General features: G+C 39.9%; 1 protein-coding gene across 1 annotated transcript; it reads right to left on the bottom strand.

The window, feature by feature from the left end:
• Positions 1-17,131: 17,131 nt before the first annotated feature.
• Positions 17,132-69,939, bottom strand: TPPP (tubulin polymerization promoting protein; the record flags this gene model as incomplete). Its single annotated transcript, XM_082328224.1, has 3 exons — positions 17,132-17,399; positions 36,237-36,390; positions 69,629-69,939. 3 exons carry the CDS (start codon positions 69,937-69,939, stop codon positions 17,205-17,207), a joined length of 660 nt encoding a protein of 219 aa, XP_082184350.1. The 3' UTR covers positions 17,132-17,204.
• Between the last annotated feature and the right edge of the window lie 2,150 nt (positions 69,940-72,089).

Genomic DNA, 72,089 nt, shown 5'->3' with positions numbered 1-72,089 from the left:
ATAAACTGTAACTTATCTTATATTCTAGCTTAGACAAGACTTTGACTTTTTTGGAAAAAAAAGGTGTGCAATAAGTTAGCATCCTCACATCTAGATGCAAATGTGATGTGATATAGTACTCTTTGTGTATGTGATCTATGGTGTGCATATTGTTCTGGTCAAGCCTGTGCCTCCAAATCATAAGACAGTTTATGAAACTGATTGATTAAAAGCAATCGTATAGATTTCAGTCCATACAGCCTTGAAACATTTTACAAACTAAGCAAAATAGTTTTCAGATGCATCACTTCATTAATGACAAGATTTTCAGTAAATGGCAGCTGTCCATTCTAACAACATCATAGCTGCAATAAGTAGACAGCTTTAAAATAGAAAGTGAATTTGATTGACAATGAATACTGCCAGGAGAAGACTGAAGATAAAAGTACATTTAACTGTATTGGAATTTAATTAAAATACCCTATAGCTATATAGTTACATAGGTGTGGAAGATGAAGAAGTATTTGGTTATGGTCAAGAAAACCATTACGGAATATTTTGGCATGAAATTCCAAGAATTTCTTTAGGATTCATCCAGAAAATGGATGTTTGAATGCTGTAGGAAATAATTTAGTTTTTTTTAGAACTGCAAAATCATCAATAGGTAACAAATGAAAATATTAGCTTGAAGGAATGGCTTCAACACTGTGATAAACTTGAGGAGCATTTAAAAATATGGCAGTCACAGGTACACTTTAAGTCCTAAGCATAAATGAAACAGTCAAATAAGAAGAATATTTTTTCTTCTCAGCAGTCATGTTTGACTGAAAAATTTAAGTTTGTCCAGTATTGTGACATGGTGGTGACTTGCTTTGTCCTCCAATTCTGTTCAGTACTATGAAGCTGTGTGTCACTCTGCCTCTCTCAGTATCACCTTGCTGTAAGACCCTGCAGTGTCAGAAGACTAGGGGACAAAAGGCGTACTTGTTTGCTCTGGCTAAAGATGTACCTAATGTTGTGAAAACCAATTTATTCTCTCTCTCAGTAAGTAGGTAGGTGGTAGAATGATTAGAGACAGCCAGGGATTTCATATGAAAAGTTGGAAATATTGAGGTGAGAGAGTGGGGCAAAGAGGCTGTGGGGAGGAAGAAGACAGACTTTTAGCAAAGGAGAAGCTGTTAACTTTAGAAAGTACAACAATGCACAATCTGTGTTCAGAAAGATGTGCTATCAGTGTTGTTACCAATATTTTTCTCTGCTTTATTCCTTAAATAAGTGATAACATGCAAGGAAGCACTGGGGGGATTCTGGGGAAGAGTAGTCTGCCCCAGAAGCTGGCGCTGGGCCTGGGGCAGGCATTTAAGCATGCCAGCTGTTAGAAGGGGGCAGCAGACCGTTTGCGTTTTGGGACTGTGGCTGGAGACCCAGAGCTGGACCAGCACTCAGCATCTTTTCAGAGGTTGTAAAAATAAGGATATCCAACAGGTGATTTCATCAGTCAGATTTCCCAAAGTGTCGGCTTTGAAACAGAAAGTTTACTTCCTCCATGTCTTTCTTACAACCCTGCCACAACTTGGGTTGCTGAGGTCACTGAGGCTTTTCTTGGCTAGCTGGGATCTTACTCCGCATCTGTCTCTGCAGGTGTTCTGCTGTCAGTTTGCCCATGGTGAAACTGTCCTCTGCTTGGGTAGGTCGGATAAGACGAGGGGACGGGGGGCAGAAACTTCCTGTTCTGCTTCATGGCCTCTGCCTTAGGCCAGAAGGCTGGAATATAATAAGCTGTCACAATCAGAGGAGACAACAGCCTTGTTTACTGTAGCATTGTTTCTAGATTTAAACCTGTGTAAAGTCAGTATTTTAAGGCCAAGTGTAATTCCTGTAGTTCTGGGATAAATCAAATCTAAATAAATGTTGTTTTGTTTTTTTTTTTTCCATGGAAGGTAGGTACTTCTAAACTCATGTGAAGTGATACTTGGAGGGTTTTCCTAATAGAGACTTCTGTCAAGGAGATTGTAGATCAAGCGTTCTACAAAATAAACAAGCACAAATTCATGCTGTGTTTTATATTTCTGCTGGAAATAGGTTCTCCTTTTTTATCCCTCTGGTGATGGTTAAACAGGCCAAATGAAACTGTGCTGTGTGCTGCAACAGTATAGCTGATCAGGTGCTATGTATGCCTGTCAGCAACGTGAAATTTATGTCCTCATTGAGGTGTGCATGATCCAGACATGCATTTATTTTGAAAGCAGTGTTTAGATGGGATAGTATTGTACTGCTCAGTAGAAATACATCCTGCAGTAGAGGCAACCTGTGCATGTGCATAAACCTCTCCACCTCTGCTGCCTTCCCCCATATTTTTGTTCAGAAGTAGCAGCTGAGGATGTTGGGGCTGCCGCTGCCGGCAGAGGCTGGGTCCTGCAGCAGGGACAGAGGCCAGGCCAGGCGAGCGGGTGGGCTGCCATCCTCTGGACAGGAGGTGTCTGATGCTGCTGACAGGCTTGTTGGAGTTGTGAAGGAGTACAAATGTACTCCAAAATACTCAAATAAGTATAAAGTCAGTTTTTCTGCTGTTAAAAGAAAGGTGGTTTAATCAAAGCAAAATCTTTTAAGTACTCTGATTACCTACATAAAAGGTAGTGATAACCTGGCACTGTGTGTATGGAAAGCTTCCACTGACATTTTGTAACAGCTGTCACAGAACCGAGCAGCTCATTTGGTAAAGTGAATACCATTTTGCCAGGTGCCAGCACATCTGCCCTTGTGATTTAAAAAAAACAAACCCCTTCACTCTCTACTTGTTTACACATTTCCTTTTTCACTGATGCATTCAACAGTAGTTGGAAATTAGCCAATTCTTGTGTTGCAGGAATTCTGTCTTTTCAGAAAAACTGGTGTTTTGTATGTTATAGACAAGCTCTTAAGCCTCTCAAGGCTTTCTAGCCTTTGAGCAACTTTATGCTGATTCAAACCAGTAACAGACACTTTGTAACAAGTTTGTAACTTCTTATTGAAAGGTCTCACCTTAGTCCATCAAAGGGTTAACTTCAGGCATGTACAGGTGGTCTTTCCATTAAATGCACAGTCCTCAGGCTGCTTCTTGTGTGCCTTCTCTAACTTCACTGTGACCAGCTTTCTCTGCTCCCCTTTTCTCTGAAGTTTCCACTACTTTGCCTATTTTTATTTCGGTTGTTGTCCTCCTACCCCTTAATTACTCCATTCAAACTAATCTCAACTTTCTATAAGTGTATTATATTTACCAATCCGGGAGTAAAGCACAATAGGAGTATAGCATTTAGCTTTTGGCATCTGCCTCAATCTCACCAGGAGCAAAAATATGATGATTGAATGAGTGGCCCATTGAAGTCAATAAAGATCACAGCTTTACATTGTAATAGCTTTGGATGAGGCTTCTTTAGCGAAGCTCCAGAGAATGCATCTAACCTTCTCTCTCGCTGATGGTAATTAGACAGAATCTACTTTAAGCCAGGTCAATACTTGCTTCTGGGGTAAAAAAAACCCAAAAAAACAAACAACAACAACAACAAAAAAACCCCAAAACAAAACAAAAACCAACAAACAAAACCAGAGGAAGTATTTATCTTGTAGGACCAGATCTAGATCATAAGAATAATAAAAAGGAGGACTCTTTTGAGGACTAAATCTAATCCCTTAGTTCTCCAGGCCTACACACCATAAATGGATCAGGTAATGTAAGATAACATCATTCTTTGTGCTACGAGTCAATTTAGCTTTGACTTACTTTTTCGTTCTTATGTTCCTGAGTAATGTTGTAGTAGCCTACAGTGTTGAAGGCAACAAATTACCTATAGATTGGATTGGGAACTACATGTATGCTGCTGTTTTTGTCCAGACCAGATGAAAAGTTAATATCCTAATAAATATCCTTTGGGGATTGAAGTTAACACGATGATGTGGGGTTTTGGGGGTGGTGGGTGGTGTGAGGTGTTGGTTTTGTTTGGGTTTGGTTTCATTTGTTTGGTTGTTCTTTTTAATTTGTGAGTGCAAATAAACTTTCACATTATGTTGCTAATATATATATATGTAAAGTAAACATTTCCTTCTAGTACAGAATTTTTCACGGAGTGTTTGACCAAAGTAATCTGTTAGATGTGACCAAAGTAATCTGTTAAATGCTGGGCTTTGGGGTTTTTTTTGGTTTTGCTGTAGTAAGTTGCCACCTTTTAGGTGGAGCCAGGTATACATGAATCCAAACAAACTGCATCTAGCCAAACACCTTTGCATCTATGATTAAGACTCAAGTTCTTTTTCATGAACCAGGAAATTTGACTGATGAACGAGCAATTTATAAAAGTGGTGATAGTTTAAGCCAGTTTAGTGGGAAGAGGGCGGTGGGGAAGGCAGAGAGAAGTGGATGTACTGTCGGCTACATCTCATTTGCTGGGCAGGCTTAAGGTGAACTCTGTTGTTTGAGATCATGTTAACATAGCTGTATGTTAAAAGAGATGAGCTTGGGCCTGTTTGTTTTAGGAGCTTGTCTGCTTTCTGTTCATTTATAATTTATGGCATTCTAGTTTGTGTAAAATATCTGCGGAAAAATAGCTACTTATTCAGTAATTAAAATAAGAGTTGTTATATGGTCTGCCTTCTAGTGGATCTGCAGAGGAGTAAAAATTTGGGCTAAAATGAAATTTTAAAAGACAGTCTCATATTACTTCTAAAAAGAATTAGAAACACCACTTGGTCTAAAATTATCTCAGTAATGTTTAAATGAGATCAAGCTATGGCCCAAGAGGAGATGGACAAGAAACTGAGAAGAGCAGAATGAGGCAGAGCTCAGCATAAAAGTCATTGTCGAGTGCTGTTCATGAGGTTGATGAGTTAATGAGAAGGTGATAACGAGCACAGATTGTTCATGGAACAAAATGCTGTGGTGCTGCCTTAAGGCAGGCAAGTTTTACTTGACAGAACAAACGATAGAGTTGCTGGACAACAACTGGCTGCAGTCACAGACAGCATGAAACCTGATCATTACTTAATTTGAAACCTTGGAAACTGCCCTTCTTTTTCCTGGCAGTACTGACCCTACTTCTAAATGGTGAATGAAAAAGAGGACGATTTTCTTTCTCAGTTTACTGTTACTGTAGCTAACAGCTCTTTCTTCCAATACCACCTTTAAAAACTGACAATTACAGCTACCAGAACAACCCTGCCTGCACTTGGGTGTTTTCAGTGTTCAAGTGCCGTCCAATAGGTAATCCATTTCAGTGGCAACTGAAGTGAAGCTTCTATACTATATTATGTATGTTTCAAATTCAAGTTGAGGCCATCTTACAATAGACAAAAAATGGGCAAAAAAAATGTGGGTAAAAAAGAAGTATTTATAAAATGTTGACCAGAACACTACTCCTAATTTTTGAGTGCTCTTCTCATTTTGTTTTCCGTCCTCAGATTTCTTAGTCTGAGAAAAATAAAGCAGAGACAGAAGGAAACAAAATTAACAGGATGACTAAAATAAACAATTAAAAGGCATAGTGCAGAGGTTACTTCAAATAACAAAGAATGCATTTACTGAATTTTCTTCCGTTCCCCTACCTGCCCAACCCTATTATCAGCAGAAAAAAACCCGATCCAATTTGTCTTCAGGAGTGGAGGAATGGTTAAGGGCATGAATCCATCTCAAGCCAGTGAACTTATAGACCTTAGCTAAATTATTGCTGCAACAGTAGAAGTAGCAGTTCAAACAGATTTGAGGCTGAATTATTTTCTAAATCCTGCTTGTTTAAAAACAGCTGTAGTATCTGAAGTTTAACAGTTCATTTTTAAATTGAGAGATTTTATTTAAGTGTCAAGTAGATGGTCTATTTGTTTATCTTTTGTTTAAAAAAAATCACAATAATAAAAGATAAGGGTAATGCATGAAATTTCACTGACAGCTCTGTGTGGAACTATAGAAATACTACAACCACTAAGCTGCTTTCAAATGATCCCAAACAAATACACCAGCATAATATACCGCATGTAGTTTGTCTTGAATGGATGAGTTCAAAATACCCACAAGCTCTAATAAAGGCACTACTTTGCTGAATTAGCTTTCAGGTTCAACACATGGCATTTTCTTAATAAGGGACTCACTGTTCAAATATATATTGGCATCAAATGGTCTTTTGTTTAAAAATAAATGTCAGTCTGGGTATCTGGAGTTTATTAATGTTCTGCCACATCGTGTGTAGAATCCCTGGCCCCCGCCTTTTTGTTTGTTTGTTTGTTTTGTCATTTAATAATGGCAATAATGGCAAATTCTTATTTTTCTGCGTGACCCTCAGTTAGACCCTCAGTTCCTCAACTGGAATTTTTTCTTGGGTACAAACAAAACTGCCTTGGATTAAGAGTGTAGTCTTATCCACCACTATAAAAGCACTTACTTAATTAGATGAGCCCAGGTACAGAAGCTATTTAGCTGGTTGACTCAGAGAAGAAATTCCATGCTAGCCAATTTCTGTTCCACAGACAAAATTCTCCTGGTATTACAGTGTTCACAGAACTCAAGTAAAAATGGGATTAAAACCTGTATTTTATTTTCTATACTATCATCTAGTATCAGGGATTGTTACAGAAAAAATTGGCTTGTTGCCACAGTGATGATATAACAGATGGTAACGGTTTTTTGTTATCGTTCCAATGAGGGTGTAAAACTGATGCTCCAGTTGACTAGCTTACCTGCCTCAAAGACAGAAGACAGTCTTGCGCTCGCTGGAAGCAAGATCTATATGATTCATTCCAGCTGGCTATTCTTTCCTACTATCCCTGCCACTCCTTATATTCCTGCATTCATTCCTGAAAACCCCTGCAGCCCTTGAACCCTTAAGTGACCCATGGATGGTTGTGTAATCTCTTGACTTTGCAGTTTTGGGAATAAAGTGATGTAGACCTGGAATGAACCGCTGCTTGGAATGCAAACCAGAGCAGTAAATTTCAATGAGCCTGGGTTAGTTTACATCATTATTAATGAAGCAGTGCAGTGAGTTAAATAGGAAGCTGAGGAAATGAAAAAAGGCTAACTAGAAGATGAGGTTTTATGAGTTCCCTGAAGACTCAGATTTGGCAGAGGTAGCATTTTTTTGGCCTTCCCCCCTGCCCCCGCCTTTCTCCATGCAGTCCTGGCTGTGGTAGAACACCTGGTAGAACCAGGAGAGATCAGCCTGCATTTGGCATAGGGACATGAGAGCAGGAGACCTAACTGATGCTGATGTGAGTGGTCAGTTCTGAAATCTTGGAAGAGAAAGCCAGCAAGGGTTAGGTGGCACTCTGTCAGTCCCATCTCAATTGGACTATCTCTAAATGTACAATCTATGTGTAGTTATCGCAACAGCAGCTGGACATAGAGAAAAGCTAGCCCAAGTAATTGTATTCCTGGAGTAAAGCGAACACATCCTGGCAGATTTTTTTTTTTTTTTTTTTTTTAAATTTTAAAGTCATGATGCATAAGTGGCTTGGGGGGTTGAGTGGGCATTTCTAAAGGCTTTACAGGAAAATAATAAAAAATCATCAACTCTCTTGAAAATACAGATCTTAGTGTCTTACATTTTCATAGGGCAGAAGGGCACTGTCTCCCTTTCCTTAAGGGCTTTTTGAATGGGAAAAAATCTTGGTTTTTCCTTTAGTAATCCCTAAAGGTTCTGCTTCATTAGGTTTTTTACAGCTTCAGTAACCATAGATGCTCAGAGATAAAAGGGAGCTTTATCTGGCAGTCATACTACAAACAGTATATGGTCTCTACGCAGGAAGAAAATCTACCTCAGGACACAACTGCATTAGATTTCACTTAAAAGGCATTTCTAAAGAAGGTTGTCTAGTGTGCGAGCACAGAAATCACCACTTCCAGTTCAAGAACAACTGGAGAAGAGACAGTGTAGCTGTAAGCTGTTTAGTTATGTTTCCTTGTAGTTGCTAATCCAGTACCTCTACATTTCTAGAGCAGTGCTGTGCCTGGGTTATTGTCACATTATTCATTATGTTATTACAATGTTCTGAGTTCAATTAAATAACTTCAGTTTTCTGTTTCTTGAAAAATCATGGTATTACTGCTACGGGGAAGCTGAAGAATATTGCTATTTATGAATAAAAGGTCCATATTTGCTTTTGAATGTAACATCCTTAAAACAATGTTCCATGTAGCAAATGACTTTCCTTGCAAGTAAAACATTTTCAACACCACTCAGAGAAGGTTAGAGAAGTAACTCAGGCTCTTGAGACTGAGGATCAATCTATGTTAAGTAGCTAGTTAAGAAGAATTTGATTTATCCCTGACAGATCGCATTCGGTGGATCACTATCATCATGGCTATTCAAGGATCATACTAGAGTTCTCAAAATGTGAATGGTCAGCTTTACTCATTATTAAAACTAGGAAAATAAATGGTAAGGAAGAAATATATTCCGCTCAGAACCAGAGACCTGGTTGTTCAGAGAGTATTTTGATGTAATTTATACATTCATAAGCAATTTGCTTAACATCTAAACTGTAAAGTAACTGTTGGTAACAATGTGTATCAGCAAAGACCATTTACTTCAAGAAATCCAGGAACTGATGTAGTAACACATTTATTGATCACTTTACCAATTAAAGATACAATTTTATACAGTCAGTCAACAGCAGTAACATACTTTATGAGAAGCTATGCTTTAAAAAATGGTGTTTACAATATGAATTTCACTACAACTTTTCAAGCCAAGCTTTTACAGTGCTAATCAAACAACTGCTGTACTTGAACTTTTTCCCTAAAACATCAACAATAATGTTGTAGACAAAGTAGCTTTTCCGTTGTTAATGTGGGTTTAGAATTTAACAAGACAACTTTAAAAGGTTTAAAACATCCATAACATTGTCATTACTTTAACATTCACACTGATAAAGTGATACATTTAATACTTTCTAGCATTAATAAACAGTGTAAAAATATATTGCATATATATATATAAATTTGTTTCCTTTTCCTGAAAAAACCTAGTACAAACTAGTAGTATATGATCCCCCTTCAAGTTTCTTTTACTTATTTTAAAGATTGAATAGTAGTAGTTTTAAATTAACAGAAACAAAGATACAGAGCATCACTGTTGTGCTCCCCCATAACCTCTTGTCATGGTTACTAAGCATATTAACCCCTTGGTAATGGTGGTTCCATTTTTGCTAACACCAGTTAGAATTTTGGCACTGACTGCAGTGGGGATAAGATTTTGCCCAGTGTGCTTTTGCACTGGATGGTGCCAGGCCCCCTTCATCAAGTGGTTAAAAGTCTTTGCTTAGGATACGTCTATCTATTATAGTTAAGATTAAGAAATGCTATGCTCAAGCTGTTCATTTGCAATAATGAAAAAAAAAAAAGGTTCAGCGTTAAATTAGTGAGAAAAAAAGTAAACTTGTAAGGTTAAATGATCATGTAAAAGTTTTACCATGTTGAAAATTTCACAGTGAACACAGTAGGCTAGTACAGCTGAATGTTAATGTTTGCAATGCCTGCAATCATAAATATTGCAGGTAATTATTAGCACACAGCAGCTTCCTGGTTTTCTGGACCAAGATGAAAGATAAAAGAAAATAAGAACAAGAAATAGTAAGATTCACTGAAGGTTTTTGTCATGCTGTACAGTGCTCCAAGGAAGACTATGTCAAGACCTATCCAACTATTTAACGATTAAATTTTCATTAGTGCTCTAGGTAATCAAAGACAAAACAGTTTTGCCTCTACATTTTATGATCAGGTCCTGACAACGTGCACATCCAAATTTGTGCAAATAAAGAATCAAAACGTCTAAACCAAATTAGAAATGAATGTTGGAACAGCATGGACAGATAAATAAGCTAGCAAAGGAAAAAAGCATAATGTGGATAAATAAATGGTTCATGACTGAAGAAAACCAACCTCAACATTCAAAAATTATACTTCTGTATAAATATATATTTCTCCTGTAATATTTATATCTGTGAAACATAAAACCTTGCTAAGAATAAACTTAAATTTACTTATCCAACATTGACCATTTCTCTGCTTTACAGAATGTAAAGACAAATTACTTTGTATTACAAGCATTATACAAAACATTTTCCGTGCTGCAATAGTTTGCCAAAACTGATATATTCTAAACCCAGCAAAAAGATAAACACAAACACACTTTTGTTGCATCCTATAACCTGTTTTTGTCTACGACCTTGCCATTTCATACACTACAGTGCTAACAAAAGTAGTTTGCCAACAGGATTTTATATGGGACATCAGAGTTTGTAGGTGAACTGACCTTACACAAAGCCTTTGTAAGGAGCTAGTATGTATTTAGCATATTACAGACGTACAGCATTTCAGTTGCATTAATATAACCCTATTTAACAAAGCCCAAGCTGCATAATTTCACATTATTTAATTCCTTTGTTTAAAAATAGCATTTGAGCAAATGCAAGCATACAGAAGCTCATCTGATGTAAACTGGAGGTTAAAATAATACAGATGGCCATCTTTTTTTCTTATGATGTTGTTGATCATCCATAATATAGCTCCTGATCAAAACGCAAAGATGGATGAAGTATGAGTGTATTTTTAGGGCTTCATTTTTAATTAACTCGAATGTAGCTTTAGTCATGTTTGTTTGTGATCTGTTCTGAAAAATGTGCAAAGTAATAGAAAAACCTTGAATAAAGATAACTGAAGGTAAGGGCAAATTATCATGAGCGTTCTCTCTAAGACCTTTACAAATGCTTACAACAAAACTCACTTCATACAGTGCCATAAGCTTGACAGTAACTCACAAAAAGAGATGCTGTATAACTATATTTGAAAATTAATTCATACCTGCAATGGAATATGGTAGGTGCTTAACGTTTTTCCAAATCAGGCTAGTCAGCTGGGCATTTCAATGTCAACTTCCTAATGTAAGGTATTAAAAAAAACCCAAAACTCCCTTCTGTAGTCTTGCCACTCATGAATATAGACATGCCCCAAAGTAGTGCATGTGTGCATGCACATGTACATGATTATGAAAGAGAATTTATTTTTAAAAAAATCACTTCAGACTACCAGTATTGCAAATGTCTGCAAAGAATGCCCAGCAAATAGGCTATGACTTTTTTTCCCTTTTATTTATGATCAGGCTTGCTCTTGCCAAAGTCTGCCTAGAGTGGACAATCAATTAGTTTGAATGAAAAAAGCCAATTCAAACATTTTCTGACAACAAAATAAAGAGTTATATCTTAAACTTGTTTTGAAATCCACCTTCTCCATATGGATTTTGAAGTAATATAGCCAAGGTAATATACTGGAAAACATGAAAAAATACCAAATATATTTGTTAGATTATTTCTCCCTGCAAAAACAAATTACTTCGACAATTAAGATGTGGAGGTTCTATCTGCAATATTCTTTAGATTCCTGAAGCACCATTCTTAGCTGGAACATCTTTCAAAGCATTGGTTTTGAGTTTAATGACCAAATGTGAATGCAACTAAATGTCTCTCACTAGTTTCAGGATTCTGAAGACTTAAAAAGAACATCCCAGTCCATCATTTCCAGCTTATATTAGGTAAGCCAAATGGGCGTTTGGGTGCACAAAGCGAGTGACTGAATGTCTGAATGCTATTTTATGGGCGAACACTCCAAATACAAGAGGTACACGTGTATCAAGTTGAGGCACTCCAGATTGATAATTTCACACAAGTTTGAGATCTGCCATTATGCTTCAGGTATTCAATTTTTTAAAGGTCTATGCAAGACTCAAGTCCATAGGCACTGTACGACAGTCCTGTTTCCTGTTCCCACCTCAATATACCATGACTTTGTACTTATTAACTGATGACGAACAACTGAGTGTATACACAGTGAGTGTCAACTTGCTTCACAAAGTTGGGGCAAAGGAAAATACAGGGCCATGCAGGGCATTATTTTAAATGGTCTCTTGAGAGCACTCAGAGGAAATCTTGCTTTCACCCTGACTCTTTCTCTCCTACTTCCTCACCACAGAGAAACTCTTCTTGTCACACCAAGCCTATGTTAGAATCACTGAAGAGTAATTTCCCCCCAGAAACAGGGCAGACATAAAAGCCTCCTTAGGTATTTACCTTTATGCTATGGAGGGAGAATGGCAGTGTCACCAACTGGCCAAGCTGAACAGCATTGGCTGCAGGACTAGAGTTTGGCCCTAATAAGATTTAAGGTTTGGATCAACATCTATATGGTTTAATTACTTAGCTGGATCGAAAGAGTATGCACACACACATACAAACCTGTACAAGTCTTATGTATTACATTACTTATGGTTTAATTACTTAGCTGCGTTGAAAGAGTATGCGTACGCACATACAAACCTGTACAAGCCTTATGTATTACATTACTTATTACCAACTAACAGATGAGCCAAGAACATAATATTCACACTACAATGTACACAAAGGTGTAGTTATTTTGGCACACAGGCAAGGCTAACAGTCAGTTAAGAGGACACATACTAGTGCAACACATTACATTTGCTCTATCATGAAGGTAAAAGGTTCACTTCTTGGCCAGTGTAAACAGAGAATTTTCATTCACGAATGATAGGCACATGCCCCCAGAATACATGCATCGCTGAAAGGCAGGGTTATGTTTTGAATATCATACATGCAGGCACAAAGAATTAAAAGTTATTTTATAACTATGACAAGCCTTAATGAAAAAAAACTATCAATCAATTACAACTTTAAAGTTTTGATTTTGGAAAAAGATATACGAGGATTTTTCTCTACAGATGGTTACAGGTGGCTGGGATACCGATTACTTGCAAGCCAAACCCATAGCAGTCATTTGCTTTTTAGTTCTGGCTAATTCCAGCTACCATAAAAAATATTAATTGAGCCAACAGAGGGAAAATATGTGTGACTGAAATGCTAATTCATGAACAAAGCTTTCTATAATGCCAAAAAGTTGTCAGAGGAATTTTTAACTTAGGTAAGGTCAGTAAAATACGTGGAAAATATCATACTTCAATCCAAAAGATCTTTGAAGGACAATTTCTGTGCTGATGAAAAACACAAGTTGTCACATGTGAGTAGTTTTGAAATCTCCCTTTCCCTTCCCCAAAGTGAAAAAGAGATAAGAAATATTGTAGGTTTAACAAAAAAAAAAAATAAGTGGCTAGATCTTGGCCACTGTCCAATGCTCAACATTTCCTTTGGGATTCCAAATATTTCATTACAATTAATGACAACTGTTCACATAGGACTGTTGAAACAATGTATGTTTTTTAATGTCTGCTTCTCAGTAACACTGTGATAGCTTTGATAGCCACAAAAAGCAGGACAATAACTTTTGTTTCTGATATTTCCATATTGATAAGGTTGTTGCAAAACTCTCAACAAATAACTAAAGCACATGGAGTGACTAGAGGGAATTAGTAAGCAAGCACTAACAAGAAAACCCATTTGACTTCTGCATATTTCATTTAAAAACTAGGTTATATTTAGAAAATTATTTGTAAGGACTATTTTTTTGCATCAGTGAGGATTTTTATTTCTTGTCCTCAATCTTGCAAAGGCTTTGATGGTCACGTTAAGCCTCAGTGGAGATACAGGTAAGATTGTGTACTGCCATAGTATTTAAGGGTTTAATTTTAAATGAACAGTATAATTTGAGTTTGTTCTTTATGGCAGTTATTGCTAAAAGCTACCTTTTGGTAGCATGTTCAGCAGTAATGAAAGCAAAGATAATTAGGAACAACAGGGTTTTATAGAAGGTGTCACATAGAAGAGTGCTGCATAGTATAAGATGCTGAAAATCAGACTGGAAAGTTAGATGGAATGAGTTGAGAAGCCCAAAAAAGGAGATGAGTGTAAACTTTATTAGGTACCCATGTCCTTACTTCAGACATGACATTTACAGTTTGGACTATGGTGCACAGGAAAAGCATATGCTCTACAACACTTCAAGGGTTGAAAATGGGTCACCTCCTAAGCTACCCCTTTCCCTCATCTCTGAGGTACCAGCTATATACTTGCTGTCCTGAGAGCTGAGGGAATGGCAGATGAACAAGAAAATGTACTTTGCCTCATTCCTAAGCAGGCCTGGAACTTATGGCTAACATTCAAGCTAGCATTTAGGCTTTTACATTTCCACTATTATCTGTAGGAAATTAAGAGCTTAAGTAGGTGGCTGAACCCCTAATACACAGCTGCATATGCTGCTTTTATTCATAGGCCTTATCTTCCACACCAAGTGTACTAAAAGGGAAAAATCTTTCCAGAGTACTATCTTTGCAGCCACAACTTGCCTTCATCACTGTCACATCAGAATGAGTTCTTTTCATGCACCTGTTTGATTGAGTTTTAAAACTATCCAACTGTAGAAACAAAGAAGAAACAAAGTTGTCTGTTCCTCGAAATAAAATACTGCTATCTGAAGCATCTTCTCAGGTCCCAATCCAAAGCTTACTACGCCACTGAAAGTATTTCAAAGAACTTTGCATCAGGTCCGTACAAAGTGCTTTGGTTCTGCTCTGGCAGAACCCCAGCTAGTTCCATCAGCCTCTTCTAAGCAAACAGAGTAGCTCAATTTCTAGTCAGTGTCATCTTGGATCTGTCTGCATTCTCAATTCCTTTGCATGCCTTCTATCTTATGAGTGTGCTGGTGTCTCTCACACTGTGAACTAGCAACTTAAAACCTAATTATACCTTAAAACCTTCCTAACCAAATCACTCCTCCTGTGTAGCAACAGCCTGGCATTACTGACACTCAGTATTTGGGTACTTGAGAAAGTCTGTCACTTGTGCACCTCAAATTAAGTGTCACCTGATATGCCAGAGAAGGCAGCTAGCTAGCAACAAACAGCCAGATGAATAGTGTGCTGAAAGGGCTCTGCAGTAGACTGGACTTCAGCCTTCATTCGGGTTGGGTCCAGATCTTTTCAGTTACCAGTGAGTTATGAGTCAAGTCTTAAAGTCAATGGGAAGAACAGGGACATTGGTTTTGCCTGTAACTTAGCTGAAGGATTTACCAAAGGTTAGAGGCTTAGCCTTTTTATTCATAAAAACCAGGACTATCCTGGAGCCTTCTTCAGGTGCACAGGCACATGGACATAAAAGAATGTTCTCTACATTTAGACAGTTCACTACCATGCTGGAATAATTCAGCCATTGTTGGTATCACAGTATGCTATTTTCTGCCTCAGAGTGTGACAGGTCACCAGTGCAACACAGGAGTGGATAATCCTTCATTCCACGGAAATTTTTCTTCAAGAACAATGGGTAACTCTTCAAAAGGCTTCACAAAGCTGGATGCTTCTCATCCTGAGCATTCCTACATACATCAAAAATCTTCCCAGGTAACCACAGCCAACCATGGGAAAAGCCATTTAATCTTTACAAGATCATGTGCTGAGTTTTGACAAACTTCCCTCCCTCTTCAAAACAAAACCCCAAATAAATTATAAACAAACAAAAAAATTCTCCAAGTCCACAAGGAAGTCCTTGCCTTTGTTTGCTATTGTTGTTTTGGTTTGAGGCTGATATATGAGCTCAAAGAGTCATTGGAGGCAAAGTGACAAGAAAGGCTACCATTCAATATCAGAAAAACAAAATACGGACAGTTTAAGGGCTAAAAACCAATGCCCTGTTTCCGGACATTGGCCAAATCCAGACTGTTGACATGCATGGCACATGACAGCACATACTGCTCACTAAATTTTATGTACTCCAAGTAGGATGCTGAGAGGTGTGGGGGTAGAGCAATAAATTTATTAACCTTTATTCAGAGTCAAACCTGAAAATCAGTGCATGAGTTCTTTTTGAAAGAAAGCAAAGCAGAACTGCTAGCAGCTGGTTTTGAATACTGAAAATCTTATCTTTCACAATTTTAGAGAAGCAGAGTAATACATTAGGGTACTTATTCAGCTCTTGCAGAAAATTGGACCAGCCTTTTCTCTCCTTTTTAACCAATATAAAAAATGAGTTATTTTTATTCCTATTAAGCTGTTTTGGCATGGTGGGCCCCAGGCAGGTCACACTCAGCTGCCTATCCCTTAAGGTGGTATAGGTACTGTGGAACTGGTTTTCCTTCTGTAGCAGTGGAAAGCCATTCCCATCAAAACTATTACTCCCAAGTTAGGCAGCAAAAGAGAACAGAGAATCAAATCCCTCGGCTTCAAACAAATCTAACATAAAATGTAGCCCAGTTATAATAGTATATTTCTGTAGGCAAATTGCACCTAATTACATGGATATTAATTGTAAGTGTCCTTATTCCAAAGGGCCATAAACTTCCCTTACACGTGTTATAGCTTAAAGGGAATATTATGTATGTGCATAATAACATTCACTTAATAGCAATCTGATTGGCAGTGTTGAGTCATAATCAATATTTTAAAGCATTATTAGCCTAATGCCCCCTTCAGTTCAAATGTGAGGCAGTGCAAACTTGAAAACAGACTGCAAAAAGCTTTAATAGACTTTCTTAGTAATGTTTTGTTCCTCGCTTCTCAGGTTAGTACAATAGCTCCATCCAAATCCAGCCAGTCAGAACCATGCTACAGTACACACAGTAACAAGCACAAAGTATAGGCAGAAGGAAAGTAAGGGCTGGTATTTTCCACCTCTTTCTGTTGATGTAAAATACTTTAGAACCTATATTGTCCTAGAAATAGCTTTTTTTCAGTTTTTCATGAGTGGTGTATGACATTTACAGGCTAGCACCTTGTATATTACAACCACTTACTCCACAATAGTATATTGTTGAATGTTTTAAGGAAAGTGCCAGATCCCCTATAAGACATTTTAAAAAAAGCCCCAAAACAGTAGTCTAATCAAACTGCATAAATAATGGGATAGTCTTCAGAAAGACTGCTATGAAAGACCCTCTTTTCAAGAGGTTTTCTTCGACATCCTCAGGGCAACTGGACATTTAGGAATGTTTGAGATCTTTTGCTTGAATTGACAAAGTGTGGTATAACTGCTCTTCACTTTTTTTTTTGTCTAAAGCTCAACAAAATGATGTATTTTTTGTACCGATACATTTATTTTTGCCAATATACGCATGAGGAATGTAATGAAGTGGCGTTGTGCTGCAAGTAGCTCAGCAGATGTTGAAATCATTTCCAGTTCCTGAAAACAACTTCTTGACAACATAGTCTTAGCATTCACAATATTCAAAACATGTGGGATTCATCTACATCATTCTTACAAATATATTCTCTTTCCCCCCTCTCTTTCTCCCTCTCTGTTGTAAAACCTCAGCCTTACTTGCTTCCTTGTACTTTATGATCATATGTGCCTGCATGCTTATAGCCAGATACATATCCTGAAGCATCCACCAGATCTTCTCGGCCAGCTTTGCCTTTTCCTTTCCCACTGGGATCAAACCTCTCTTTGTGAGAACCTGTGAATTTTGATGTATCTGTAAGGCGTGATACAGTTGGAGATGAAATGGCTTTCTATTGGAAGAAAGAAAAGAAACAAAAAAACCACATCAGAAATGAATTATTCTTAATACAGATATTTGTACATGCTACCGACATTTAAGTCTTTGCTAATAATGGAGACTATGTAAATATCTACTCACTTCCAGCAAAACGATACAGAAAACGTTTGTTTCTTGCCATTACATACAATGACAATAAACATATAGCCAAGAACAAAGTAGTGCAAGTTATGTCAAAAACTTTTGGAAGAGACTTCCGATATGAGATACTTCTGATTAATAATTGAGTTCTAAGCACCAAAGATATAAAGAAGTCATAGGGAACAGCCATGTTCAAAATCCATTATGTCAATATCCAAGCATAAAAGCCTGGCTCCACCAATATAGGAAAAGCAAACAATACAGCTACAATTCATTGCTTCAAGAGACAAATTTATTCTAAACTCTAGGATTCATAAGAGGGGTAACAAACTAGAAGGACTGAAGGTTATTTTCAATGTTAGCAAATTAGCAGTCTATGAAATGGCACTGAGCAAAGACTTTCCTCGACATTGCTTCCACTGAGTCATATCGGGCCACTTAAAAATCAAAGTCTTGCTGTCATTGAGACAAAGAAAATTTGACTACACAAGCAGAAAGAAAAAGATATTTCACAGAACAATACAGGAGCATGCTAACCTGTGTGCTTGGACTGGGAGCAGTCTCTGTGATCCTTAAGTCTACATTTTAAAATCAGAAGAGAAAGGGCACTAAAGGAGAAGGGAAAACACAAAATATTTTTGCATGGTAGTGGAAATGGAGCTAAGATGAACAAAGACTGATAAAATCTGGGTATCTGTCTTAGGTGCGCCACCCTGTAGGGTGCATTTTAGAGACAAATGTGGCATGGGCTTCATTGCAGTGAAGTAAATGCTCTGGGAAACTTATCTTTCATCAAAAACCTCATTCCCCCTCTACCCATCCTCAGCCCAAATAAATGCTCATTAACAAGACCTAACAAACAGGCTTTTGAAGTAACACATAGCTCTTCCATAGGACAACATACACCATGTCGAGTATCTTTTAATGCTAAAGATCACAGAGTTGGAAAAGATTCTTGAATCTTTGCCAAGAGGAACAGGATACTTGGATTCAGACAGACTGGGAACGAATGCTATAACTTGTACACTATGGAAGCCACACATCCTCCACACCATTTAAATAAGAGCTGTTTTGAGGGAATTTTCCCACATACACAAGTACTTAATGAGAATCTCAGGTTGTAATCTTCTGCTTTTCTCCCTCCAAACATACCCAACATGTGACACATACAATACTGCACTGCTCTGCAGCGTTACTTTTGCATAAGGCCCTGAGGGAAAGGTGGTGTGGAGGTGTGAGTATCTTTCACTATCTGAAAGAAAATGACCACTGGAACATTCACTTATCAAAACAGCATTGCTGAATGACCTTTAGGGATATTTGCCTTGCAGTCTCAGAGTACTATTTGCAGAAGTGGTTATTTTTCTATGATGAAAAACAGAAACGAAGACAATGCTTAGGAAGAGGTATTGCTTCTTAATACATACAGTTTTCTTGTCCACATTGTCCTGCTAGCACCTTATAACCAGGAAACCTGTATTCACAGTAGAGCTAATTAAAAAAAATACACCCTGTGATCAGTAATTGTGTTAGCAGCCCAGCTAGATAACATGAAATGCAATAAAAATGTATAAGCCGAGACATCAAAAGAAGCAAAGTAAAAACTCCCGGCCTGGTGACCAGCTAAGAATTTATTCGTTCTGTTCCTCAGGGTATTAGTAAATTGAACAGGTTGTACACACAGTGACACAACAGAACCAAAGGACGGTCTGGCCACTGGAAATCACTCTGACAACTCAGGGAAAACAAAGACACACACTTCTGTAAGAGTGCATAACCTGTTAGCTTCCCCCTGGGCACAGGCACTAGGAATTCTGTGCTATTTTAAGTCGTACTCATGAATACCTGTTTTGTTTGGTAAGTAAAGGGAAACATGGGGGCTTGTACCTTAAACAAAAATTCTGGCACAAACCAGTAGGAATAAGCTTTTATATGGTGCAATGTTTCCCGTTATGCAGTGTGCATGAGCAAGAACCCAGCCACTACTTGAAGACAAACTGTCAGACTGCTTGACCGAACAAAGTCTTCCATCAACCACCATTCTGAACCATGAAACATCTATAGTAGTGGGCAGTACATGCGTCTCACCTAACTCATACAAATACACGGGGTCCCCATTTAATTTTCATTTTAAACCTCCCACAGATCATAACGGCTGCAGGAGCACACTAATAAAGGCTGACTGTTGGATGGAATACATGTGGGGAAGTTTCTTATGCTTGTTTAAGTTACTACTAGACCGTTCTCCCTCTAGAAGAACATATGATGCTTCTTACTAAAGGCATTTTCTTAAGTATTAGCACACTTCTTGTGTGTTCTTAAGAAACTTACTAAGGAAATGAAGATCCCATCCGTGACTCTCCCCATATAAGCCAGCAAGGAAAAAGCTAGGGGACGATACTTGCCAAAGTATCTTTCATCGTCCCTAACACCAGAAAAAGCTGCTATAGGAGATGCAAGAAAGCTTATATAATCAAAGGACTAAACTGTGCCCTTGAGGCTGCACCTCGAGTGCTGTGTTCAGTTTTGGGCCCCTCACTACAAGAAGGACATGGAGGTGCTGGAGCTTGTCCAAAGAAGGGCAACGAAGCTGGTGAAGGGTCTGGAGCACAAGTCTTATGAGGAGTGGCTGAGGGAGCCGGGGTTGTTTAGTCTGGAGAAGAGGAGACTGAGGGGAGACCTTATGGCTCTCTCCAACTACCTGAAAGGAGGCTGTAGCGAGGTGGGGGTTGGTCTCTTCTCCCAAGTAACAAGCAATAGGATGAGAGGAAACAGCCTCAAGCTGCGCCAGGGGAGGTTTAGGTTAGACATTAGGAAAAACTTCTTCACCGAGAGGGTGGTCAAGCATTGGAACAGGCTGCCCAGGGAAGTGGTTGAGTCTCCATCCCTGGAGGTATTTAAAGAACGGATAGATGTGGTGCTCGAGGACATGGTATAGATGGACTTGGCAGTGTTAGGTTAACAGTTGGACTCGATGATCTTAAGGGTCTTTTCCAACCTTAATGATTCTATGGTTCTATGTTACTTATATAACACTACTGCTAAAAGCCACAGGATGCTACCAGTGACCAAAGCTGTTTGTACTGTAAACATGGAAATACTCCAAATGCTTTCATTTGGGGCAATATTTAGTATAATGTTAATTAAACTTAACACATATTTACCTTCCTTGCATTTCATCACCACTACTTTACAGAAAATCAGTTCTCTTTAAATGTGCATACACTCTGCATTCTCACATGCAGAGAGAAGTCTCAGAAACTCTAGTTGACTGCCCTTCCCTTTACTAAATTCATTCTCAGGACAGACCGCTATTCTGAGAATTGGTAATGGTAAGTTTAATCACTATTTGGAAAAAGAAGGACTACAGCTGCTGCTCCTCTGTTTCAAAGGGGTGGCATGATCACTACAGACATACTAAGACTTGTATGAGTACAATATGAAAGGAAATGCATGTATGTTAACACGCAAGAAGAAATAGTAAAACAAGGATTAATAGAACAGCCTGTGTCAATAACGAAGGACGTTCCCAGGAAACTACTCCCAGGACATCATTCCCAGAGGAATGTGTTGTTTATATCAAGACAGTCTGCACTCTGATAAGACCACAACACAGATGACTTATCAGAAAAAAAAGCTGCATCCTAACAACAACATGATAGCAACTAGGCTGCAGCGTGTCACATGAGCCTTTCCTTTTCCTGTTAGTCTACTGGGAAAACAGCAACGCATTTCAAACCAACAAGGAAAACAGAAGATGGGCAACAGCTTGGCCTACAATTTACGGAGGCTGAACCAAGATCCTGAAACAAAGGACCAATCTGTAACAACTATTCACTCTTAAAGGTCATGAAACATCTATCCAAAAACTAGTTTGTCATTGTCAATCATGAAGAACCCAGGAGACATAGTGATGTCTCAGTAGTGAGCATCCCTTGTCCTGTATGTCCCACACACAGAGGGGATGCAATGTGTGTGCCAAAATGTGACCAACTTGGCACACATATCTTCATGCTTCACTGTGAGAGTGTGAGTGAATGAAATCTATTGGAAAATAGATACATGCGAATGAGAATCAGCTTACTAGAGACTTGTAAATAAATTTTACCTTCACCTTCTGTAGGACCTTGCACTGAGTGGGGTTTTTGGGGTTTGTTTATTTGTTTGTTTTCCCCCACTAATTTCCCTTGATACTTCGTCATTTGGAATTTACCAGTCATCTGTCTACAGATTTCACATCCACTACTTCCTCCTGGTGTCTCTTTCATAACACTGCTACGTCCTCTGGTGAAGACTTGTGCTAGGACTAACATGAAAAACATTCTTTTATAACTCATCCTTCATCCGCTAGAGCCAAGTGTGTTCCCAGTGCAACAGCAATACAGCAAATGGTTGAAATACAAAAAAATAGCTCTATGGTTTAGCACCCCTTTGACATATCTCAAAAAAAAAAATCACTTATTTAGCAGACAACTTGGGACAATGGTTCAGATCTTTGGCTTGCATATCTTTGGCTTTCATATCTATTAATTGAAAGTTGATACGTGTATGTGCAGGAAGAAACAAACATCAACATTCTAAGTAAAGGCAAATTAACACCACATATAACAAAAAATACAATCTTTTTGTCCTGAAAAACAGTTAAACAAAACCTAATGCCCCAGCACAATGAACATCACAAATCCAGAGCAAGAACAACAGCGATCCCACATCCTGCGTCCTTTCAGCCCAGGATGGATCAGAAGGCTTCCTGCATCACAGGAGTCACAATACGTGAAATGAACATAAAGGCAGTAGCTGCAAGGCAAACATTCTTTCTCCAAATTGCTTTTAACTGAGTAAGAACCACAGCCTTTTCCTAAGTTGCATGTGAAGTCACTGGTGCATCCCTTCCCACATGTGACAGAATATTACAATTGAAAGATGGCAATCCCTGTTGGTTTCCTGCTGGCACAATTTCTATGAAATGGGAGGCTCACTTTGTTTCCAACAGTACAAAATTCAAGCAATTTTAATTCCTGTACAATACGCTCTCACTCCCTGAACTGATCCATCCATGTAAAAAGATCAGAGATAATGAGATGCCACCATAAGGCTATGCAGAACACCCCATTTCTCCTTTTACCTTTCTTACGATGAATGCGTATCCATTAAAAAGAAAATACTACTTCCTCTTTAAGGTCGTGTAAACATTACACAGCAGGGCCAGGTGCAATCTAAGCACCCTGCTAAGGTGCTTTCTTTCAAAAAAGCCGTTATAAGTACAGAGTAGAATACACAAGGACTTCACGTCTGTCTTGGACTCCTCAACCAGAAGCAGCTAGCGGTACTATCTATCACAAAATCATAGAAGGGCTGAGGTTGGAAGAGACCTCTGGAGGTCATCTGCTCCAAGCCCCCACCCCCTCACCTACAGCCAGTTGCCCAGGATCATGTCCAGATGGCTTTTGAATATCTCCAAGGATGGAGACACCACCACCTCCCTAGGCAACCTGTGACAGTGCTTGCTCACCCTCACAGTGAAAAAGTGTTTCTGGATGTTCAGACGGAACCTCTCATGTTTCAGTTTGTGCCCACTGCCTTTTGTCCTATCACTGGACATTACTGAAAAGAGCTTGTCTCCATCTTCTTTGCACCCTCCCTTCAGGTATATATACATATATATACATATATACGTATATATATATACACATGGATGAGATTCCCTCTTGAGCCTTCTCTTCTCCAGGTTAAACAGTCCCATCTCTCTCAGCCTTTCCTCATAGAAGAGATGCTCCAGTTCCTTAATGATCTTCATGGTTCTTCACTGGACTCTTTCCAGTAACTCCGTATCAGTCTTCTACTGGGGAGCCCAGAGCTGAATGCAGGACTCCAGATGTGACCTCACCAGTGCTGAGTAGAGGGGAAGGAGCACCTCCCTCAGTCCACCTGGCAATACTTTGCCTAATGCGGCCCAGGATACCAGTAGCCTTCCATGCGGCAAGGGCACATCGCTGGCTCATGTTCAACTTGGTGTCCACCAGGACCCCCAGGTCCTTTTCTGCCAAGCTGCTTTCCAGCTGGATGGCCCCCAGCATGTACTCGTGCATGGGGTTGTTCCTCACCAGGAGCAGGACTTTGCACTGCTCCTTGCCAAACTTCCCAAGGTTCCTGTCAGCCCATTTCTCCAGCCTGTCGAGGTCCCTCTGGATGGCAGCACGCCCCTCTGGCCTATCAGCCACTCCTCCCAACTTTGTATCCTCAGAAAACTTGCTGAGAGTACACTCTGCCCCATCATGCAGATCACTAATGAAGTTAAACAGGACTGGACTGAGTATGCCCCCTCCGAGGTACACTGCTAGTTACTGGCCTCCAACTAGACTTTGTGCCACTGATCGCCACCCTCAGGGCCCAGCCATTCAGCCAGTTTTCAATCCACCTCACTGTCTGCTCATCCAGCCCCTACAGCAACAGCTTGAGGGGCTACGAGACTTATGGGAGACCACGTCAAAGGCCTTACTGAAGTCCAAGTAGACACTATCTACTGCTCTCCCCTCATCTACCGGGCCAGTCATTTCATAGTAGAAGTTTATCAAGTTGGTCAAGCATCACTTCCCCTTGGTGAAGCCATGCTGACTACTCCTGGTGACTTTCTTGTCCTTCATGTGCCTGGAGATGATTTCTAGGATTAGCTATTCCATCACCTTCAGTGTCCTAAGGTGACAAGTTTCTTCACAAAGATCCCTCTATGAGCTGATTACTTATTTTTAATGAACTGCCTTTATGAATCGAACATGCACTCAACTTGTTTTTAATCAAAATGCAGTTTCTGTTTACGAACAACAAAACCAGCTACAGAGACTAAACTGGCAATTGAGCAAAGGGCAAAAACAATTAAAAGGGTAGCTGGGAGCTCATTCTTCTGTGCAACCCAGCTGTTCATTACAATGCACATGGGCATTGGGAGGCAAATAAAAAAGAAAGGGGGCTGGGGGATCTGACCGTCCCTCATCAATGAGGAAAAATGTAGGAAGAAACAGCACAAAGGGCTGGATGAGGACAATTTCCATCTTAGCAAGTCAGCACCCTCCCTTCTTTTTCACAATGAATCACATACAAATGATTCTGTCTCGTCATATAGCAGTTCTGCTTAAACTGTTTACTATCTAGAGTAAGTTATATAATCTCTCTAGTTAAATTTTTGTAAAGGCAATAAATTACTTGGAGCCAACCTGCTCCTCTCCTTTGTGAGCCCACAGAAGCCTCCATTTTCCTTCTCTTATTTGCACATACAGCTAACCACAAAGTTTGCGTATCACAGAAGATGCACATGAACATAATTTTTTTTTTTTAACTTTCTCTTTAAGAGAAAAGTTTTACTTAGCACAACAGAATCAAATATAATCACTGTATAAACTCATTTTGGCACACCAAATGAATCAACCAAAGATATTTTCCAAAAATATCAAGACTGTTGTTCTCCCAAGACTGACCATTCTTCCCTTCCCTTAGTTGTTTCCATTAACACAAGCCAGCAGCTACAATTTCAGTGTCTTTGTCTCTATCAAAAGAAGAGATCACTGACAAAAGACCCGTTCATTCACCAAGCTTGTGTTTTTACTGATATTTTGCTGGACCGTTGTGCTCCCACTAATCTTAAAAAAATCTTTTAAAAATGGCTGTTGCTCCTTCACTGTCAGTTTCCAACCAAAGATGTGATCACACGACCTCCAAGTTCATGGAAACATCTCAGATGAGTCAGGAAAGGTATGTATGCCTCCCACCTCTTTCAACTGAAACTCCTCTCACACCAAAACCTCACTGAGAAGATCAGAACACGCCACAGTCTCAGAAGCAGCCATGGGAAATAAAACAAAATTTTATTTAGACTAGTAGATTTGCTAATTTAAAGCGATCATGCATTTTTTGTTAATAATTCAGTATTTTTCCCACTTTCTATCAGTGTTTACCGAGAAGTGCTGCTAAGACAGCGAGGAGCTTGGAGCGTGTGGCATACAAGGAGAAGATGACAGAAGGGTGTTTATTCAGACTCAAGAGAATAAGAACAATGGAGGCAAATCTTATTCCTGTCCTCAACAAAAGAAATAGAGCCAGTTCAGAACTACATAGGAAAAAACCAAAACCCACAAAAAAACCAAAGCAAGAGATAATGGACACTATTTAGAAGTTGGGAAATTCCAACTAGACACATGGGAAAAAAGTTCTTCACCATTGTGGTTGGTCAAACCCAAAAATGGCTTACCTAGAGAGACTAGGGATTCTCTATCCCTGGAGATGATCACTTAAAATCATAGAGTCACAGAACAATTTAGGTTGGAAGGAACCTTTGCATACGAGTCCTTATCTAGGATAAATCCGTGCTCACAGCAAGGCTGAAATGAGCTTGCACAGAAGATTCTCCAGTCAAGTCCTGAACACCTCCAAAGATGGAGGTTCCACAGCCTCTCTGGGCAACTTGTTCCAGTGTTTGACCACACCCAGGGTAAAAACCAAACCAAAACAAAAAAATCCAACATCTCATCCAAATTACAAATTACCCATGTTCCAACTTCCATCTGTCTAAAACAGCCCTCATACCAAAGAGAGGAAGTGAAAGCTGAAGAGTCTTTTTAAACCCTGAAACCCTTAACAGTGCAAGATGCCTCGTTCCTCCTTTCTTATGAAAGACACCTCTGCAACCTCGGGCAGATTTTGCCTTCTACCTCAAGAAAACAGATGATTCAAAGAGCAGTTTACAGAACAAGTAGAACATTCCATTTCATCAGTTTTGAGACTTAGAATAAGTTTCAGAAATGTACTATCAGTCCTTATGAAACTGAAAGGTACTACAGTAAGAAGGAAATGAGAGCACAGAAATCAAGAACATGCATTCTGTCAACAGTACTGCAGAAGAATATAGCGCTTTTCTGAAGAAAAATACATCCACTGAAAGCCATGCTATTGCACTGGCTTGGCCTTTATGCAGCAGGGAAACTCCATCAATGCAGTTAAGTCAGCATGAATTTTTTGGACTCAATAGGACCTCTATCTCAACATTGATGTCAAAGGCTTAGAAGCAGCTTATGAAGCTTGTGCCATGATCATGAAAATAGGGTAACAGTGTAAGACTGAAAGATTCCCCACACTTTCAGGACTCTTCCTTCCAGAGCAAAGTTGAGGCAAAGAAGGAGGAAGACAATCCAGTGCTGCTAAGGTCGTGTTCTTCATTTTCTGTCAGCGCTCACTGCCATCCTTTTACGAAGCATGCAGTTTAAAGCACCAAGCTAATGCCAAGAGAGCTGGAGCGTTCACCTGGCACAATGCAACAGGCCGGACAACCAGATCAGTGCAGCACCACACAGCTGCAGCTGCATCGCTTCCATTTCTGCAGCTGGCACAGTCCCTGGCAAGCTCTCGTTAGCTGCACGCCATGCGGCTTTGCACAGAACATGGCACCATTCCCAAAAAGGATCTCCAGAACCAATTACTGGGAAGTAAACGCAGCAAGAAAAGCTACTGGACTTCAGGAATATCATACATTCAAAACAGACATGAAGTGCAATGGTTTTTACAATGAACTCCTGTCTCCACTGAAACAACTCGCCTGAAGATATTTTCCCCTGCTTGCCATCACTGACAAAGATGCAGGCTTGATTCAAAGCTGTTCCACAGCTTAAGCAGAAACTTACTCGCTTGATGCAAAACACTGCAGTAAGGTTTTCTGGTTTGGGGTTTTTTTTTGCCTGAATTACAAATGTCCAGATAGTACAGAAACACTCCCTTCCTGACTTAGGTATTGTGCTTTTTCAGTAACCAGTGGATGAAACGAAGCATTGGAGGCAAACATTAGCTAACAAAATGGCAGACTGTGAGCATTACTTCCCCCCCTTCCCCTTTTCTTTTTTTTAAACAATCATCTTTTCTGAACTCACATGCTAAATTAAATCAATGCTATTAAGACTCTGATGGGAGAGCGGCAAAAATTGGTGCTGGCTATTCAGGATACAATGCTGCTCTTCAAAATAACCAGCAACTCAGTAACAGTACTTGTGTGCAGAAAAGCAGCAGTGTGCTGAGAGCGCTTGCACTGCCAAAAATGCCAGTGATGGGCAGTAGGTAAGGTGCTAATACCACTCCTTACCAGAACCTATACATTTTAGCCATGGTCTTCCTGGCTACACTCTGTCAACTGTAATCATCCTTCCTCAGTTCCTCACTGAAACTGAAGGGCTTTCTGTATTTGCTCCTTCAACCATAAAAACTTTCGTATCTAATAGCATTTCTTCCTAGAAAACGTTGCCATAGAGATTTGCTTATGTAATTAAAATGTTCTGGGAGCCTCCAGAATCAGCACCAACGCTAGCAATCTTAGCAAGGTTTTTAAAATTATTTATTTGCTGGTTACATCCAGAACCTTTGTAAAGAATGAGAATCTAAAACTGACTATGAAATGGGAAAAAAAAAAAATCCCAAAGGGAAACTCTTTCCTTTTCGGGGGATTATACCAGGACTCCATACCAAAATGACTTGTTTTTTAAATTCATGGGAATACATGCGTATGCGTTAAAAAAACCTGCAGAAAGTCAGGAACAGAGATCAAGCTTCAAAGAACAATTTGGATTTCATTCATGTGTCTTCAGTTTAGCATGCACACAGACACACGCAAAAGAAAATGATAAGCAACTCCACTTCAATAAAGCCAGAAAGTAGCGAGTAACACCATTTTAATTAACCAGGTGATGACTTTCAAAGGAGTGGTTTCCAGTAACACCACTGGGGTGTTTTAACACTGCAGGTCCTAACTCTATACATAGCACCTTCTCACCAACTAGCAGTCCAGCTAGAGCTAGACCAAAATACATTAAGAAGGTGCCTTGTATGTGACATCACTTCCAGGAACAATTTCAAATTAGTCAGTTAAACCTGCCTGGCCCAGATCTAACTCCCAGCAAGGTAAGACCATGTAGTGCCCAGCCAGAAGGGGCAGATCAGGTGTGGCACGCAGCATTTACAAGTGACCCAACTCCAGCTCCCAAGCATTTCAAGACTCCAAGCAACTACAAATCATGCGATCTAGCAGCCTGATCAGCACGGCCTTCCACAAAGTTGAAAACAAAGTGCCAACACTTCTCAGAGGAGGAGTTCTACAGTCCTATAGGTGGTGAAGACAAAACAGAATAGGGAAGATAGCACAGACTCACAGGGGGGGGTTTTAAGCTGGGGTGTTGGTGAATCCTCCTTCAGCTTAATGTTACAAGCAGTCTTGAACGAGATTTGTTCTGACTCAGTTGTAAAATAGTCCTCTTAAACTTCTAGATAACGGGAAGAACACAAGAACTGGGGTCTCCCAGTTCAAAAATCAACCCATTGGTTTTTATTAAAAAAAAAAAAAAGTTGAAGGAAGATGAAATACTGCATCAAATGCAGCATGCTTCCGTTTACCAGCATCACATCTTAATTCTTTTAGTAGCTTTACACACATAGGCAGATTAAATATAGCTTAATGACAACATTTACGGTATGTTAATCTTCTTTACGAGATGGATGATCTCTAGCTCCTGTCCTTATTTGAGGAGTCAAACAACATACATACATATCTACATGCTTTGTTCCTATAAAATTTCCACTCTAACTTCAGAACAGCAAGTTAATTTCTGCTGTCTATACAGGAAGATAAAGAAACAGACATGGTTTTTTCCTGCCACAGTCATCATATACCATAACCAGCCCCCTGGCCATCTTGGTAGCCCTGTACCGGGCTTGTTCCAGTGTATCAATCTCGTGCTTGCACAGGGCAGCCCGAGACTGGGCACGGCTCTCCAGATATGGTCCCACTAGTGGCAAACAGAAGGGAAGGATCACTTCCCCAGACCTGCTGCCTACACATTTGCTCTTGCAGCCCAGCCAGCATGTGGCTACCCTTCCTTGCTGCCATGACTCCCTCACTGCAAGGACTGCTGCTAACTCATGTTCAACTGGTTGTCCATCACGACCTCCAGAGCTGCTTCCTAGACTGTGGGCCCGCTATCCAGCCCATACCTCACCAATTTGGGGCGACTGGAGCCAAGGCCTTGCCATAATCAAGGCATACTACACCCCTTTGTCCACAGTGCCAGTCAGTTCATCATAGAAAGCAGTGAGGTCGATCAGGCATGACTTGCCCTCGGCAAATCCACGCTGGCTGCTCCAAGTCACCTTCTTGTCCTTTGTGTGTTGAGAAAGGGCTTCCAAGAAGATTTGCTTCACAACCTCCACAGGGATTGAAGTTGTGCTGACTGGCCTGTAGTTACCTGGATCCTCCTTCTTGCCCTTCTTGAGGATGTGTGTGATGCTTGCCTTTTTCCAGTCACTGGCGACCTCCCCCAGCTGCCATGGCCTTTCGAACATGATGGGGAGCAGCGTTGCAATGACACTGCCAAGCTCCTTCAGCACCCTTGGATGCATCCTACCTGGTCTCACAGACTCGCGTATGTCTAATGGGCTCAAGGGATTCTTCACTCTGACTTCCTTTACTGTGGGTACTGCGTCACGCCCACAGACTCTGCCAGCAGGCTCAGGGACCGGGCAACCCTGACGGCAAGCCCTACCGGTTGAAAAGGGAGGCAAAAAAAGGCATTGAGTATCTCTGCCTTTTCCATGTCCCTTGTCACTAGGTCCCCTGCCACACCAAGCAGTCAGCCCACACTTCTGCTACCAGGCTACTCACAGAAACCTCTCATGTTGTCCTTCACCTCCCTCACTAGTCTCAACTCCAGCTGAACTTTGGCTGTCCTCACTCTGTTCCTTCATGCATGGGCTATATTCCTTCCACATAGCCTCTCCCTGCTTCCACCTCCTGTGTACTTCCTTGTCGTGTTTGAGCTCAGTCAGAAGCTCCACGTTCATTCACGCTGGCCTGTTGCCATGCTTGCTCGACTTCCTGCAGACAGGAATGGACCGCTCTTGTGCTCTGAGAAAGCTGTCTTGAAGATCAACCAGCTCTCCTGGGCCCCTCTGCCCTCCAGGGCAGCTTCCTGTGGGAAACCGAACAGGCCAAGATCTGCCCTTCTGAAGTTCAGGTTTGTAATGCTGCTGTTTGTCTTGCTCGCTCCTCTCAGGATCTTAAATTTTACAGTCACCTGCTTGCTGCAGCCAAGGCTGTCTCAGCTCTTACATCCTTAATCAGTTCTTCCTTTTGATTGTGAGTAACAGATGCGGAGTATCTCCTCGAATCATCGATCATCCACTTTAAGAAATTTTTTTAATTAATTTTAGAAATCTTATGGATTGCTTACTTCCAGTCATTTTAGCTTGGTTAATGTCACCCGTGAGTACCAATGCCTGGGATTGCGAGTTTTTTTCCACCTCTCTGAAGAAGGCTTTATCTGTCTCCTCTTCTTGATCAGTAAGTGTGTAGTAGATGCCTACTATAACATCATCTGTGCTGGTCTGCACTCTGCTCCTTACCTGCAAGTTCTCTACTTGCTCATCACCTGCCCCAAGGCAAAGCTAGATGCAGTCAAGCTAAGCCGTTACATAGATCACAATCCCTCTTCCTCATTTTCCCCACTGTATTTCCTGAAAGGTCTCTGTCCATCCATTGCAGCATTCTAGTCAGGAGAGCTGTCCCACCACACCTCCATAATCCCAGTGAGGTCATAGCTCTGCAACTCTTTTGCCCTGCTTGCTCTCCATGCTAAGTGCTATTGTGTACAGGCATTTGAGATGGGCCCCAAGTCCTGTTGCATTTACAGAAGCTTGAGAGCCTCGCTTGTCAAGCTTGTCACCTAGACACGTCTGCTCTGTCCCTTATGACCTTTCCTCTTCAGATTGTGATAACCTCCCATACCCAGTTTAACACTCTCCTCAGTAGATTAGCAAGCCTAGTTTGCACAGACACTCTTGCTCCACTCTGTTAGATTTATTCCATCCCTGCTCAGTAGCCCTTATTCCCCTGGTCACAGGAGACAAAGCCCTGTCTGCAACACAAGCCATACAGCCAGGCATAGTCCACTTCCACCCAAGCTTTCCTCCTCCCTGTAAGGACTGGGAAGGCAAGACCAGAGCTCCATGCCCTTCACTCTCCCCCAGACTTCTGCAGTCTCTCTTGATATGCTCCAGGTTACTTTTGGAGCAGTACTGTTGGTACCCACAAGGAAGAGGATGAAGAGGTCCACGGTAGAAGGCTGGACAAATCTTGGCAGTGCATCTGCAAGAATCCCAGATCCTGACATGTACCAAACAACAAAACTCCTGAGACATCAGGTGGGGTCAGAAGATATGTGCCTTGATCGTCCACAGGAAGAATCTCTGGTAACTGTGACTGGTACCCATTGCTCCTGACACCTGGTACAGCACTGTTGCCAGGGTATGGTGACACCCGTTACGGAACAGGGAAGCATAACAGCACATAAAATATTCTGGATGGCAAAAGCCATGGTCCCTCGGTGGTCAGGGATGCCTCCTGTGACTGTTCACTCAACTCTTGCTCAGATTTTGGCTAACACACAGCTCATGTTAAGGCCTGATGTATGCTGGGAGCAATGCCATTAGGTCAAAGCAAGGGCAACATGTAGGCAGGACAAAATGGACAGGAAGAGATAAAGATCATTATGCAGCCATTATCACCTGCATCTTGCTGTCTCCTGCAGCCAAAATTCTTGCATACTGATTATCTGGCAGCCTCTTCAGAATCCACTGACTTATGAAAATATAGTATAGACCAAACCCCTAAACTGAGAGGTATAAATGCATCAGGTTATCCAAAAGGTTTTTAAAGCTGATCCAACAGCAGACAGACTGCTGAGGCTTTCATGCTTCCTGGTGTGATACAGGGGACGCTCACACTGTGACAGAAGAGGAAAGGGGGAGCACCCTCACTGTTGGCTAGAGTACTGTGACACCCCCTCCATGGCACCCCCTCCATCGTTATTCTTCTGATGATTGAGTGACTCATGTACTTTTTAAAGTCAGAGTCCAGATTATGATTATTCTATTGCATGCTGATTATTAAGAATTTGACCTGATTCTGCAGAGGGTCCAGGTGACTGAAAAGTATAGGTAACTGCAATTTTAGGTAATAGGAAAGCTATCCTAATTGCTAGAAATTCTATGTAACGATAAGCTATGCTGATTACTAAAATCTTTCTATAATAATAAAGCTCTAATTATAACTACAAACCTGTGGCCAGTTTTACCAAGGATCCTTAAAAAGAACCTGCCTGTCCCCATAGTGTCAGGTAGTGTTGGGTGACACTGTCACTCATTTTTTCCCTTTTGTATGGAGACTAAGTTCAGGCTCAGCTGACTATGACGGGTCCTGTTGATCCTCACCAGCGCCCAGAGTACGACACCTACTCTGAAATTGGAGATCTGTAGGTGGAACAGACCTGTGACAACTTCATGTTGCCAGAAGTCACAAGCTTCCAGCCTTCTCCATCTTGACAGTCTCCGTCCACTTGGTCTCCAGCTGTTGCTCCTTCCTCACCTTGTGTAGCGTGGGCTTTCCAAAAATACCATGTCAGTCTCCTCTTCATCTTCCCCCTTCATCTGGAACCTCAGGGCCTTGACCACAGCACATCTTCCACAACAGGCCACCACTGCCCAGCCTTCAGGGAGACACAGAAGCACTCTGCAGCACAGGACCTAGATAGAGGGGTCCTCCCTCTGGAGCCAAGGACTCTGATGTTCTAATGGTAGTCCTGTGGACTACTACATCATCTTAATGGATGTCCATGTGCTGGACAGTATGTCCTGCAGCATGTTGAGACCACCATTGTACAGTCTTCAAGCAGACCCACATAGTCTTGAGTGGAATTTCTGAGCCTCTTTGCACTCCTGCTGCAATAACTGCTACGTCTCATTTGCTGTGCTCTGTGGGCTGCACTCTGGCTTCCTTGCTCTTTCCCTAACAGGTCCCTGTTTGTGAGAATACAATCCTGCCCACATTACCATCACCCTGAGCACCCATCACCTAGCTTTTAAAGTGCTGTCACTGCTGTACTGCCCTGCCACCCACATCACCCTCACACCAAATTTGACTGGACTGGGCCCTGAGCAACCTGATCGAACTTTGAAGTTAGCCCTCCTGTGAGCAGAAGGTTGAATGAGATCATCCCAGGTCCCTTCCAATTGAAATTATTCCACATTTCTATGTCAGGGACCCTGTTGAATGTACACTGAGGTTCAACTGGTTTCATTTTAAGAGCCAGCAATGACCAAAGCAAGTATCTGTTCTACAGGAGGTGCAGAAATGCATTCAACATAGTTACAGCACACAGCTTTTGGTACAGGAAAAGAAAGAACCTCAGTCTTGCTCTTGTAGCCTTTGTGTAGGAGTGAGGGCAACTAAAGGGCCCTAGACTTCATCCACATGTCTGATTGTAAACTGTCAAAGATATATGACCTGTACTGTATATTCTACTGCCAGATCACTACCAAATGAGCTAATAAAGCTATGGCTTAATTAACCCCTATCACTTGCCTGTTGTTTTTCTTCCTGTGTGACCAAGCCAACCATACACCTTCCATTGCAGATTAGAAAGTAGCTCAAAATTTCTCTCAGTTTCAATGTCTGGCTGCTGAGCCTTCTCAACCACATCAACCACATCAACCACAAGCAGAGATTTTGGTAACTCTACAACATTCTGAAGGAGAAGAAAAAATAAGCAGAAGAAGAAGAAGAAGAAAAATCTTCTATCACAACATACACTAAAATCCTCATTGTCTGATGTGAAAGAAAAATTTCCAACCATCCTGTTGAAGCAGTGGTTTCCCCAGGCTGCCATTCAGTACAGACATGTTGCCCTGCCCACCGATCCACCCCCCGCCAAAACAGAGAGCACAAAACATAAGAAGTTAAGACACAAAAATCTCCAAACGCTGCTGAAGTATACTTATCCACAAGCCTCACTTAATCATGCTTTCAACTCCTTCCCTAATATGTTTAGTTTAAAGTGTCAGTAGTCACACTAAAGTTTTCTGCCTGAAACCTGAACCAAATCTACATGATCTACAGCAGAGCTATACAGGCACACACTACCTGGCATGGCAGAGTTATTCTAGAACTGTTTAAGAAAAGCTTCATATAACTGTCTAACCATATAGAAAGCAGTTCAACTTAAAATTTCCAGGACATAAGACTTCCCAAAGTAAACAAAGCGTTACAATGCTTGTATATAGATTTCACACCTGCAATCCCAGGTTGCTGGGGGGAGAGTGGCCGTGTATTTATTTATTTTAATGCCTTTAATATCCAAGTGTTTGGGTCATTTTAACACCCAGGAACTAAACTACCATGATAAAACAAACATAAAATTTGGGGGGTTTTCCCCCACACACTCCCAGCCTGCAATCTCCCTCCCTTTAAGCTCTGCCTCCTGCTCCTTACTTTGCCAGCAAGCAGGAGAGAATATTGTGATCCCCCCGCTCTCCCATTATTTCTTCACTTCTCCAACTCTCCCCAGGACTGCACATACAATAGGAGTACAGGCAAGCCTCACACTGCTGGCTCATATTCCCCCTCCATTCCTCTCCCCCTGCTGCTGGCACATTCATATACCTCTGCAGCACCTGTATTATACCACCCTGCATCTGCAAAGCTCTCTCATCACCCTGTCATCCATGCAGAAAGAGGCTGTTCCCTTATTAGCAGCCATTGATCATTTCAATATCTGACTGCTGAAATACCAAAAATGGAATCAGGAGTGAGGCCTAGAAGAATGTGCACAAGTCAAAGGGAGAATCCCTGGAGAGATGAACAAGTTCTTCAACCTCACTAAAATGAGTGAAGGACAAAAAGGAAGGATCATTATTTTAAATCTGTATCAAAACTACCACTTGTTTCAAATGAGAGTACAAGAGTAATAAAGTCTTTTAAAAATCTGACAAATTGTACAACTCAAAAGAGATCTCTCCACTTGACATTTCCACTGTTCATTTGTGCAGAACCAGTTTCTGGAAAGATTATTTACAATTAGATTTTCATTCACAGCTCTACAGCCAAAATTCAGCAGGATCACAAATTTTAAGCAGATGAACTAAATTTACAGGACTATTCAAGTTGATGGTAAACACTCCAGTATCTCCTAAACTACAGGGTAAAAGCTTGCCTAACTTAAAAGGACAACCAAACTTATGTACACTAGGCTTTATAACTTCCTTTTCATACATAAAGCTTAATGCCAATATTTAAAAAAGAAAAAGAAAGAACATTATAGTTCTGACAGACTTGGAACAAACAAAAAACAAAGACCAGACCACACGATAATTATTCCCAGATTGCCAGTGTTCTGGGATTCACGTGGTGTATTAAGTGGATTTACAACATCTTTGCTTTAGTCTTTTTGGTATTCCACACAACATCTTAGAACTGTTTAATGAGGTTCTAAATTTAATTCCCTTCTACTCTTTTTGATTTGGATACACCACTCTTCATGAATGTTTTTATGTTCTAACCACACACCTCTTTCTATGTTCTCACCTCTCCTTGAATTTTCCTGACCATGCTGTTAGGTGGTACTACAATTCCTAGCAGAAGCAATGACAGTGCCACACAAGAATACACCGTAGTGCAACACTCAGCTGTTGCATAATCTTTGCTCCCCCTCGGCTCAGCACAGCTGTTGCTTTCAGGCCTACAGAGGCACGCTGCTTGGATTTGTGGATTGTGAAGGGAAGCAGGTGAATATAACAACACTGCAGTAGAACAAAGGACAGCTAGAACAATCCGTCCATTAGATCAGTAACGTACCGTTACTCCAGATATAATCGGGGCTTTTCCTTCAATTAGTTTATATATTTCTTGAACTGCTTCCTCATCACTCTTGTCTTTAAATCGCTTCTTGGAGAGTTCTTGAAGAGCTTCCTTAAACTGCTCAAAAGTGATAGTTCTGGAAGACTTTCCCCTGTCAAAACACACAGAAATTGAAAGAAATTACAAGAGAGCACAACAAGCATGCCAAGAATAGCAGAATGGTTTCAGTTTACCACAGTGAACAACAGAAAACTGCAATGGAACAGGAAGACCCATGCAGGCCATTTATGGTTTCAAATAAAACATATCCCAGGAACATCACTTTCTTTTTTATGTACATCAGTAGGACAGCACTTTAGAAACTCCCCCTGATGAATGTTCAGAAATAAAGAGGAAATAAAGGGACCTGGCCTGCTGTCAGAATGCCTGCAGCTCATCAAATCAAATATAGTCTCATTTGGTTGATCACTTTTAAAGCCTGCATGCATAAAAGACAAGAACTGAAGCATCTTAGGTGAGTTTTGTTATTTAATATTTTTTATTCCTCTTTGAATAACTGGTTATGACATATTATTCATAGGTCACTGTTTATGTATTCACAAGGAAATTAAGAATAACGCTGCTGTGTAAAGCAAACTATTGAAAAGCATTTAAAAACTTGAAATTCCTCTTCTATTAAAAAGTGACAAATTTTAAAGTGATAAATTTGAATTCAATACCTGCTTTCCTTCTTAGACCATCAGCTTCATAAAACATCCACAGGTTCATGGAAAACACAGTATAGCAGTCTGATAAACTCATAAACCCCCAGAAGTTCAGAGCTGAAGACTTGCTGTTATTTTCACTAACAGGAAGCCCATATTTCCACACTAGTAAATTGCTTGCTTAGGTTTACTTTTAGTGGAGAAGATTTTGCTATAGCAGCCTACAGTGCAAAACCTGACAAGCAAAGTGGGAAATTCACACTTTACAAACATCTATTTATACAGTCACTCCTGCAGATCTTTTATACCCATCAGGCCAAAGGGCTCAATTGATAAAACTCTTACAAAGAAACTCAGCATTCACTACAGAGATGTGTTTAACCAAAAGGGGATTAATGCAAGTCTGTTTTCTAGCATTTTAAAATATTCAGTTTAGGCAGGAGTTAATGTAGTGGAGTACACACTGTTCCTTTCTTTTCCCTAATATGAAACTATTTTTAGTATTCCTCATTTTAAAATTCAGGTATGAGGCCACATCATTAGTGAGATTACTCACCACTAAAAAAATTTTTTTTCTTTTCTATGAATTATATCACATACAAAACACACTGTTTCCTGTATTATTAACTACAGATTCCCTGATCTTTAGAACAAGAATTTACACATCAAAATTTAGCCATATGTTTTAAGCTAAAATTTAACAGATCAAACAGAAAAATTTTCAAAAAGATGTTCTGATACTTACACTGATGTAAGCTTAAATAGTACCATCTTTAATAGCAAAAGACATTTTCAATTGCTTATAACATTATGAAACCGTCAAAGCTGAAGAAATATTTGAGAGTCCATGTTGCTAGGAAACATGCTACTACATGAGTTTTGTTTGCCACTTAAGCATTTCTTTTTATGCCAATTTAGAGAGTATTTCAAGCAAATCAGGAGACAAAAAACCAAAACAAAACCAAAAAAATACAATCAACACCACACAACCCAGACCAGTCCTTTCAACAGTGACAGCTGTTTATACAGGGATAAATGATAGATGCAAGGATAGAGAAAGTGTGCACTGGCAACAGACATCTCAGGCTAGAAACACTATGCATAGAAATGTAATTTTAACTCAAGCATCACAAAGAGCCACTGTGAAGAGCAATTCATCTATCTATCATTGATTTATCTTTGATCTTCTCTCAGATACCTGCAGAGGTCAAATCCCCCTCAGCTGGAGGGTGCCCCCACTAATGCAAGGGGAAGTGAGATTTCTCAGTTTTAGACACCAACAGTTAGGAAGTGACTCCTACTTCAATTAATTAAACACAAAATGAAATTTTATCCCAGGCTTTTAAAAGAAGGAGAAATTGGTTATTCACAACAAAATTCAACACTAACAGAATGCTTTACATACCGTTCATTACCAGTACCTTTTATTTCCAATGCAGCCCAACATGTAGCAAATCCCTACATCCCTCACACTTCCTATTTTAGCCAGAAATAAATTTTATCTGTTTTTTGACCAAAACTTTTTTGTTTGCAACTACTTGTCTCCTTTAGGTGAAGCATATGCTGGAATATCTCACGGAATTAGGTAGTAAAAGAACATCATGACAGTGGAAATGAAGAATATAATCCAGTATTTCATTAATCAGAAAGAAACATGGAATAAACTGCAATTAACTACCTGGAATTTGTCCAGGATTCTCATTAACAGGATTAACATCCCTCTTCTGATGAAACATGTCCAAGAACTTTTAACTAGCTCAAGCGGTCCAGACTTCATTTTGGTTTGCCTCTTATTTAGAAAAAGATGGCACTGGTGTCCTGGTTTCAGCTGGGATAGAGTTAATTTTCGTCTTGGTAGCCGGTATGGGGCTGTGTTCTGGGTTTGGGATGAGAACAATGTCGATGATGCACTGATGCTTTGGTTCTTGCTAGGTAGTGCTAAGCTGTTGCTAAATAGGTGCTAAGTGGCGCTCACACCGGTCAAGGACTTTTCAGCTTCCCCTGCTCTGCCGGGGGCACAAGAAGCTGGGAGGGGGCACAGCCAGGACAGCTGACCCAGACTGGCCCAAGGGCTATTCCATACCATATGACGTCATGCTCAGTATATAAGCTGGGGGAAGAAGAAGGAAGGGGAGACATTGGGTATGATGGCGTTTGTCTTCCCGAGTACCCGTTACGCGTGATGGAGCCCTGCTTTCCTGGGGATGGCTGAACACCTGCCCGCTGATGGGAAGTAGTGAATGAATTCCTTGCTTTGTTTTGTTTGCATGCATGGTTTTTGCTTTGCCTATTTAACTGTTCTAATTTATTTTACTTCAATTATTAAACTGTTCTTATCTCAACCCACGAGTTTCCTCCCTTTTACCCTTCCAATTCTCTCCCCATCCCACCGGTGGGGAGTGAGCGAGCGGCTGCGTGGTGCTTAGTTGCTGGCTGGGGTTAAACCACGACAACTGGCAATCACTGCAAAGCTTCAGTGTAACACCACACTAAAACCCTTGTTCACTACAGACTCACAGCCAAGTCTAACATATAGACCTTTTGAATGCAATTTTCTGTAGCGCATAGGTTATCTGGAAGTCTCCAATCAGGATTGCTACAGTTTAGCTTGGATCATCAGTCAGGATCATCACAATGGGAAAGAGAATGACTGCTTTCAGCAAAACCTGTTGAAGTTCATGTTGACTCCTTTTATTTTTACTAACACATGTAGAATTTTTGGTTCCACACTTATCAAATAGAAAAGCATGACTTTTTTTTTTTTTTTTTCCCCTGTATTAAAAGGAAAATACATAAATAAGGGTGCCAAGAGGAACAAAGAGCATCTCCTTCTGGTCAAAGACATAGCCATTCCTACCTCTCACATTTGGTCTTTTCCCTGTCACACTAACATGGGGAATGGAAAGGAAGTTTTTTCCCGTCTAACTTAAGATGTAACCACAAATTGGATACATACATGAGCAAAGTAGTATTGTTGCTGAACCCAAAAGAAAAGGAAGTGTGCATCATGGCAGATATTCTTTACCAGCAAAACACATTGATTGGAGTGACACTAAAAACAGGATTGGGAGAAAGGAATTTTTGGAACTATAGCCCAGGTAGAAGTTTCCTAAATAAAGCAGCTTTAATTTTGAAATTCATTATCTTTTTCTACACTCCAAAAACATCCTCTCTCCCCCTCCCATCTATTACAACATCATGAAGCCCATCTGAAAAGCATCATAATTAACTCAAAAATTGTACAGTTGCAAGGTACGCCAAGTCTTGTGGAAAACCCTAAGAACATAACCCATGATTAACTTGTGTTCTGGCACTTTTGGCATGCCATGTACGGTACACGTATGCCATGTACGGTACATGTATGCTATGTACCATAGCATCTAAATTACCAAGTAGCAATGCTACAACCCCTCCCATCTGTAGTGGCAGGTCTCAAAGAGCTCTGAGAAGCTGCTGCTACCATTGTTACCCAGCAGGACTGCATGCTCCTACCTCTCTTTTACCTGTACAGTCATGGGTTGAATGCAGAGGAGAAAACAGTCTAAGTAGGTAGAAATAACAGAGGCAAAGTCTCTCAATGAACTTATATAGCTCTCGATTTACACACTCTTAAGCTACAGGATTAGCCCCCTCCAGGTCCACAAAAATGCGCTGCGGAGAAAGACTTCGGTGTACTGGCGGACAAAAAATTGGACGTGAGCCAGCAATGGGCACTCACAGCCCAGAAAGCCAACTGTATCCTGGGCTGCATAAAAAGAAGCATGGCCAGCAGGTCTAGAGAAGTAATTCTGCCGCTCTACTCTGCTCTGGTGAGACCCCACCTGGAGCACTGCCTCCAGCTCTGGAGTCCTCAGCACAGGAAAGACATGGACCTGTTGGAGCGGGTCCAGAGGAGACCCACAAAAATGATCAGAGGGACGGAGCACCTCTGCTATGAAGAAAGGCTGAGAGAGTTGGGGTTGTTCAGCCTGGAGAAGAGAAGGCTCTGAGGAGACCTTATTGTGTTCTTTCATTATATAAAGGGGCCTTATAAGAAAGATGGGGATGGACTTTTTAATAGGGCCTGTAGCAATAGGACAAGGGGTAATGGTTTTAAACTAAAAGAGGGTAGATTCAGACTAGATATAACGCAGAAATTTTTTATGATGAGGGTGGTGAAACACTGGGACGGGTTGCTCAGAGAAACATTCAGGGTCAGGTTGGACAGGGCTGTGAGCAACCTGATCTAGTTGAAGATGTCCCTGCTCATTGCAGGGTGGTTGGACTAGATGACCTTGAAAGGTCCCTTCCATCCCAAACTATTCTATGATTCTATGAAAAATGGTAATACTATGAACACTGCATGACACACAAGGCAGTTGTACCCTCAGTTTATTTCCACCATTCTTAATGCCCTGTTCACATTCAGGAAGCCCCTTCCTGATGCCAGCTTTTCAGAGGTCATGAAGTTAAACAAAAAAAAAAAAAAACAAAAAACAAACAAAAACCCACCTAAAAAACCCCAAACAAACCAGTTTCTTTCTATTAAGCAATTGCTACAAAGAATCAGCTTCTTTGTGTATATTTGTAACTTGTTTTTAGAAGCTCATTATAAATATCTTGTTTCTATGGGAATAACAAAACAAATACATTAACTTTCCTTTTCCAAGTGTTACAAGTTCAAACAACTTGTCTACAATTAAGTATGCCAAGGGCGATCTCTCAGCTATTAACGCTCTTCTCTTAGGTTTAGCACTCCAGAGAGTTAATAAAGACCTAGAAATAAGATAAAATACTGTACATTAAAAAAGAAAGGGGGGGGGGGGGAAGGAAAGAGATGAATGAAATAGAAGGAATGTGTGAACAGCTACAGAAACACAACCCAATCAGACACTGGAAATGCAAATTAAAACTATCTGACTAACTATAAGACAAAATGGAAAATAGTAACAATAGAGGGAAGGTGGGAAAAGGAAAGGCTTTTACAAAAACAGACATCATAAGCTTGGCCACCTCAATGAAAAGAACAAAATATATGTAAGAGGGACATTAATAATATAATTTTTTTAAAGCCCTGTACTTTATTATGACACAAAGAAACCTTATGTTTAGGAAGGATACATTCTTACATGCCATTCTATTTTAAGCTCTGCTTCTTACAACAAACAGAATTACTCCAATGCATCACTCTTCTGTGGAGGAAACACCGTATTCATGGTACATTCATGAAAGTTGCTTGTATCTATGCTTACCTTTGGGAGCAGACTGAACATACTTAGAAGAATTTTAGGAAGCTTCCCCTCACTTCCCCTTCCTTGGTGGGTCTCTCCACATGTAACCACTACAAATGGGGAGATTCTGAACTAAAGCTTGAATTCCTCAGTTTGCTCTTGGGAGCCCAAGTTCACATATGTAAAAGCATCAGTTCTGAGCCCAGACATCAGCATAGTGAACATGAAGTGTAAAAGACCAAACATTGGCCCAAAGTAGATTGCAATAGCAAGTGACGCAGTTTTCGTTTGCAAATATTACTAACAGTGTCCTGTGTTCATAAGATTAGAACAATGCAGTGTGAAAATGTACCGTTGCCAATTAATATTTCTGTGTTATTTGGACTTGAATACTACGTGGATTAATGGTTGTCTACAATTTTAGCTGAAAAGAAAAGCTAATACAAATACACTCCACGTACCCAATACACAAAATCCTTGACCAATATTCGAAATCTTTATCTCCATAGCACTATTACAGTTCAGTGTTAATACAGCAAAGTCTCCAACTTAATAGTTTACTGTCTTAATCTCTGAGCTACCAAAAGTCATCCCATACTCCCATCCCAGAAGGTCACTTTTCCTTTCAGTTTTCTTAGATTGAAGAGGGGAAAGAAGATGTAAAAATACTGAGAGAAGCTTCTATTCTTGCTAGCATGCCAGAGAGGATTACAGCAGGATACACTAACCAGGACTGTTGTATCATGGAAGTTGTCATCTACCCATAAAGGTCTAAGGAGTACAGAAAGTCTGACAAGGGTCTGAAGACAGCAAAACTAGAGGTGGGAGCCTAACAAATGTTTCTGCATAAACTCTTGTACAAGGAGTTTTGTTTGTAAGGTTTATTTAGTCTAAATTCACCATGGGCTTGGGTGTCTCAGTCAAATGAGCAGTCAAGCAAAACTCAACAGCATCATCTCTCGTAAATCAGAACAAACAGGATTTTGGGTACTCCCTATATTTATTTCCTTCCCAAGGCAGTCTCATTCATTCAGAAGACAGAATGAAGGATTGCGCTGGCAACAGAACGCCCGAGTGGCTTATTTGTCACAGTTTTTGAGTTACTGGCACAGTAAGTTTCATCAGGCAATTTCTGATTCGCCACTACTGCTCCCACATCCATGTAGGTAACTGCTAACCAAATAATAAGAAACACTCCTGAATTATAAGAATTAATCATTTAAATTATTCAAATTAATCATATAAAGGTGTCATGATAACACTGAGAACAGACCATAAGTCAGACTTTTTACCCCAAACCCTAACAAAGGCACATTTCCTAGTGACATTCAGACCAGACTTCGAACTTTAGCTGTTTCTACTTTATCTTAACAAACAAACAGAGGGAAATCAGAAGTGTTTCTTCTAAAACATGTTTGGTTTTTTTGTTTGGGTTTGTGTTTGGGTTTTTTTTGGTTTTGGTGTTTTGGTTTGGTTTTTGTTTGGTTGGTTGGTTGTTTTTTTTTAAAGTTAAGAGAAACAATAGAAGGATCTTGCTCAACTTGTCCAGAATTTTTTACTTTTGTTCCAAGAGCAATCTGCCATACTAAAAACTCGCCAGAGCTGAAACTCCCTGATTTTCATACAAATAGATTTTTCTAATTTACCACTTCACAGCAGCAACTTTATGATTATTACTGTGTTTCCCAAAGCATTCACTCCTGTTCATTTAGTAGAACTGACATTTATTTTTTTCTTGCTACTTGTGATAACACACCAAGTCTTCTTGATATAATCTATAAACATAATGTATATTAATAGCACTGGTTAGTGGTATTTGTACTGTACACATTGACAGGAAAAAGGTACCACAGACAAATTCCTTGGAGCAAAAAAGGTTTGTACTGGTCTCTGAAAGACATCACTCATCTAACAGATGTATTCTTTTTTCCAAGAATGTCTGCTGTAATGTTACCAGCACAAAGTCCAAGGCTAGCCTAACCTGTTTAACCAAGAAGCGGACTATGCCATGGGGCTGGTAGTTTATTTTTTTCCTTTTGTGGTTTACAATTTTCACTTTCTGCTCCCTTTGGGCTACACAGCTCAGCATTTTTACTGGCCATCAGCCCCACAACTCACAGTCAAAAAAAAGTCCCAAACTACAGCTAGGTCCCTAGGTAGGCTAACCAGGCTGCTAGAACCTTGCAATCTAATGGAGTATTTAACATATCCTATGAAGATCTGTTTCTTGCTACATATCAGTCAAGAACAAAATTACAAAATTTAGATATACAATGCAAAAAACTTACAAACAAAAAAGAGAACACAGTTTCTTGGATAAAACTGAACAATATATGACCAAAGCAGAGACTTGTGTAAAAATTGGACAAATATAGGTGAAGGGAGAAGGGGGTGGGGGGGAAGGAAAGATACTGTAATACAATTCTATCAGGTTCTTTGTACTGCACTATCTAATAGGTCTAAAGAAAGGTGGTTGTAAAAGAATCAATTAAGAAAATAAAACTTGAGGTATCACCTTGCATCAGAGACTTTTGCCCAGTTAATGGGTAGAACTGGGATACTGAAATACATCTGGATGTTGATGCAAGCAGGAGTAAATAGGCAAATTGTAAGGAAAGAAGATATCCTTCTGGAAGATATCCTTAGAAAAATGATCCTAGGAAGAAGATACAGCAGAGATCTTCAGCTAAGGTAGTGGCCGCTTCTGGAACGCAGGCACCTTTGAGTGCATGGCTATTTACCAGAAGTGGATTCCCTTGAGTGCAAGATTAGGACTGACAAAGGACATCCAGATGACCTTCACAATTACTCTATAAATATAACTTCTAGCATCTCGGTCAAGTCAGACATAAGGAGTTGGACTGAATGGCTTCATATACCCCACAATCACAAGGCAATGCCATCATCAGTTTTCTCATCATTCCAGGACAGCAAAGCAACAAGAGAGGAACAAAGCAAAATGGAGTGCAAAATGCTCTCTCTGTATCACAGCAATAGTCATGACTTGCAGAAACCTCTCTGGAGTTAGGGAGTGGGGAGCAAGGGCAGAAGAACACACATCGTTCACTCAGGAACTGAACCTGGAAGTGCCAGTTTCCCTCCAGGTGCTTTTTGTCTCGTTACTGAGCAAGGGTAAAGAAGAGTGTGCATAGTTCATTATAAGTATCTGAAACTGTGACAGCTTATGAACTGCCATGCTTTGAAAATCTGAAGCAAGAGGACTTCAGCAGCTCACTAAGCCAGCAGTCGACACCTTTATCAGGCTTTATCTTAACCTAAATATTTTAGGCTTCTCTCATGAAAACTCTCTTCTATAATTGAAGTTAACCTTTTTCTCCTCTTAGCTTTATTTTGGTAGCATTTCCTTCTTCTGTGCTTCACTCACAGTGAAAATCCGTTTCCATTAAAATAAAATCTGAAGTTAAAAAAAAAAAGGGGGGGGGCAAACCCAAAAGCTATGAGCCTATCAGACAAAATAGTATTGGGAAGGGAATGAAGAGGGGAGACTGGAGAAAGAAAATGACTTGGCAAAAACACGTAGTAGGTAAAAGGTTCCAAAGGAAAGCAAACCTCTGAATGAGTTAAAGGAGTTAAAGAGATTAATGGGACCCAAAGAGGATGTGGAAAAGAAAACATCCAAGCAGAAAGTAGGCCTCATAGTTATATAGGGCTTAGAGGAAGAGATGAAATAAGCTTAAAAGAGTAGCAGAATCCACTTGTTTGTGGTTTGTTTGGGTTTGTTTTTTCAGTTTAAGATAATAAAAATAATGTTATATCTGGATATTTAGGAATAAAGATCCATGTCATGGTTAGCTACTGATAAAAAGCTGCAAAGGAAGTATTCGGAAAACTGTGAAGCTTGAAGAAAGTGCATGCCCCAACGTATGTCAGAGGAGTTTGCATTGTTCATGACAGGCACATACCTGAGTTTGAAAAGAGAGCGAAACATGCGCTACCAAGTACTCTGGGAGGATTTCAACTTCTCCTTGCTAGTTGGTATCATACAAAGAAGAGAGATGTTCTGGCTGTCAATCCCCTGGACTCTACACAAAGAATGTAATAACTGTATACACACAACGGATAAAAGATAGTAATTTTATCACAAACATATTGCTTTTATCCTTAGAATGCTGTCTACTTCAGTGAAAGAATCCAATAAATGACACGCAACTTGCGTGTTGTTGCAGAGCGTGTTGTTCAGTAACATAGAAATCCATCTTTTGGGTACATGAAGGACTGGCACTATTTGTCTGCACAACTCAGGTGGAAGTTAGACATTAAAGTACATAGCAGGGGGAGTGAAAGCGGCAGGGAAGTTAGCTGAAGTACAGAAAGATGTAAGAAATGGACAGCAAAAAAAGAGGCTGCAGACAGGTCTTAGACCCAAATGGTAGGGGACAAACTAGTGCTGAAGCAGGAAGACAGTGCCTCAGAATCAGGATTCTACAGATATGCTGGTTTCTTCTCCAGAGCGCTCAATTTATTTGCCATTCTCTTTGGTTCTTGTCATCTTAAGGATATGCACTAGGAGCAGAAACTGTTAACCACAGTGTAACAACCTAATACAGTTCACAGCTGCCAGGGACACTGCTGACCACATCCAAAATATGAAAATCCAAGAGGATGATGTCATAGTGCTCATTAAGTCAGATTCATACCAATAAATGAAGGCAGTTAAGGATAGCTGAAGATTTACTAACAGTTCTCAATAGCTAATCATTTCATCTGTCAGTCTTCCCCACACTGTGATGAGCTTACTACACAAGCTAGTGATAAGAAGCTATTTTCTTCTATTTTCTTGTAATACTACTTAGCAATTTATCTTTCAGAGAGTGATACAGCCGCTACAGTTTCAAAAGCTCTTTCTGCTGTTGAAGCGCAGAGGCTTATGGCAAAGGCGTTACAGCTGAGAGGACAGGGCAAAGAACCAACATTACCAGTACTTCCTCTGCCCGTTAAAGCAATGCACGTGAACTCATTGCTTGATAACCCAGGGAAAAGAAAAGCAGGAAACACAGGTAAGGCATCCTTCTAGAGCTCACCAGCAATCCTGTATGAGCTGACACATCTCATTCATGTCCCGGGAAAAAAAAAAAAAAAACAGCAGCTACGTTTATTTTGATTCACTGTCTCCTGCAGCGTGAAATATTTGGTTAAAAAGGAGACCGGTCTACATACAATGAAACAATGTCCAACACAAACACTGTTGAAAGGAAACAATGCTGCATGGCCAAACACCCTCTAATTTTCAGGACTTCTGTTATATTATTAACATGAATTTGTATATATACATGACAATCAGAGATAGGAAAAGGACGTAACCCAATGAACTTTTGTGTTAGCACCCAGTCCCCTCAGGCTTTTGATAGCCAGTAACCTTCCTTACTGCTTTCTCTCCACATCCAGTATCTATGTTTTGACTGTATTGACAAGCAGGGAAGACAAGTTACCTCTTTTGATGAGACCAGTTAACCAAGAACAGGACATGGCATTTGATAGAGGAAAGAAAAATTAAATCTCCACAGTAGAAATCGAAGTTACATAAGATAGTGCTATTGTTATTAATGAGACTCAGAACGGAAAAGCTCAGTATCTTACTAAAGACTAGATATATGATACGACATCCTACTCGAGTCAGACAAAATTCAAACAACTACAAGAGGTCAAAGAGCAATGACATTATTAAATAGGCCTTGACATTGTAAGGTCTTAACTTATTAAATCTCAAGATATTAAAGCTTAAAACATGCTTTCATTAAGAACTGAACTGGACCTTGAAAGTAAACCATTGCACAAGGAACAGAATAATAACTGAATCCAACTCATTATTATGCAACAGTGAGGATCCAAGCTTCTTCCTAGCAACATATAATCTGAAAGTTTTGCTCCTCTCAGTTTTTCCTTAAAATTACATTAAAAAAACCAAACTTGTATGTGCTGCTAACTTTCCTAGAATTTCTTTCTTGTTTTCGTCCTGGGATTTTATGATGTTTCAGTAAAAAATCTAGCTCCACATCTTTCCAATGTCTAGTATTATGAGGGTTTTTTAATTCCCAGGCAGGATCTTTATAGCTACCAAAATGGCCATTTCACCTAGGTGTGTCCAATCCACATCAGAGCGACATGAAAAGAACAATGCAAGATGTTGACAAGGCAAAGGGTGTGTATTGGGGGGACATGTTTTAAATCGCTATGAAGCTCAAGTAAAACTACAAGTGCAATTTAAACATTTTAGTGCTTGTTCCTATAGGGAAAGATGTCTAGAACACTCTGTTCCAGTGAGGCCTCTGACAAAACTCCCATCCTAATTCAGAAGTTACACTGTTCACTATAAAGAAAAAAGTCACTGACTGAGGACAAGAAGAATGAAGAGAAAGAAATGGAAAAAGCAAACTAATTCACATAGAGCATATTCACTCTATTTTTCAGGCACTGCAGCTGTTTGTTAATGGCCATACTGCCAAGACACAGCAAGTTTACTCATATTTCGTGGCTGAGAAATTTAGAAAGCACTAGCTGATAGCTGAGGTACCCAGCTCCCCTCCAGCTCCAGGACATTCCCCCCTACTCTCCGAGTAAATATTTCCAGTTACAGACTGGTTTGGGGTTTTATGGAGTGAAAAGTATAATACTATTTAATACTATACATAAGAACTGTCTTTGCATCGCTACTTCTGAAACACAATTTAAACATTAAGCAACACAGTTTGATGTATTTGGGGACTGTGATAGCAGCTCATTGCTTCCAAAAATGCTACTATGGAAGCCAGAGCATCAGTCTCATCTAATCCAAGGTGGGACTTTCCTTTAGAGTTTAATAACACAGAATTGAAAACCAACAGATTTTTATCAGACTGTCCCAATAAGAAAGTATCATTGTCAGATGGTTTTACAACAGCAACATTCCAGCTTTTCAAGATTTCAGAGGGTTGGAATTTTTTCCATGTCAAATCACACATAAGCATGAAAGCAATTTCTGAACCCAGTGACAGCTCAATGACAGTGAACTCTCCTGAGAGGTCAGATATGTTCATGTAAGTAAAAAAGTGTGTGTATGTGGGAGGGGTTGTTTTAGTGATCCTGAAGACAGGGAGAAAACACGGATGTATGTATATCTGCAAACGTTTTCTGCTGGCAACAGGAGAAGGTGCAGCATTAAAAACAGACAGCTGACGTTAACTGAGAGCACAAGCTCAGCCTATGGGAATCATTGACCATGGATGGAGATAGAAAGGTGTGAAATCAAGAATGACACACCAAGTGAAAGAAGAATAAGTGCAATGAACTAACTACGATGGCAGTCCATATCCAGAGGTCACATGCAGAGAAACCCATAAGACATCTGTTTGTCATAACTAACAGCCAAGGACCAAATCACAGCCTTCAAGAACGGAGACTTCAGACTGCAGGTACACACACAGCAGAAATATCACAATTTCTCTTTCAAGCAAAACAAGACATATAACTTCACTAACGAAGAAACTGCTCATGCCTCCCCTTCTGGAAGATTGCCTTCCCACATTAAAGGGAAAATTGAATGGTCACAGGAAATCTCTAGACGTGCAGATGGTCTCCAGTCTTCCCATTCTATGTGCGTTCCTTGTATATGAGATTTAAATCTGTGTTAGGACTCCAACATTCACAACAACGTCCTGCTCCCCATATCCCCCTTATCTTCATGTCTTCTGAAACAGCAGTTAGAGACTTAAAATTACTAATGCAATTGTCTGCATTGCCAGCAGTCATCCCCATTTTACAAAACAAAAAGACTTCAGAAAAACAGGCAGAGCGTGGCCAAAACAGTCTCTCAAGGAGTTATCAATGAGAGTAGGAGAATATTTGAAGAGATATCCACCTGAAGAGAACTGTACTATTTAAAAAAAAGGAAAGCAGAAAACCTACAGTTGTTTGATGTGCAAAATATTCGTCCTAATCTTTGCCCACAAGTAAAAAAAGCACATACAGAGAAAAGAAAATTGCACATATTTTAGATGTATACAACTGACATTTCAACACTTTAAATCATGTTTTGCTTTGTGTACAGCATTGTTCAATCATCTACAAACTTGCAGACATCAAGTTACTTCAACCAGGAACAAAGCTAGTTAGTTCACTCAAAAACTGAATGCACACAAAAATTTGTGGAAAAAGTATTTTCCTATCATTTGGAAAAAAATGGGGGGAAAAAAAAACAGGAGAGGGGAAACAAAACAGGAGACGTATGAGTCCAAGCTTATTCTTGCTGATACGAAAAATTAGGAAGTAAGCTGAACTTAAACAAGTACTGTAAGTTTGTTTTTTTTTTTAAATGTCCAGTCTTGCATTTTGTAAGTCTTCTTCACATGACAAAACAAACTAGAAGCCAAAGGTATTCCAGATACCAAATCCAATTTTTCAGAAATATCTCTAAATTTGCTATTGTTCTTCTTTGGTAGACATCATGCTTTCCAGTTCAGATTATATACAAGTCATCTAGAACACTATGCGTGTAAATTAGGGTTTTTAAGCAACAAAGAGTTTTAACTGGTGAACATGGTACTTTTGGAAACCACATATGCAAAATTGTAACCCACTCAGAAATCATGTTGAAAATTAATTCTCTAAGGTGGAGTGTTCAAGAGAATGTCAGAAGACAAATTCTACGTCAAGAGCACAGTTTTGCTCAGTTCACCTTTCGCAATAGCTTCAAGATGTCCTTGCATAGTGAATAAACAGGGGAGCACCAAACAATTGAATTCTTCTCATGGCACATCATAATAAAATGCTTTCAAGTTAACCTGAAACTGAAGCATAGTGAAAAACAGCTCAACAAAAACAAGCAGGCCAACATTTTTCAGAGAGCTGATGCTGCAATCAAGTGACAAGAAACCAAAAAACCACAGCAAACCAAACCAATAAATAACCATAAACCAAGGCTGCTTCCATTCAGACCAAAGAATAAATGTAAGACAATTGTCATGTCAACGGGATCCTTATTTAAGCACAGTGCTTTGATTTTTTGTATGGATCCAAAGAAGCTAATTTGGCTTTGAGTGGTCTGACTTCATACATATCCTACATTCTTGGAAAAAGCTCTGTTGCAACATTAACATAAAGCAATGCTGCACAGAAGTTAATTCTATCTGCTCACTCAAGCATCAATGTAATTTCCAGAAAAATCTTACTGTTCTTTTGCAGAACAGGCACTGACATAACTCCTATGAGAACATACAGAGTTATCAGCAGTTTCTAACTGCCGGAAAGTGCAAGACTTTTTGTGTAGAAGCTGAAAAGACTCTTAAATACCAAACAAACAAACAAAAAAAAAAAGCACCAGGGGAGACTCGAGGTCGACCCCTAGGGTTTTGGAGTCGGGGATACAGAGGATCCAAGGCTGGCTATACTCCAACTGAAAAAAACGATACTGGCAGCATGTGAAGGGGTTTGAGCTGCTTCAGAAGCGGTTGGTACTGAAGCACAGCTCCTCTTGGCACCCCGACTGCCAGTGCTGGGCTGTATGTTCAAAGGGAGGATCCCCTGTACACATCATGCAACTGATGCTACATGGAGTAAGTGGGTCGCACTATCACACAACGGGCTCGAATAGGAAACCCCAGTCGCCCAGGAATCTTGGAAGTGATCATGGACTGGCCAGAAGGCAAAGATTTCAGAATATCACCAGAGGAGGAGGTGACGCATGCTGAGGAGGCCCCACTGTATAATAAGCTACCAGAAAATGAGAAGCAATATGCCCTGTTTGCTGATGGGTCCTGTCGTCTTGTGGGGAAACATCGGAGGCGGAAAGCTGCTGTATGGAGTCCTGTACAACAAGTTGCAGAAACTGATAAAGGAGAAGGTGAATCAAGTCAGTTTGCAGAGGTGAAAGCCATCCAGCTGGCTTTAGATATTGAAGAAGACGACAAGTGGCCAATGCTCTATCTCTGTACTGACTCATGGATGGTAACACTTGTAGCTGGTCTCAAAACATTACTGCTCACGTGTGCCATAGAGATATACATAAATTGATAGGTAAATACTTGCTTTTCTGTTATCCATGTCTTCTAGTCAAGTGCCAGTTCTGGACTGCTTCCCTCCTTATTAATTTCTCCTACAGAAAGAGAATTAGGGCTGCGGGTAGCTGTCAATGCAGATGGGAAGTCTTCAGGCTAAATCATACAGCAGCAAAAGCTATATAACACTTGCATATAAGAAAGGTGGCGCCTCATTTCTTCTACAGATCCACAAATCTAAAGACAATATGTATGCTATTGCCAATGCAGAGAATATTCTTTAATAAATTCCTCTGCTATGCCTCTATCATTTCTCTTTACCATATCTTGTGGAGATACGTACCTTTGCACAACTTAGGGAAAAATAGCTAATGAATCTGCCTACTTACTTATGTTGTATACCTCAAGAGCCATCTCTATGCACTTCCCATTCCAACACAAAGTTGCAGTAATTGACAAGGCAACCGTCAATCCAAATGAAGATTTCCCTACTAATCATACCAAGGAACATCTGCAGGAAGCACAATATACCTCACAAGTAATAAGCGTAGACCCTTGAGCTCTGAGACTAAACAATTCAATGTAGGCAAAGCAGAGCTGGAAGAGAAAAAAAAATAGAGGGTTTGCAAACCACAGAGTTCTATCCATTTCGTGATAAAAATCCTAAGCTAAAGCTAAAAACCCTAAGATAACTCTACCAGAGAAAGTCTGCCAAACAAGTAGTTACAATAAAGCTACATCCAGCTTCAGAAATAAGCCATTTTGATTCTGAGGCAGTCCTCCTTGGGATGAGAGAGATCGATCCTCTCTCTTTGTCCAAAGAGGGAAACATATTTTACCAATGGAAGTCTCAGTTGTACCACAGAATCCGCAGAACAGTCCATGCCAATGATGTCTTGGCACTTTGTGAAAGCTATAAACAGACAGTGACCAAATTATCTATGGGAATCTATCTCCTCCCCTGGATTAAAGGTTTGTTTATCAGTCTTTACAGTGCTGACTCATGTGCATCTGAAACCAGTCCAAAAGAAATGCAGAAAATTTTGACAGTTAACACCAATGCAGATATTCTCTCATTTACATCACACTTCTCTCAATTCAAAGCACTAGCTGTATTTAAAAGATCCAAGAGTTTACAATAAACTGAGGTTTACCCACATAGTTTTCTATCTTGCAGACATCACCATCACAAACCAAAATGACAAGGAACAATTGGGAAGCCTCCAAGATGTTGGAATGAATTGTGAAAGCAGAAAGAAGACTATGAAAGAACAAGTGTACATTCTTTTGGAAATCTGTGACTTATTTAGATCAACAGCTACTGAAGGAAGGTATCAAGCCAGTGCTGGGAAAGATTCCAACAATTTTGGAGATGTCTAACATAACTTCAGTGACTGAACTAATGAAGCAGCTAGAGTTACTGAACTATTAGGGGAAATTTTTGCCAAATTTAGCCTGTCTCTTACATCTGCTGCAAAATCTATCAGGGCATAGGACCTCCCTGCATGCCAGGATGAAACTGAAGCTGTCCTTAGATGAGTCCAGTTGAACAACATTGCTGTGATCAAGATACCACCGAAGAGTTAATAGCATTTAATAAGCTCAAAATACTTTAGAAACTTTTCCTTCCAAAAAAAAAAAAAAAAAACCAAAACAAAAAAAACAAAACCAAAAACCCCTCACAACATAACAAGCCATACCAGACATCAGAAACCTTCTTGAAGTGCAATACTAACTCCCTTTCAATGCACCTCTTTTTCATTCTCTGTCAGGTCACAACTTCCCAGCTTCTGAATACAAACTGCTAAATATGTGCTGCCCTCTTGACTTTTGCTTTGTACAAAGGGCACTTTCTGTTTCACTTCCAAACAGGAATTACTACATTCTTCATTAGCAATATCTAGCAGCTCTTAGTTACTTACATTCAGAAAATAAGGCTTCACATCTTTTTCTTCTGAATTACTATCTCAATTCTGAAGCTGGCATCTTCTTCAAAGCCAATGATTTTACCAGCTGAAGCAAGAAAGTCAAATATTGCTCCAAACTGTTATTTTCTGACAATATGGTATTTTGGTGCAAGAAGGATACGCAATGTAGTAATATCCATTCCCACAAGGTGTGGTATAAGAGGGTAAGTTTTCTAAATTGTGGCCAGTTAACGGTGTAATTAGTATTAGATTTCTGTGCTCTTATTCCAATGTACATGTCAGAAGACTGTCTTACCTATCAGATCCTTATATACCCATTTAACTGTGATATAAAGTCTTCTGAATGAGGACCGCTGATGAATTTCCATGGGAGCTAATTCAACATCTGATCTCTCACACTCCGCTAGCACTACCTGTAGGGTAGATTGCTGTTCGTAAGCAAGTCAAGTATATCTTCACAGCCTATAAAACAAAACTGCAAACTGACTCTTGCAGGAAAACAGGATGACATAAAAACAATAGATTAAGACAATGCCATGTACATATACACTGTTAAGCTCTATGTGCTGCACAGCACATACCAGCCTGTGCAGGTCTACTGTGAAAACCCCCCATAAAAAGCAATGGACAAACATCTTTGCAGAGTTACATGCTGGTCACTTTTACCACAAAACCTCTGTATTAGGTATGTTTATACAAGTAGTTAATTTAAAACTAGCTTAAGTACTTGATTCATGTATTTATAGTTGAGTTAACTTCTCACAGTAAGGGCAGCAAAGCCAGGAAGAGCTCAACAGCAAGTGGTTCAGGCCAGTGCTCTGCTTCAATTACTAAACAAAGCCTGATAGGGTAGAACATAACCAAAGCAAGCTTTATGCACTGCTAAACACCTTATCCTACACCTACATAGGTCAACAAAGCCCTGTGAGACCACAGCTACAAAAACTAATACATCTTTGTGCCTTTCTACCCTGCAGCAGAGGTAGGGTGTCCACCCATTTAGAGGCATCAGAAGTCAAATCCTCTCACTCTTCAAAGCTCCAAAAAGCCTCACAGATTTTTCAAATGGAGCTCAATGAAGATGTCAAGCAGAAATCTTGGCCAGAATTCTTCTGAGTATGTGCAAATCAGGCACACTTTATGTGCTTCATTTTCTTAAACAGCATGTAACAACAACACTGTTGAGACATTAGTCAATACTATAACTCCTTTAAAAATCACCACTTATTGTGGAGAAGCTATGCTGTTCAGCAAATGACTTCTTCCAACACTAAGAGCAAGCAGTAGCAAGCACATATAGGAATCTAATCAACACTTGGCATAAGTTATTTGGACAACTGTCTCCAGAAAGTACATCTTGTCGTTTTCTTTATCTCAAGGCTTTAACAAATGGAGTTGAAACACTTCCAAAAAGTGCAAATGTCATGGTAGGTAACATCAAGTCAGTGCCCCTAACATTAAAGAAATCCAGTTCTCTCTGGGTAGCCCTTAAATCTGAAAGCTCTTATGTACCTTTACTGTTTAACTCAGATGACTGTCACTTCACTGTCCATCTGGACTATGCCTTTCACAGATTAGTACTTAAAGACGTACAACTAGAAATTAAGGAAACCAATGACTGGGTGACACAGTGCAGCATCTAAAAGGGGAATAAAAGGAACAATCTCCCAAGCATGCATGAGATACTGTATTGTTGGTCACAGAACACAGGACTAAATCAGAAAAGGAATTATTAAAATCAGACAAACTGTTCAAAATGGCCAATGTTGACTGAAGTTGCAGTCAGCTGGATTTGCAGGTCAAACTCAAAACCAGACTGTTAAATCAGCAAGCAGAGTTCATCTTATCAGTACAGCAGGAGGAAAACCAAACAGCTGCTTTAACTGACTGCTCAGTATCCTTTCTATAGCTTTCTTCATCTGGCTAGAGAAGACCCAACAGGCCACAGTCTGTTATCTTGACAAAAAAGAAGATCAAATTAGTTCTGTGCATTGTAGTTCAACAGCTTTCCCAGCTACACCATCCACTTCAGCATAATGTAAAACTCTCCCATTACTCTCATCTGAGGTGAAGTGATGAAAGAAAAGCAACCTGTCTGGAAAAGGAAACCACCATTCCAGCTTTTCTGTAAAAGTAAGGAAATAATTTCTATTTATTTTTACTATAAAGGCTTAGAAAACTAATTGTACTATTTGTGCTATCTTAATAAAGTATGAGCTGCTGGAACACATGGCAAATGTATTGGTCCTCTCAAGGAATTACTAAACTGAATACTCTTCAGTGTTCATTTTGAACCAGTACCAGGACTTACTGGGAGCAAAAAACATTTAATCAGATTATAATCATTACTCTCAGATTTGCATTCACACTACTATTTTTAATTATTAGCATATAAAATGTCCTAAACTCAAACCACAAACAGTTCACCACCATTTTCATCCAACACCTGTTTCCAATACAATGCTTGAAAAGTATCAAAATTCTTCATTCTATGGATATGCACAAGAATATCACCTAATAGAGTGGCTATCAGCTGCCATATGGGGTATACATTTTCTTTCATCATAGCTACCTTTCAGTACCTTCTATTGTTTTCTTATATTTGAAACTTCTCTCAACTTACAAAGCACTTTAGATAAAAAATGTAAGACCCTATAAATGCCAAGTTACTTTTTCTTCCTTGGTCTATCTATAGGCTTTTTTAAGAATACCAACTCACCTGTTCATTTCTTTTGCTAAAAAAAACCAAAAAACCAAACCAAACCAAAACAAAAAAAACACCAACCAAACACCACCAAAAAAAAAAACCACTTAAAACCTTCTTCCTAGACACCTCTTGTGGAGCTACAACCACTAATCGATGCATACTGGTTGCAAACCTGTGAAACCTTCCATTGACACCATGCCAAATGAGAACAGTATGGCACATGCTATTTTACCCACAAAAGCACACCGATCTCCCCTTGGATTGCAACTGCCCCAGGCATCTGTTTCTATACAGCATCCATCACAGGACAAAAATGTAAGCAGCTTAAATTTGGAAGAAAGGTTACCACCTGTTTCAAATTAAGACACAGGAAGACTGAGCATAAGAAGTATCAAAATAGGATTCATTATGTTCCCCTAGTGCCACAAACCAGCTTGGTGTGCAACAGAAGTAGCTGCTATATACGGAGAACCAATTGGACAGGATGGTAAACAGTGCGGTCACCATTTTTCATCTATCCCATACCACAGAGCCTCATTCTTGCAGAAATGAACACACACACACCTTTTTGTGAAATACAGACTGCACATGACGATGAGTAAAGAGCTGTCTACCCTCTCCTCTATGATCCTCTCATCAGTAGCCTCTTGTATTACTCCGACACTGCTCTGGGTCAGATAAACTCTCCATTCTCAGCACTGTCAATTCCATCCAGAAGCTTAACAAACACCACCCCACACTGAGTGACAAACACCTCAAATATCATGAAGCAGATAAATCCAGGGTTAATTGTACTGCACTGGGAATTATAACAATTATATCTGGAGATCTTGTATAACTGACTTAGATTCCAAAAAATAAGCACAGACCTATTTTGTTTTCTCATACTGATTTTTCAGTTGTGCTGTAATGAACTACTATCATGTTACAGTATCACTGTATATCTGTTGTTAGCTGAAAGAAAAACAACTTATCCTTGTACACACTTTTATGATGATATAAAAGCATCAGTTGCACCTTTTATATAGCATAAAAAAATACAGCCACTGACAGCACAACAACTGCTCCTCTCATTAGCTTACTTTCTTTTTTTAAACAATATTTGCAACTGAAGTGCACAGTATAAAGACCCAAGACATCTGGGCAATGAAGCAAGTGCTGTCATGTGTCATGAGAGTCACAGCCTGGTGCCAAAGATCACTGTTCTGCAGCTGCTGGTGCCCATGATCACAAATGGCACTAAGTGGTACAATGCTCTGCTGTATCAGCAGAGACAAAGAGATGAACAGGTCTACAGCTCTAACCCTTTCTCACCAGATGATGGTGGCATATCCTTTTCTTTAGAGTCTTGGACTTTTATGTCTGCTGAAGGAGCACTCCAGAAAGCTTTTAGCTTTTCTAAGCATCCTATGGAAGCTTGTGCCATGATCATGAAAATAGGGTAACAGTGTAAGACTGAAAGATTCCCCACACTTTCAGGACTCTTCCTTCCAGAGCAAAGTTGAGGCAAAGAAGGAGGAAGACAATCCAGTGCTGCTAAGGTCGTGTTCTTCATTTTCTGTCAGCGCTCACTGCCATCCTTTTACGAAGCATGCAGTTTAAAGCACCAAGCTAATGCCAAGAGAGCTGGAGCGTTCACCTGGCACAATGCAACAGGCCGGACAACCAGATCAGTGCAGCACCACACAGCTGCAGCTGCATCGCTTCCATTTCTGCAGCTGGCACAGTCCCTGGCAAGCTCTCGTTAGCTGCACGCCATGCGGCTTTGCACAGAACATGGCACCATTCCCAAAAAGGATCTCCAGAACCAATTACTGGGAAGTAAACGCAGCAAGAAAAGCTACTGGACTTCAGGAATATCATACATTCAAAACAGACATGAAGTGCAATGGTTTTTACAATGAACTCCTGTCTCCACTGAAACAACTCGCCTGAAGATATTTTCCCCTGCTTGCCATCACTGACAAAGATGCAGGCTTGATTCAAAGCTGTTCCACAGCTTAAGCAGAAACTTACTCGCTTGATGCAAAACACTGCAGTAAGGTTTTCTGGTTTGGGGTTTTTTTTTGCCTGAATTACAAATGTCCAGATAGTACAGAAACACTCCCTTCCTGACTTAGGTATTGTGCTTTTTCAGTAACCAGTGGATGAAACGAAGCATTGGAGGCAAACATTAGCTAACAAAATGGCAGACTGTGAGCATTACTTCCCCCCCTTCCCCTTTTCTTTTTTTTAAACAATCATCTTTTCTGAACTCACATGCTAAATTAAATCAATGCTATTAAGACTCTGATGGGAGAGCGGCAAAAATTGGTGCTGGCTATTCAGGATACAATGCTGCTCTTCAAAATAACCAGCAACTCAGTAACAGTACTTGTGTGCAGAAAAGCAGCAGTGTGCTGAGAGCGCTTGCACTGCCAAAAATGCCAGTGATGGGCAGTAGGTAAGGTGCTAATACCACTCCTTACCAGAACCTATACATTTTAGCCATGGTCTTCCTGGCTACACTCTGTCAACTGTAATCATCCTTCCTCAGTTCCTCACTGAAACTGAAGGGCTTTCTGTATTTGCTCCTTCAACCATAAAAACTTTCGTATCTAATAGCATTTCTTCCTAGAAAACGTTGCCATAGAGATTTGCTTATGTAATTAAAATGTTCTGGGAGCCTCCAGAATCAGCACCAACGCTAGCAATCTTAGCAAGGTTTTTAAAATTATTTATTTGCTGGTTACATCCAGAACCTTTGTAAAGAATGAGAATCTAAAACTGACTATGAAATGGGAAAAAAAAAAAAATCCCAAAGGGAAACTCTTTCCTTTTCGGGGGATTATACCAGGACTCCATACCAAAATGACTTGTTTTTTAAATTCATGGGAATACATGCGTATGCGTTAAAAAAACCTGCAGAAAGTCAGGAACAGAGATCAAGCTTCAAAGAACAATTTGGATTTCATTCATGTGTCTTCAGTTTAGCATGCACACAGACACACGCAAAAGAAAATGATAAGCAACTCCACTTCAATAAAGCCAGAAAGTAGCGAGTAACACCATTTTAATTAACCAGGTGATGACTTTCAAAGGAGTGGTTTCCAGTAACACCACTGGGGTGTTTTAACACTGCAGGTCCTAACTCTATACATAGCACCTTCTCACCAACTAGCAGTCCAGCTAGAGCTAGACCAAAATACATTAAGAAGGTGCCTTGTATGTGACATCACTTCCAGGAACAATTTCAAATTAGTCAGTTAAACCTGCCTGGCCCAGATCTAACTCCCAGCAAGGTAAGACCATGTAGTGCCCAGCCAGAAGGGGCAGATCAGGTGTGGCACGCAGCATTTACAAGTGACCCAACTCCAGCTCCCAAGCATTTCAAGACTCCAAGCAACTACAAATCATGCGATCTAGCAGCCTGATCAGCACGGCCTTCCACAAAGTTGAAAACAAAGTGCCAACACTTCTCAGAGGAGGAGTTCTACAGTCCTATAGGTGGTGAAGACAAAACAGAATAGGGAAGATAGCACAGACTCACAGGGGGGGGTTTTAAGCTGGGGTGTTGGTGAATCCTCCTTCAGCTTAATGTTACAAGCAGTCTTGAACGAGATTTGTTCTGACTCAGTTGTAAAATAGTCCTCTTAAACTTCTAGATAACGGGAAGAACACAAGAACTGGGGTCTCCCAGTTCAAAAATCAACCCATTGGTTTTTATTAAAAAAAAAAAAAAGTTGAAGGAAGATGAAATACTGCATCAAATGCAGCATGCTTCCGTTTACCAGCATCACATCTTAATTCTTTTAGTAGCTTTACACACATAGGCAGATTAAATATAGCTTAATGACAACATTTACGGTATGTTAATCTTCTTTACGAGATGGATGATCTCTAGCTCCTGTCCTTATTTGAGGAGTCAAACAACATACATACATATCTACATGCTTTGTTCCTATAAAATTTCCACTCTAACTTCAGAACAGCAAGTTAATTTCTGCTGTCTATACAGGAAGATAAAGAAACAGACATGGTTTTTTCCTGCCACAGTCATCATATACCATAACCAGCCCCCTGGCCATCTTGGTAGCCCTGTACCGGGCTTGTTCCAGTGTATCAATCTCGTGCTTGCACAGGGCAGCCCGAGACTGGGCACGGCTCTCCAGATATGGTCCCACTAGTGGCAAACAGAAGGGAAGGATCACTTCCCCAGACCTGCTGCCTACACATTTGCTCTTGCAGCCCAGCCAGCATGTGGCTACCCTTCCTTACTGCCATGACTCCCTCACTGCAAGGACTGCTGCTAACTCATGTTCAACTGGTTGTCCATCACGACCTCCAGAGCTGCTTCCTAGACTGTGGGCCCGCTATCCAGCCCATACCTCACCAATTTGGGGCGACTGGAGCCAAGGCCTTGCCATAATCAAGGCATACTACACCCCTTTGTCCACAGTGCCAGTCAGTTCATCATAGAAAGCAGTGAGGTCGATCAGGCATGACTTGCCCTCGGCAAATCCACGCTGGCTGCTCCAAGTCACCTTCTTGTCCTTTGTGTGTTGAGAAAGGGCTTCCAAGAAGATTTGCTTCACAACCTCCACAGGGATTGAAGTTGTGCTGACTGGCCTGTAGTTACCTGGATCCTCCTTCTTGCCCTTCTTGAGGATGTGTGTGATGCTTGCCTTTTTCCAGTCACTGGCGACCTCCCCCAGCTGCCATGGCCTTTCGAACATGATGGGGAGCAGCGTTGCAATGACACTGCCAAGCTCCTTCAGCACCCTTGGATGCATCCTACCTGGTCTCACAGACTCGCGTATGTCTAATGGGCTCAAGGGATTCTTCACTCTGACTTCCTTTACTGTGGGTACTGCGTCACGCCCACAGACTCTGCCAGCAGGCTCAGGGACCGGGCAACCCTGACGGCAAGCCCTACCGGTTGAAAAGGGAGGCAAAAAAAGGCATTGAGTATCTCTGCCTTTTCCATGTCCCTTGTCACTAGGTCCCCTGCCACACCAAGCAGTCAGCCCACACTTCTGCTACCAGGCTACTCACAGAAACCTCTCATGTTGTCCTTCACCTCCCTCACTAGTCTCAACTCCAGCTGAACTTTGGCTGTCCTCACTCTGTTCCTTCATGCATGGGCTATATTCCTTCCACATAGCCTCTCCCTGCTTCCACCTCCTGTGTACTTCCTTGTCGTGTTTGAGCTCAGTCAGAAGCTCCACGTTCATTCACGCTGGCCTGTTGCCATGCTTGCTCGACTTCCTGCAGACAGGAATGGACCGCTCTTGTGCTCTGAGAAAGCTGTCTTGAAGATCAACCAGCTCTCCTGGGCCCCTCTGCCCTCCAGGGCAGCTTCCTGTGGGAAACCGAACAGGCCAAGATCTGCCCTTCTGAAGTTCAGGTTTGTAATGCTGCTGTTTGTCTTGCTCGCTCCTCTCAGGATCTTAAATTTTACAGTCACCTGCTTGCTGCAGCCAAGGCTGTCTCATCCTTTATATCTTAATCATCTTCTACTTCAATCCATGGAAAACAAGAGACAAAGTCTACATTGATGTTTAACAGTCTAGAAAATACTTACTTTGTTAATCAGTAAAATGAGGTAATTTTGTAACTAACACAGATTTCACATAGCTGCTTTTATAAATGAAAAACAGGCAATTTTAAATGATGGTGCAATATTATGAAATTAGGCTGACTTGAAAAAAAAAAAAAAAAGAAAAAAGGGCAAAAACCCCTCTAAAAACCCCCAAAACCAGATCTCATACCAGAGCCCTACATCTGCTCTAAAGCAGCAGAAGTCCTTGTAGTCCACAAGTAGCATGTGCCACAAAGTGTAGGAAAGACCAAGCAAGCTGCTATATAGTATTGTGCATGATATCATGCAGCATTCCATATCAGCTGGGAAATGAATCACCCACCACTGTATCTACAGGTTTTCATGTGATGTCTACTCACATGAAAAGGTGTTTTTAAAATCATAATCAGCATACATCATTAGGGGTACAGAACTTATCCATTTTACATGCGCAAAACAAGCCTGCATAACAGCAGTTGAATCTAAATCCATCTTTCTTCTCACAAGTGATCACTGGTTCACTTTTAGAATTTGTGTCTCTTGGCAGAAGGGGGAGAAGAGTTGCTTTGTTTTTTTAAATAAAAATCCTTTCAAGGAAAAAGTGCAAAAGACAACATTACATTTGGCTTCTTGGACAAGAAAGGAAATTGGATCTTAATTTCAATTAAAATAAAGTAGAGATGATGTGGTAAAGAGCACTTTCCGTTGTAACTTACCTACATTTCTATCTATAACTGCACTACTTCACAATTTGCCTGGGAGGGAGAGATTTATTAGCACAGATTATGCTCTGTATACCATTCTATATCCACTTAAAACTTATTTCCTGATGCAGACATATTAAAGTACACAATGTTATGGCTACTTCATGCATAAAGTGGGATTACACAAATCAGATTCTATGTCACTGTTAAAAAGAATCTCTCCAGTAGAGAAATAAAAGACAACTTAAAACTACTATGTGCCTCATTTATATATGAAGACCAGTTCATACCTATTTACATATTTAAAAAAACTAAGAGAGGCTTCAGTAAAATCTCTGTTAAACACAAATTACTTCAGAGAAACCTCATGGAGAGATATCTGTTTTGGATGAGTGCAGGTGTCAAAGTAGTACTCCTTTCAAATATATTTAGAAAGCAAGAAGTATCATAATTGTTCAATACAAAGAAAAGACAACAATTACATTGTAATTGACAAATGGGGAAAGCTTGTCCTCATTCTTGCCAAGAGTTATCTTGCCAGCTGCGTAGAGCAAACATTATCCATTTCAATTCTTCCACAGTCTTGCAGCAATGGTGAACTACTGCTGAATTAAGACCCAGCTGGTCTCAGGTGGAAGCACTCCTGTAGAGACCTGACTGATCCAGACTGTGGGAACTAGGCTAAACAGCTGACTGTGCAAGATGTACTAAGGATAGAGCATGGGTGGGACTGCTCAAAAGTCAGGGCACAATAAAATGTGTTGTGAAGATTCTCCATGGGAACAAAACCTTCCTTTCTCAAAAAGATGGAGGAGAGTTTTCTGGCCTTTAGAACACATGGCTTCCTCAGCAACAAGAAAACATGTCAAAGCAACATAAGAAACTATTAATGGCATTTGAGAGAACAATTATGCTTTCACTTGATCTTTTACCAAAAATATTTTAGAGGGTGAGGAGTAAGGTATATTTACAAAGCTTCTGTAGATTAACTAGTCTTCAATAACAATCCAGTATAGAACCACAAAAATTTGTTTAAAATTTAACACATAGCAACATCAAAACAAACAAGTGTTTCCATGGAGACAACTACCTAAATAAATGCTCACAATGGATCCAAGGTGTGACGTCACCCAGGCCTGCCTGCAACCATAGTAACATGCCAGTGTAAACAGAAATATTTTTATTTTTCTATCTAATAATGTCATATAATTAGCAGTTTTATGGCAGTGCTTAAACCATATTCTTGCAGTGCTGAGTGGTAACATTTCTAAAATAAGAGCAGAGGTATTTATATCAGGGCTATTACCATTACCATATTAACTACATACAACAAGTGGAGTATGTGTATGGCATAGCTAACATACCAAATTTCCCAGAGCAGTTGTTGACCCCAATAAACAAAGAAATTTAAGTTCCTAAGGCAACATGCCAGAATGCTGGTCAGAGATCAGTAACATCTATTCTTTTTAGGTATTTTGCTTTCCTTAATACAAAACCCCTGAAGTTCTTAGACTGTTGTGTCTCACTGTCTTGCTGGATTAAGAAGAAGAATGCAGCCACATGTTGCTTTTCATACCAAATGCAGAACACTTCTGTGCCCTTCTCCTGTGTCACCAATGAGCTTGCTTTCTCCAAGGCAACAAGATTCACTAAACCCGTATTTGCACTCTGCAAGCACAATACAAGACACACAGCCTAAAAAACTTTTGCAACTCTGAAAGAGTAACATAGAAGAAACAGTCAGTTAATGAGGAAAATTTTGAAGAAGGAAGGCGATTGTTTCAGCTACTAAAAAGATACCCATGGAATTCCCATTCTCGTGAAAACCATCCATTTTCAAATGCTATTGCATGTCCACAAGTTGTATGTCTCTAAATTCAGTAGACTCAGATTGCATTATCACTCTTAATTTGTGAAATATAAAAGAAAGATGTCTATACAAGGTTCAGATAGTATGTGAAAAATGAATGCTTGGAATGATCTAATAGTACTAAGATATTTATAATAAACACCTACATTTTAGCAGAAGCCTGAGCTACAGGGACATTGAAGTTATTACCATTACAAAAATGGTGAAATACTATTTTTGGTCCTGTCATGAAAATTTCACATACAGTAATTTATGAAAACTTTCCTTCTCATAGAACATGATTGTTACCTTACCCTTGTCTTCAAGTATGGCAGTGAATTTAGGGACAAGTTAAAAAAATTACTTCCTACAAAGTATTTTCAAGCTTTTTTTTTAACAATGATATGAGCAGATTTCTTAGAGAAGGGGTTGCTTCGTTCTTGCCATTTAAAGAGAAAAAGCTATCCTGATACCAATTAGCAAAAGAGACTTTTATGTAACTTTAAGCAAGGAGCAAGCTTTGAAATGAAAATTTACCGAGCAACCATAGTGTTACTGTTGTATGCAGTCCAATGAACATATGAAGAAGAGAGTCCAACATCTCAAGTTTTGACTGTGAAACTATAAACTACAGTAAGGAAAGCTTACTACATAATTGCATTTACAGTCATGTATATTTTTGTTGGTTTTGCTGCATTTTTAATAGATTTCATCCCATAAGATATCATAAAACTTTGTAATTCACTCTCTTGAAATCTCACAATTTCTTTTGCTTTTCCAGGTGCAACATGCATAGAAAGATAATGATATTGTATGAGATGTCTTTATTGTATGTTTTTACAACTTAAAAAAAAAAATTTACTTTTCTACTTGTTATAGAAACAGCAGTCTATCCCAACTGTATTAATGCAATCCAAATATTTGGCATAAATGTAGGGAGTTTTCCTCTGATGTCTAGGGATGCAACTTATATTTGTACACGGGGCTACTCTCACAAGTGGGCTTTGGCTTTTCATTTCAAGTCATTCCATTGCAAAATTCATTGCTGCTTAATCTCTTGTATTTTCTGAGCTGACAATAGAAAGTTTTCAAAACAGAAAAAAAAAGCAGAAAGAGACATCTATTAAATCAATTTTTAACACACAACAACTTATATTATAATCCACCAAATTGGAAGGATTTGTGAGACCCTTAAGAACCTACAAATTACTGTTAAACAAAAATACTTGGGGGGGGGGAAATCACCCAATTTGTATCTTTTCTTACCAAACAATGCAATTCTAGCAATTCTTCTTTCATGTCTACTACTGTGCATTCTTTGCATTAGACCATTCCTTCTTCTTATCCTAAAGTACATACAAATGCTGTGCTTACATGAAGGCCTTCAGTGGACCTTTTGTACAAGATAAATAGACAAATTACACTTCAGTCTGACCTGACATCCTCATGCAGAAGGAAAACAGCATTCTACACTTATTTTCTTATTTGCAACAAAGGTTCATCAGAATTTCCTCAACCTTTGTAACAACATAAACTTAACCTTAAATAAACTAATCTCTGAAAGACAGACACACAGTCCCAGCTTTGAAGAAGTATCACAGACTATTCAAAACTTTCAGAAGTTTTGTCCACCTGGTTTGGTGGAGGTGGGGAGGGGAGTGTTGAGTCTACAAAAATGTTCATTACTTCTCAGGATTGAACTGATAAAATCTCTCCTGCAGCAGAGAAAGTTACCAATCAGAGAATAAAACACTATCTTTCAGTAGCTCTTAGGTAAACATATCTGTTACTAATTTCCCTGTTACTTTACCCTGACTAGCAACACATAGTTCCTACCTATTTTGCCAGTATCTGTAGCAGAACAATAAATGAAGCCTGGGAGAGTTAGCAAGATGACAATCATGGGCTTTATACACAGACATAGTAGTTCATAAATCCAAAGAACAATTCTACTAGATTAATTATTTTCTAGTGTTAGAACAACATGTGCCATTGTCATAAACTATAAGTATAGCTGGCTAAAAACCAAACCCTGCTAAACATAGTGGCTTCCCAGTAACAGACCCAACAGCAAACCTGTTTGGAAGTTCTACCACAATGCTAGATGGCAATTGTAGTTGGTATGACAAACATCGCTTCTTATCTTTGTGTGTGTTCCCTGGCCAGACTACAACTGCCTCATCTCACTGAACCACTACGGCTGACCATAAGAATCCCAGGCCAAACTCGATCTTGTGAGACGCAGTCTAGCTGAAGAACCTAAAAACAACAGTGAAGCACAGAGCCTTCTGATACTTATAAGCATAACTCTTACTGAGGCATGGAAGCAGTACTCTGCACTTTCTGGGGAGTTGGAAATCCTTTTATAGTGTTTAATATTTTTCATTCAACACAGGGAAAAACTTGGGTTGTCAAAAAACCTTAGTGCTCTGCTGGGAAAAACCTGCTTGTAAAACGGACATGAGTAAGAGTTTATTTCGTGAGTATGCCTGTTTTGATGCATCACCAAATCTATCATTATCCTTTAGCTTAGAGTTAAATGTGAAGTAAAAGAGAAAGCAAGGAAAAGCAGTTGTCTGAACATGCTCGAGAAACCCTGTATACTCAGCCTATGCATAAGCCTCCTAAGTTACAGCACATTACTAACACTTGAGTAATTAAATCTGCCCTTGTTAAAACTTAAAATACTATATATGCAATAAATGTGATCTACACTAAAAAGAATTGCTGACATATGCTCTCAAGAATAGAAATGTTAAAAAAAAACCAAAACAAAACAAAAAACCCAACACTTAAGAAAATGTGGAAGTATACCTACTGGAAGCATGCACATGAAAAAACACTTCCTAATAAAGATAGCAAATCTCAGCTATTGTAAGTTTCCCCATCTGCCATGTAAGCAATATTAATTTAAAAATAAAATAATTTTAAGAGATGAATATATAAAATACATGTTATATGTACATGTACAGGTGAGGAATGAGCAAGTAATTAATAAGCAATTAAGATAAAAATGCTTTTGCATTTGATGCAGTTATCTTCTAAACTAGATAGAGGAAAAGATGGTGTGCTTCTTCCAAGAGAAATGACAACACTTCACAGCGGTCACAGGAGAAAGGTCTGAGAAACTGCTGCACCTCCCTGCAGAGGCAGAGACAAGAACCCCCAAGCTGAGCTGAGACTGCTGAACAACTGCAAGGGGATATGCTGACATTTCCCTTGAGCCTCAGGTCCCCGCCACCTCACAACTCATTCCTGCAGAACAGGACTGGATTCCTTCTACCCCAGCAGGCACCAAAACTGATACTTCTTTATATCTGCTAATGTTGCACAATTGTTTATGCCATATCACAGGGTTGTCCTATCACTAACTTGCCCAGATACTGACATGAGAAAGGAGCGCTAAGATTTATTATTTCCTGTGATGATAGATACAGAGAAATTTTTAAGTCGATGAAAGCCAAAAAAAATCTGAAAATAAATGCCAGCATTGTCTATCATAGATCAAGAAAGTAACAAACAAGCCTAAACATCCATTTCAAATAAGCTAGTTCACTGACAGTATACCTAACTCTGGCAACACAACTTCTAAAAAATACAAGTAGGGACTCAAAGAGAAAGTGGACTGATACAAGAACAACAGGGTTGCAGTGTGCATATATAGTGTTTTCAATTGCCTAGATAAGATCCTTGAGGAGACAAGCAACAAAGCAAGCAAGCAAGCAAATAAGTAATGTCATTCTAACTGTGCATGTTACACTGGACAACCTTTCAAGATCAAGGGCCTTTTCTTCTCTGCCTTTCTATGCTTTGATGCACTCTAAAGGGTCAGTGCTTGCAGCAAGTTTTCCCAACTACCCTTGTAAGCAACTCAGTTTGCATGTCCTCCCCAGCATTACGCCACAGTAGTTGAGCACACAGGCCAAATAAATGTTCCTACAAGCTACAAGTACAGTTAAAAGACCTTCCTTAAAGCATGTCCCTCAACACAATGAGGTGTGAGACAAGTTAAACAGTTACTGTGGTAATAAAAAGCAGAAAAGACAAGGCTATCAGATCAGATACCAGGGGGAGGGGGAAGGTGAAAATGTTCCAATTCCACACATAAAAGAGAACAAAAAAATTGGGCCTAGGTTTTCAATCTGGGGAGAAAGTTTCACTAAAGCTCCAGTCTGCTCACAAGAATAAGCTAGGACCACTGAGATAATCCTAAACAACTGATCACAGCCATGAGCCTGCATCACAAATTCACCATCAGTTTGGTGTGGCCTTACACTTTAAACTTGAGTAGGCGTTGCGCTGGACATCACCACTGTTGTTAGAATAATGACTTTTAGGTACATATCCCACCTTAGCCTCAGTCCTCTGAGGCTGAGTTTTGGCAAGATGTAAAACTACATCCTGACTTCAGTCAGATATCCTTCAGGAAACATTCACATCATTTACTGCAGTCAAAAACCATGTTTCTTGGAATAGCCTGCAATTGTCCAGATCACATCATAGCTCTTTGTACAGCATAACACCTGTGACACTGAAGTCAGTTTAAGATAGTAGGACAGATGCTGAAAGCTGTATCTTCAGACAAAGCAACACAGTTTCATAAAGGAACAAGAAAGAGATCGATTGTGACAAAGACATACAGTGCCTCACAACACCTGTAAGCAACAGAAGACAAATGTAGATGATGTCTATAAAACATGTTGGGGAGACAAGGAAATGATGGCAGAAAGGAACTTACTTGATTTTACTGAAGACAATGTCAACATCTGTGATTGTCACGTTCTTCCCGTCTATCACATGACAGTCCTTACATAGCTTTGACCAGTTCTTCCCATGCATTTCTTTTCCCGTGGCTCTTGTATCACCATGGATGGCAAATTTTCTAAAGGCCTCTTCCAGAGCACTTAATTCTCCTGCCATAGCTCCTTCATGGGAGCTGTTTGAATCATAGGATAATCGTTTTGCTGCTCGGTCCTTTGCTGGATCTGAAGGAGACTTTGGAGGAGTCTTATTCACAGGTTTGCTCGACTTCGCTTTATTGTCAGCCATTGTGCTACAAAGAAGAGGAGGGTAAACTCATTACATTAATTTGCACTAGTTTATTTTCTGTTAAGCTACAGGCTACAGTCCATGTCACAACGTAAGACGACTAAGTGGTCTATAAAGTTAGCAAGAACTCAGTGCCCTCCACCATCAAACAACAGTCTATACATAGAACTATGTAACTCTCTGCCCATCTAGAAAAAAATTCTAGCGTATCTGAAAAAAACAAAACAAAACAAAACAAAAACAAACGTACGTCAGGGAAAGAACATTCCAAAACAGGGCACAAACCTAATTTCACTGTCATTACTTCAGCCAACAAGAGAACACTTAGTGTTTGCTTCTTTTTTTTTTTTTTTTAAATGGCAACCACCACAGTCACTCTACTGATTTGAATAAAAGTATTCCCTTTACATTGTAGGCATTACTACCTACTTTTATTTCTGAAGGAAAAAAATAAACAGCCCTTTATTTTCTGGAGTGTGGCTTTTTAATTATTTTTTATTGAAAAATTTAATATTTTGAAAGTGCAGCAAAAATATTAATGTTATAACCCTTATGTTATATAATGTAAGGGCTTATGAGTAAGGAAGTCCCAGAAATGCTTAGACAAGTCTCTCTTATTAACAAAACCATTCATTTCTCAAGTTTATGCCCAAAGAACTGTAGTTGTGGAATTCATTTGGAATGAACACATCCATGATGCAGGAGCACTGAGAAGGGAATTAATTGCTGCAGAGAACAACTTTCAGATTACCCTATGTTCACGTAGGATAGGTTTGCATTTTAGAAGAAACACTAAACTGAGCAACAGAACACTAAAGTTATTTTCAGGTGTCTTCATAAAGAAAAACCGCTAACATGCCAGAAGCATGCCATAGAAGCCTTTGCCTTCTGCCTATCCACTCTTAGCTTGGCAGAAGAGGCACTGAAAAGCCTAGGGATAGAGTGCACTATGTGCCTGTCCCAACAACTACATGCAGACTGTTGCCCAGAATCATGTCTGTGGTCCTGCTACAGATTTTAACCCATAAAGAGGTGCTTCAGGTATCAGAAGTTTGGCAAATACTGGATAAGGGCTGGAAAGCCCACCATACTTACCTTGTCCATTCTTCTAAAGTCACAGCCGTACATGGTATGTGACTAACATATGCAAAGATTGGTATGTATTTCTAGTTAAGGTTTTATTTCTGTATCAGATAGAAAGTTTTTCTGGCTTATATACTGTACTTCAATACAAATTCTTCAGCAATGGAAACAAGTCTAAAACTCTACCTCTTAAGACATTGCTTAACCTCTGTCACTTGAAAAACCAAGGCATACCCTTTTCTGCACACTGCAACAGAACTAACCGTAACTACCTGCTATGCAGCAGTTATTCTTAAGTTTCATGATTAAAAACAACCTTTTAATAAAAACTATACTAAAAGACCTTTGTCCTTTACACTTCAGCAAATGCAGCATGGCCAAAGCACTACTGTCTCTTTTGAAAACATTCAAGTACATGCTTAAAAACCTTGTTATATCTTAAGCCTGGGGATCCTTCTGTTTTGTTTAGACTGACAGCACAAGTTTTGGCCAACAAACCAAAATGCCAAATTAAAATTAATATGACAGGAATTTACTAACTGTAGCCTGAGAGTAAGTAACAGGACAAAAGAAGGTGGAGATCTGCTATAGTAAGGTATGTACAGCTCATATCATTTTGCAATTTTATCTTGTGCCAAACAAGCCTTTCAGGAGATTTTCGGGGATAGCCCCCTCTTTCTCTTAGCAATTCTGTCGCTTCTCCCAAGTAACAAGTGATAGAACAAGAGGAAACGGCCTTAACTTGTGCCAGAGGAGGTTTAGATTGGATATTAGGAAAAACTTCACTGAAAGGGCAGTCAGGCACTGGAACAGGCTGCCCAGGGAAGTGGTTGAGTCCCCATCCCTGGAGGCATTTAAAAGACGGATAGATGTGGTGCTTAGGGACGTGGTTTAGTGGTGGGTTTGGCAGTGCTGGGTTAACGGTTGGATGTGATGACCTTAAAGGTCTTTTCCAACCCAAATGATTCTGTGAGTCTGTTAAGAAGCTACACTCAGTGTGAATATCCTTGGAAGATACAACAATCACACAGTTTACAAACTAGAAGGAAGAAAGCATCTGTGCCACT

This window comes from Platalea leucorodia, assembly GCF_965183815.1.
Source record: "Platalea leucorodia genome assembly, chromosome: 1".
Taxonomy (NCBI): domain Eukaryota; kingdom Metazoa; phylum Chordata; class Aves; order Pelecaniformes; family Threskiornithidae; genus Platalea; species Platalea leucorodia.
The sequence above is the reverse complement of the archived record's forward strand: the minus strand, read 5'-3'. Positions and strand labels throughout refer to the sequence as shown.